The 72,089-nt window shown below is 41.2% G+C and overlaps 1 protein-coding gene across 6 annotated transcripts; it reads right to left on the bottom strand.

Annotated features, from left to right (window-relative positions):
• Positions 1–11,566: 11,566 nt before the first annotated feature.
• Positions 11,567–61,234, bottom strand: PDGFRA (platelet derived growth factor receptor alpha). 6 transcript variants are annotated; one of them, XM_025172524.2, is made up of 23 exons: positions 60,816–61,234; positions 45,709–45,769; positions 44,279–44,593; positions 38,622–38,888; positions 36,674–36,804; positions 35,911–36,082; positions 35,640–35,829; positions 34,924–35,039; positions 31,913–32,036; positions 30,363–30,556; positions 28,501–28,595; positions 28,274–28,406; positions 25,246–25,350; positions 23,849–23,959; positions 22,867–23,020; positions 21,940–22,106; positions 19,370–19,479; positions 16,673–16,795; positions 16,346–16,457; positions 14,785–14,884; positions 14,228–14,333; positions 13,309–13,544; positions 11,567–12,702 (listed from the first exon to the last, which is right to left on the bottom strand). In XM_025172524.2, exons 2-23 carry the CDS (start codon positions 45,755–45,757, stop codon positions 12,555–12,557), a joined length of 3,258 nt encoding a protein of 1,085 aa, XP_025028292.1. In that variant the 5' UTR covers positions 45,758–45,769; positions 60,816–61,234; the 3' UTR covers positions 11,567–12,554. The 6 variants fall into 6 exon arrangements, with proteins under 6 accessions (XP_025028292.1, XP_007437249.1, XP_087986966.1 ...); XM_007437187.4 differs by lacking the exon at positions 60,816–61,234 and adding an exon at positions 58,720–58,962; XM_088130840.1 differs by lacking the exon at positions 60,816–61,234 and adding an exon at positions 58,189–58,683.
• Positions 61,235–72,089: the final 10,855 nt, after the last annotated feature.

Genomic DNA, 72,089 nt, shown 5'->3' with positions numbered 1-72,089 from the left:
CTCTGTGATAGGTCCAAAGTCACCCAGCTGGCTTTCATGTCTAGGGGAGGACTAGAGCTCACAGACTCCTGCTTAATGTTTATAAATCACCTGGTTTTATCAGTCTGGGGAAACTCAGTGAATACAGACAATAAGGAATCCAGTGAAGCCTCTAAGGAAAAAAAGCAGGGGAGGGCCATATCGGTACGGTCAGAAGAACTCCAATATTTGCAAGTGTGCATGCATGGATGTGTAAACACACATGCTTGTGCATGCATACAAAAGGAAGTGGCCTCTCCCCAAAATGGATCTGCTCAGTAAGGGTGGAGCATTTTCATTAGTCACAGAACATTGAATAAACTGGAAAAAGAAAACAGACAACTGGGAATGGAGTCTGCTGTAGGTGGGCATAGCTAGCAGGCAGGACTTTGAATAATACTGTACAAAGCTTTCCTTTTCGGAGTGAAGATATTTTTCAGCTGGGGTGTGTGTTTTGTTTTTGTTTTTACAGAATCCAATGGTTAATATCATATTTCCTCTGAGTCTGGTGGAAATTTCCCAAAGATCATAACTGATGACAGAGTGGAGCCTTTTTTAAAATTTTATTTGTCTTCACAACAATCTGGTGAGAGAGATGTATTGTTTCATTTTCAAAAAAACAAAAAAAAATTAGAAAGCTGTCTTTAAGTGCTTTTTGAAGAATAGATGGGGCCAATTTATGGATTTGGCATACAAGCGCAGAAATTGTTTTGCAGATCTCTGGAGCCCTCACCACCACCCACCCAGCACGTGCTTGTGTGTTTCTGCTGATTATTTACTGAGGTCCCTTCTGAAAATCCTTCCTCTCTGCTGGCTTGATCCAGAGCCAATCCGAATGCCACGTTGAAGCAGTTGAGCCCAAGGAAAACAAACAAGACATGTTGTTGAAACCCTGTTGTCTTCTCTAAGCCAAGGGATTTCTGAAGCCTTCGCCCCGGGCTTTAACGGGGAGCGAGGTGGCGTGGAGGAGACAGTGGCTTTAGTACAGCTTCAAGACACTGGCAGCATGTTTCCCAAACATCAGATAGCTGAGAAGGCACATATTTTGTCTAAATGGATATTCATAGCACACTTCATTCTGATAGCTGGGGGAAAAAAACCTTTAGATTTAGCAAGTCTGGAGTTAGAAAATGGGCCAGGCATACAGTAGCTTGGTCAGGGCACCGAGTCCTTTTTGCCTTTGCAAGAGAAAATTCCTTTCTTTCTTTCCAGCAGAAGACTGATCTGCCCAGTGCCCACTGGTTGCCTCGGGTACCCATTTCTCTGGCTCCGGGGGCAAGGCCCTGCATGCTGCTAATTGATTGGGCCTTATGTCAGTCATATTCTCAACTTTCTTCCCTTGGAGCATTTTTAAGTCTTTCATAGGACTGTGCAAATGCTTACAGCAATAAAATTACAAGCTGAACAAACATTTGATCAGTTAACCACAGCAGGCAATACAAAATAAATAAAATAAAATAAACAAACATGCACACAAGCACACAGCTTACCCAAAGCATGGCTGAGCACCATGCTTCCTGGTCCTTTCCCAGAGAACAGAAGGAGAGAATGCCAGGTTTATGTCTGTGTGTTTCCAAGACCAAAAGTGAGGTAGTTGTGAAGAGCTCATTCCACAGCCCAAAAACCACACATCCCATTCCCGTACATAGTCTTCCTAGGTACACCAGTCTTCCCCCTAAAGCAGGGTTCCTCAACCTTGGCAACTTTAAGACGGGTAGACTTCAACTCCCAGAATTCCCTTGCTGGCTGGGGAATTCTGGAAGTTGAAGTCCACCTATCTTAAAGTTGCCAAGTTTGAGGAACCCTGCCCTAAAGGATTAACCATCTCCAGTGGGTAACGTTGCATGTTTCCTGATTGGAAGGACAGCTTCCCATTGTGTATAGATGCAATGGGACACCTCAGCCAGGAGCAATTGTGCAGTGTCTTTACTGTAATTTTAGGCACTGGATTTTACCCTCTTTCAGGGTTAGTATTTTTGACATGGGGTAAGCAAACCAGGTTGTGCTTGAAATTGTGTTGCCCATTCTTCTGAGTAGAGCTCAGGAAAGCAGCCATCGCTTTCACATTCATTTCTTGAACAAGTATTCTCGTGCAACTGTTCTTGTTGTTTGCTACATCAAAAGAAAATCCTTTGGAGTATAGAGAAGGCTCTTAGCTATCCTAATAGCTCTTCCCCACCCCACCCCTAGAGAAAAGCTCAGATCCTTGGAAATATAAGCAGCCTCCAAATCCAACTGATCTCAGCTATTTTGCAGAAAGAGGAAAATTCCTATTTAAGTTTCTAGACCACTCAAATCTGAAGGCTTTCAAGCAGATATCCTCAATTTCTTCTATTACAGTCATTTTATGCAAAGCTAAATAATAAAAAGGTATCCTGTTTTTTGCTTCTTTTTTCCTTGTGTTTCTTTGTTATTTTTTATTTAATTTTAATTTTAGGTTGGGATAGAGTTAAAAAGATCATGGATAGATTGCAATGTTTTACAAATGTATTTTGGAATAACCACCATTTTATTTAGAGGTTCTTTCCTCCAATAAGCATATGTGATATCTGGATTATTTAACTCCCTCTTTTAGATTCTCAAACACTGGTAAATATTGTTGAATAGAGGATGCAAATTCTCTAAAAAGAACTGATTATGGATTTACTGAAAGCCTCAGTTGGCAAACTACTTACAGAATTTTTAATTTTTTTTTCCTTATAGCTGATTGTAACTAGGAAGTTAACCAAAAGTAAACTGGCTTTAGCTATAAACTTTCAGACAAGGTTTTTATGAGTTATGGGACAACTCATGGATACCTAGTGGTATGGTGGGAAAGAGTGAGGTCGGGTCCGAGCGAGACAGGACACCATCTATCAAGAGATAAAAGAATTCTCAGAAGGAGACTTCTGAATGCTAGCAGCAGCCATGGTGGTGGTGACTCTAAAAATATCTGAAATAGACAATGACTCATTCTCCATATGCTGAACAGCTGACAGATGGTTGAATGTCCATTTCATTACTGTTATTTGTGTTGGCAAACTGGTTTGGTTCTGCGCAGCTGATATGCCATCTAGTCTCTTATTATGGCTCTGTCTCCTCTACCACATTTAAATAAAATTATCCCTTTTTTCAGTTTAGAGATGTGAGGGTACAAGACCCACTGGATAAATCTGACATGCACTGGCTGAGGAAGGATGGCTGGTTCCTAGAACCTTGTGAGGATCATGGGGAAATTAGGAAGAACAAAGGACAATGCAAGGCCTTGTAGAAGTGATAGAGGGATTTTTCATCATCCTTTATGGTAGAGAGATACTCTCTCTTTGCTGTCTGTCTCTCAAGAATAATTCATATCCTGTCAGGCCCTCCCATCAACTCCAGCTATTAGTGATGCTGCCTGAAGATCTTGGGTGGTAGAAACTAGAGGTGCACAATTTCTTTGAGCTTCAGGACTATAACAGGCTTTGCATAGTCCATTGAAGGCTACACTACAAAAGTGGGTGGGCCCAGGGATTTTTTCCCCCTTGGGTTTTTTAAGAGCCACAGGGGGTCCCAAGCATTTTTAAGGTATAAGGCAGTGTTTCTCAACCTTGGCAACTTTACGATGTGTGGACTTCAGCTCCCAGAATTCGCCAGCCAGCATGTTGGCTGGGGAATTCTGGGAGTTGTAGTCCACACATCGTAAAGTTGCCAAGGTTGAGAAACACTGGTATAAGGCATCAGTAAGGCTCCTTAGTTACTACCAAACAGAAAAAGGGGACAATTCTGGACTTTTTTCATCTTTAGAAAGCACCACATGGAGAAAACTAGTGAAGTCCTACAGGCATTTGGTTGGAGGTCTTTTTCAACCTTACCGAGAGAATAAATAATGGAACTTTCTCTCTGTAGGGTACATATTTAGTCTCTGAGCTATAGATCTCCCCTTGAACATACAGTATACACTATGGCAATTAAAACAGAAATTAAATTGGAAGAGCATTCCCATCCCTACCTGTTGGCAGGAATGGCTTAATGTCTCTTGTTGTTGATATGGCTTTCAAAAGTATAGGATCTTTATGACCCCAGAAAAGATGTTAGAGTTAGGTATAGAAGTCAGTCTTAAGAGCAGAGCTTGAAACTTCATTCTGACATTGCCACGGTACAGTGATTCAATGGGGGGAGTAATTAGTATACACATTACTATTCTTTGGGGAGGATGGCAATGACCTACTCTTCTCTGAATGAGAAGCTGCCTTCTTGAACAGGCCATTTTTAAGTAGAATACATTAAAAACCTTGTGCCTCACCTCCACTTAGCAGCCCTTAGAACACCATCTAAATGTTACAACAAACCCTTGATGAATTTGCTCAAGGGTCGTGGTTTCAGAACTGGAGGCTGTAGCTGTTACCTAGATTTGATCTTCAGCAATTTTATTTAGAGTCAATGAACTACCCATGCGTTTGATTAACTTGTTTGGATTTGGGGTAAAATGAATACATAATGGAAAGGAAAACTGTTCTGCTTAGATGCATGTCCTAAGATTGCTGGCTTAGCTTCAGTTTCTACAGCATGTCAAGCTAGATTCATCCAGAGTATTTTCTAGTTCAACTGGAAAGGAAGTCAAAGATGTTGATTACTGTAAACAAGGCTTAAAGAAATGGTCACCAGGAATAGTTGGATACCAAAAGACAATCACAATGCAAGAACTGGCCAGTGACCACACAGATACTTTGTCCCAATCTGATAAATCTAAACACTATGTTTAGATTTATCAGATTGGGACAAAGTATCTGTGTGGTCACTGGCCAGTTCTTGCATTGTGATTGTCTTTTGCTACCTGAAACAGAGGGGGGGGAAAAGCATCAACTTCTGAGAAGTGACGAAGAGCAGATCAGTTTAATTCCAAAGAAGCATGTACAGGATAAGGCTTTAAAACAGAATGTTCTACATCTCAGGCATTGTCATACCAGAAAATAGGATTTACTTCAACATGTTTATTTGACCAAATATTTAGGAAACAATCTGCATGTAGTAAAATGCCTGTTTTGGCAAGCTCTCTGTGACTTTAAGGGCTTGTGGCCTCTAATTATTAATTTTCTTTCGGATTGAAAATAGGAGTCACTACTTTGCTTTCTGTCAAGGGATAACTGATTTATATTTGGCCCATTAATTATTGGCAATTGTTTCAGATTACCGATAAGTAGATTTACAATGCCCATCACACTGTTTCCAGTAAAGGTACATATGAATGAATGAATGCTATATGAGATTAGTCGGTGGATTTTTTTTTCTTTCTTAAAGGGGGAAGATGAAGATATTAAGATAGAGACATTCCAGCCTTTAAAGTTCTGCAGTAGAATAATCCTCCTTAATATAAATCTTCACTTATTTTGGGAAAGTGAGCTGGGGATCATAGCCGTGATCAGGCCAGTGTGCATTTCAGAATTACAAAAAACTGACATTAGTTGTCACTAGGTATTGTTACTGTTATTTCTACTTTGCCCTTCTCCATAAATCATGGAGCCGCAGACATCATATACATTCATTTAATGTATTAATTTGTAGAAGAAGAAAATACCAGCATTGGGATGGCATTACCAGAGCTATTGCTTCTTCATCATCTTTGGTGGAAACTATAGGTATCCCTGAAGATAACCCAGTTTGACTAAGTTCAATGGTGTGCTTCTTCTGGTCTAGTCTACCCTATCCAGATCAAAGGGTTTTGTGAAGAAGATTTATTTGGAGGTTTCTCTGATCATGTGATGGTTGCTTATGCAAGCTCATGTCTTAACCAAGATATTGGTCATGCCATCATAAGACTCTGCTTCTATTATAAGGAAAGAATTTGGGGGACATTTCTATAATGCAGATGTATGTCAGTTCATACCATGTCTACTGCTTTGGTTTCTCTTTCTGAATCTTAGTAGTTCTAGTAGACTAAGAGTCCTGTGAATCTCAGTGGTTACAGTGGAGCAGGACATGGGATCGTACAGCAGATTTGTAATTAATCATAGCAACAAATGGCCGCAGGAAAATAGGAGTCATCATTTCTGAAGGAGAGTCATGCTTGTCTATCTGTGTGGAGACTGCATGTCCATTGTTGGAGGTGTCTAAGTTAGAAGGCTGATGAGATAACAGAGGAAAATGGCAAAGGGAAAAAGAACTGTTGAGTTAGTTGCAAGAGTTGAATGTCCGGTCCTCTGAAGAAAAACAATGATAATGACAAGTGCAAAGATCAAACTTGATTCTTGATGACTTCACATCCACATCCACATGGTTTTATCAGCAACAATATGGCTTGCTGTTGCATTCGTCCAGGATTTGTTTTAACTTCCTAATCTAGCCCTGGGATTTCTTGATAGCCTTCCATCTAAGCACTAACCAGGTTGGACTCTGCTTCTTTGAGATCAATGAGGTAGAACCATCACTCTATGGAAAATACATGTTCAGGCTTTGCAATGGTAAGATCCACATGAGTTCATTAGTAGGTACAGCTAAAGCAGAAGACAGAAAAAATGTGGGCAGGGAGACAAGAAAAAAGATTATTCTGTGATTTGCTTCAAAGCATGGAATCAAAGCCTTTACATTTCTGCACAGAGTAGTCTTAAGGTTTCTCTATGTTGTCTGAATTAACTTTCAATCTATTGGTCTTTTCAACTCTTGTTTCAGAAACTCATGTTTCCATTTGAAAATGGGAAACTAAAATGGGTTCATGTTGGAATAAATCATTTTTCCCATGACTTTGTGGGTATCTTGAATTCTTGAACTATTATCTACAAGTCTGGGAAAAAGAAATTTCAGAAGACTAAGCAAACCAGGATATAATTTCTTGGTTGTAAACTTGTTATTTTCTATTTCTATTTCTATTTCTAGAGAATTACCTGGAATTGGGGGGAGAGAAACGGGGGAAAAGTGCTTCAAGATTAATTAATTCCTGTACAATAGCTCCACCATGTGGTTGATGAAAAAAGCAACTTATTGTTGCAGATGTTTTAAAGGTTGATTAGAACACAACAGGGGAAGGGTAAAAAAAATAGCTCATAATCAACAATTTTCCCCAAAAGAAGAAAAAGCACCTCATTTATTTATTTCTACATATGCATCCAAAATAAAATAAAAACACCTTTCTTTCTTGTAATCCCATGTATTGGGAAGATATTTTTCTATTAATGTAGAAAAATGTACATCCTGCTTCTCTATTTTTCTCCAAACAGCTCTATAAGGTCAGTTACACTGGGGGAAAAAAAATTCAATCCTTAGCACTGGGATGCAGAAAATAAAATGGGTACTTTGAAGTCTGGTTATGTGTCTGAGGTCTGTCATCCATTCTAACCCAAAGCCTGGGGAACAGCCTTGTTTTAAGGGCTTGTTTGAGGAGTCCTTGAGGTTGCTGAGGTTGAGAAACAGTGAAATAAGGTCCAAGTATAGGCCACATAAATCTCAGGGGGAATGTTCTACCAGAGGGCAGGCACCATGATAGAGAAGGCCTGCTTCCTGACTCTGTTTAACCAGTGGGACCTGGTGCACACCAGTTCTGTCAGATCATATAGCCCAGGCAGAGATAGCCAGTGCCTCAGATAGTCAGGCTGTATCCCATGAAGGGCTCTACAGGTGATAACCAGCATTTTGAATTGTACCTGGAAGCCTACAAGTAACCAGTGCAGCTCACAAAGCAGAGGTGTTATATGACCACACCTCAAATGCCATGCTGCCACATTTTGAACCAAGAAGCTTCTGAGTGATCCTCACGGGCAGCCCCATGTACAGCACATTGCAATAGCTCAAACATGAGGTGATCAAAGCATGACTATCTGTCTTAAGGGTCTCCCGGCCAGGATTAGGTGCAATTGGCGCACTAGATTAATCTTCCCTGCTCACAGCTGCCAAGCAGGAACCATATGCCTAAGAAAACCCCCAAGTTGTGCACCAGTCCTGTAGAAGGAAGTACAACCCCATTCAGGACTAAAGATGGAACAACTCCAGACCTGGCTGGTCCAGACACCCACGGCTACTTGGTCTTGTCAGGGCTGAGCCTTAAGGCTGCTCCTCCCCATCCAGACATGAAACAAGACCTCAACTGCATCACTTGGTGGCCTGGGTATCATCAGCATCCTGATGATAATGGGTTCTAAACTGATGGATGAACTTCCCCAGCAGCCTCATGTAGGTAATAAACAGGAGAGGGGAGATCTTTGTATTTTACCAGATATTTTAAAACCCTGTCTGGACTACAATGAAGCTCATACTGTTTTTATGCTCCAGGAGTAATCATACCGAAGGCTGAAATATGAATGTTCAAGATATATAAATAGTAAAGGGACAATCTTATATGCTCTTGGGGAATGCTGCATCAGTCCCAAGATTTACCTCTGAGTTAACATGCACAGGAAATCAGGGATCATGTTGTTCAGACTGGGGCAATTTGATCTATTGGCGATTACTGCTATTTTAGAGCAAATAAAGTGAAGCAAATCATGTCTAGCACCAAAATGGTAGATTGCTTTGAGTAAGAGTAAAAACGTCTTAAGTATCTTTAAATTATATATCATTTATTGAAATATAAAGATCTTAATTTACATGTTTTTAAAGACAAAAATAAGAAAAGGGGCATTTGTATTACATTTTGTACCTTTAGTCATTCTTCCAGCTTCTTCTTCCCAAACATTTCCCAATACTATCATCCTGAACACTCTTATGCGCTTTTCTTTATCATTCTAAAATATAAATTTTGGACATTTAAAAGTGCAACAGTTAGCGTGCCTGTGGAGTATATCACAGTAAAAAAATATTAACAAAGGCAGTGATACAGCTTGTCATAAATGTTTTGGCAGTACTCCTCAAAATTGATATAAAAATACATATATACATATTGATGTATAACATCACCTTATCTTATGTCCTTCATTATATCATAGGACTGTTTTGTATAATTGCAGACAACATTTTAAGGAATAGGTCAGCCATTCAAACGGAGAAAGTTGTGTTTCACAGGCAGATTTGATTGTCATATAAATATGAAACAGATAGAAACTGGGCATTTTTTTTCTAAAAGCTTCTTGAGCCATAATGTAGAAAATAGTAGCTATGATGTTCATCAGTCACTACAGTACTAAAATCCAATGCAATCCTAAACACATCTACTAAAAAAAAATAATAACTCCATTTAATTCCGTGGAGCCTGTTCTCACATAGAAGGGCATAGGATTGCAATCTAATTGCAAAAAGTAGCTCTTGGATTAAGATTGACTTAAACTTTTTTGAATGTGCAGTCCATTGCAGTATCTGGAGCTATAATTTTCAGAAGATTATAAAGATAAGAAAGATTTTGGTCCATATCTAGATCTTGGTCCCATAACAAGAATTGCCAAAAGGTGTTAAGCATGGCCACCATGAGAAAGCAGACAACAGTATACATTCCCATTTGCACTGTAATGCAAAAAGGAATCAATGTGAACACGGACACATCCGTGTAGCCTTCTGGCAACAGCACAGAACTAGTTCACCAGGTTTCTTCCAGGTATTTAGTTTTTGTTTTGACTTCCCAATCTATCCTACAACCCTAGTATTTTATGGTAGTCTCCCATCCACATATTAACCAGGTCTGACCCTGTGCAGCTTCTGAGCCAGTGTAGGCCAGATGCTACCTCATAGGATGTGAGGGCAATGTGATCTGTCCCCAAAATAGCGAACTATGTGCCTTTTGGATTAAGGCAAGTTTTGTGAGATACAAAAGAAAGGCAAGGCTATGACCATTAACAAGGCAAGAATATTGTAGCCTGTTTAATGCTCAGTGAAACATGAAGGTCTGTGGAACATAAAAAGACCCAAGCCATATTTGTATTATTTATAAAATTTCTATCCCCCTTTTCTGCCCAGTGGGGTGTAACTATGTGCAGTAATGCATGAGGAATCACTTGGTGAATGCACATGCTAATAAGATATTTGGGCTCTCCCTCTTGTCTTGGCCCACTTGTAATTAATCAGACTGGTCAAGAGACAAGATGCCAGTGCTAGATCGCTAGAAAGTCTGGGTTTACTTATTTGGTGCAGCAATATTGGGCATATCCAGAGCAATACACAATGAAATATTTATCATTACATCAGCCATAGAAATGCACGTTGACATCTCTTTGATTTCCGTGGGAAACCCTCAAGCATGCATGCAACTATCACCTATTGAAATCAACATCTTTCAAGAACTTAACATTGGCTGAATCATGCTTTATGTTTGGAGAGACCATGTACCCCACTGAAGCATCACTTGGCATTTCATGTAATATTCAGCATCAAGTGAATTAGGCATGATGCTGAATTATCATGGGGCCAGCTCAAAACACTGATTTACATTGTAGATTAATCCAAATGGGTGTTTCTCAGCCACTGGGATCAAATACTGCACCAACACAATACTGCCTCTAAGACAGCCTCTGTCAACCCAGTGCTTTCTTTATATGCTGGTCTTCATAAATTTCATAAATTCTAGTCAGAGAAGCTATTGACATATTGCTCCAAGTGATTATCTCTCTGGGGCCTTTGCAATATCTTTAAAGGTACTGAGGGAACACAGATTTCACAGGAGATCCATCAGGCCTTCACATTGGCACAGATGCAAGATTTTCTTAATGCCAAGCCTCTGTTCCAACTACTGGTTTGGAGCCTGGCAATGAGTGTAATTATATGCCAAATGCCTCTTAAAACATGCCAAGTTTCTTTGCTTTCACTGTTGAGCAACTTCAGCAAGTTGCGCGTATAGATATGTGCGCAACTTGGCTTTTAGAACCAAGAGCAGATTTTTTAAAAATTAGCTCGCCTTCTTATATTTCTCTTTATAGAAATCAAGACTGGATTTTTGATAATTAAAATTATGGAATTCCTTCTTGTGCACCATATGCTCCCAGTCTTTATTTGTATAGACTGATTCCAGTTTATGATTTCCACAGACTCTGTGATAAAATCACAGCTAAAAGCTACAATCCTATATGCACTGGTCTGGAAGTAAGCCACAAAACTGATTGGGGCTTACTTTTAAGTAGACATGAATAGGATTCCACTATAAATCATAAAATAATTTGATACTCTATCACACATATTAAAATGCAGATTAAGAAAGGAATAATATTAAACTTATTTCAGAATATATAAAAGAAGAATTAATGCTACCTGATTGACATTTTACAATTGCAATGACATACTTTTCCCACTAAATGTACAGGAATTAGGCAGACCTGTGTTTCAAAGTGTAATGTATGGAAAGGCTTTACTCTTGATTCAATGCCCATTGGAGTAATTGCAAGGAAAAGAAAAAGAACCTTACTAATTTTTGTAGGAAAATTTCTTTAGAACAAAAAAAATTTGACATTTTTGCACAAAGTAGCTACATGCTTAATTGGAAATTTCAGGCTCAGAAAGAAGCTTTTTCAGAAAGAGCAACTGGTGTATCCAACCTTACTAGTCACGTGTACACCAAAAAAAAAAAAAAAAACAACCCCAAAACCCCTTTCAAATGTGCACCATAATTCTTCAATGCTCCAAGCAGCCTTATTGATTGATCGCCTATATCTATTGTATAATCATTTGAGAAGCTTGGTTGTAAATTTATTAAAAACACATTTCAGATTTCTATATTCTGCAGAATCAATTCTGCTAGTGAAGATTCACTAGCATATTAACCCACTGTATTAAGAAAGCTCTTCTGCTAAGAATGGAAAATTATATCTGGACTCCTTAGAAAACATTTGCTATTCCTACTTCCTAAACTAGGTTTAATTTACCAAAACAGTCAAATAGAAGAGCTTTTTGTGTAAATATTTAAACCCTAAAATGATTTAGTTTGTTAGTAATGACTTAAGTACTGTGTTTTAACAAAGGACAAGAAGTAGTTATAAACTATACTTAGTAATACTGAGAACAGTAGATAAAGAACTATTCCTCTATGGTTATGAAAAATCTCATTTGATTTAATAAGCTATTGAATACGTTTTGGAAATACCTATCATTCCCTTTTGTTTGCATTAGCTGTAAAAATAAAACATTACTTAGTGTTAATCCATTTCATGCTTTTCAAAAGTGGTTTCTTTTTGATATGTAATTCATCTCAGGTGATAATCCACCAGCAGCTTATATAAACTTAAGGAAGTAAAGATGCCAAAGTCTTAAGTGGTCTTCTTTTTTAAAAAAACCCATAAAATATCCTGCTAGGAACAGGTATTTACACAATCACACTGACAATGATTCACCATAGTAGAAATTTTATCCATCTGAGTTATGAATGCCCTTGAAACACAAATTGAACTATTCATGGCCTTTTCCTTTATTCATCCGTCTACTGAAACGGTAAAAAATACTGAGATGCTACTGAAGTACTTCAAGGAATGATGCTTGAAAACTGGCTTCTCAAAGTCTTTCATTAACCAAGGGAGATTCTGAGGCCACTTGTTGAGACATGAGGCATTGGCAGGTCTTCATCATCTGTTTTGAAGTGGTTTTCCTTACAGAATTAAAAGTCCATGAGTTATATCTTGAGCTTCCCCTTTTTTTGTTTTACAAAGCTCAAAAGATGTCCACTCCATCTTCCAGAGTTACAGGAAGCTGTCCTCAACTAGTTCTGAGGAATCCATTCCAATATCATCAATAATGTCAATGTCGTCAATGGTTTCATCTTCTCGCTTCACAAACGTGGAACTGCTGGATCCGGTTTCAATGGCACTTTCCTCAGATGTCTGAGAACTGTGTAAGAACACAGAAGAAAAAAAGTTAGGAAGATAACAAAGCACTGCAAGGAACACACTATTCAGTTGTACATAGTGGCAGCAGAAGGACTATAATGTAATCTTAGAAACTAAACTTCCATATCTTTTAAGTTTGCAGATGTATTCACAGATTTCTGAGACTACTTCTTGCTAATCCAACAATGTATCAAATAGCTCCATTGTCAAAGGATGCTTTAATGCAGTGGATGTCAAGCTTCTAAATTCCAATAAAAATTTTCCACGTTGACTTCTCTTGAATGCCTCCCTATTCATTTGCTATAACTTGCCCTCTGTTGCAGAGGATTCTAAGATACTGGCAAAAGATTTGAGTAGCTTCTCTTAGATTGCACCTTCCAACATTTCCAGCATTTCTTGTATAGGAATAAGGGAATTCTAGCTCCATTCTGCATCTGATCAGGAATCTGGGCAAAATCATAATGTGTGATAACAGCAAACAGAAGCCATATTTAAAGACTGAAAACACCAATAAAAATGAGTTATTAACAGTAACTGCAGAGCTAAGCTGAATATACTACCTCACATGACCAAATTTACAACATGCTGAATTCCCTTCTGTGTTTACCTGTGCCTGTTCCTTTTCCCAAGTTCATCTTCTGATACAGGGTCAATATCAGGCAGTGGAATTATATAGCCACTGTCTGCGCTGAGTCTTTGTTCATCAAATCCACTCTCCCTGTCTTTCAGTTTGTCCTCATTCTTGTAAGTGACACCAATATATGCATTGTCACAGTCTACTCTCATGCGTGTGACAGCAGGATGGTCACTCTTTAAGAAGTCCAAATGAATTCTATCGTAACTCTGAAAAAAAATGTTTTGCAAAATTGGTTAGAACCCTATAAATATTCCTTCTTATCATCCTAGAGCTTTATCAGGCTTCCTTCTCTATAAAATCTAATACCGTGCTGCAGTAAGGTTTCCTTTTGCTATCCAAGGATCATGCTTCACATGTAGGATATTTTCAGAGAAAAAATAATTTCAGAAATGATCAATATTTTTAATGAGAACAGTGGCTCTATTAATTGAAGCCCTGCAGCACAAATGGCTGTGAAGTTATAGCAAAGCAGCAGCAACAACAGCAGCCTTTACTGATATTTTCAAGAATTTAATTAGGGATCAAGGATGACTCAACACATTTAATATTTCAGGAAATGTGAAGTATTAAAGCTAAAATTATAGTCCATAATGATAATAATAACCCAAACAACCTGTGAACTTCAACAGCATTTCCAAGACCTGCCATTTGATGGATCATTTCTGTCTTTTAGTAGACAGTCCTCTATGGAAAGGGGCTAAAAGGCATGTATGTTGTCCATCCTACTACATCATTTGTCAATTTTGTCCCAGGCATTACAACTTTTTATCCCCACACTGCCATCATTCTCTAGAACATAATTTTAAAACACATAATTCACCCCAGGGATCATAAACAAAACGTATTTTTAAAATACTAAAAGCAACACCCAATTTCTGAAAAGACTAACCTTCTTGTATTCACCAGGCAACAGATTCTCAACTATTTCACTCAAGTGGTAAAAAGAAGGTCTCTTTTCGGGTTCACTATTCCAGCACTTCACCATGATGTCATACCTGGGAATCATACAGGAGAAAATAGCTTCATTATCTGAGATTGGGAAATTTCATAAGTAAATTAATGACAAGATATAAGGTTGATGAAAAATGGGGGGAAAGCCACTCATGGTGTACCTCTCAGCTAATGACAAATATGCATCTCAGTAAAAGGAACATTGATTCACTATCAGTTTTCATGCTCCCACTAGGTTGTCTTCTCCTTAGAAGTATCCCAGGAAATTCATGATTGTCACCTAACAGCATCTTTTCTTAAAGAGCAATACTGTTTTTTGAGAGGAGTAATATTGCAGGGGGCAGGCCAATCCATAGCTAGGGCTCTACTGCAAATTTCAGACTTCAGCCTTGAAACATTTTGGACTGAATGCTGCAAGGACACCAGTTGAAGACATTCACTCATATTATCTGTAAGCAGAAATGTTGTGGAAAGAAGATACAAGACAATACATACACCTCAGAGGTAGCATGATCTGGTTTTGCCATCCGATAGCCACTTTTTATTTTATTATAGAAGGTAGAGTCAACCATCATGCCTGGGTATGGGGTGCCACCTGAAAGACAAGAGCAGAAAGTTGACATCACATTTTCTGGTTCAAGAAGCAACTACAAAAACTACAAAAAAAAACTTGGTACTTTTTTTAGTAAGTACCAAGCAGTATCCTACGAAGGACTATAAAATTTGACTAGTTCAACATATGTCAAAGATAAGAATGCAAGCATTTCCCCCCTCAAAAATTTTTAGAAAGCAGGTAAGTCAAAATAAAGTGAAGTTATGATCTAGTCACATCTTTCAACCATTCACATAACTTCAGCAGCTGCAAGACTTCTAAACAAGCTACATCTTCTTCATAAATATCTGCCTTCAGTGGCTGGGAGAATCAGTCTAAGCTGGAGATTCAGTAGGCTGTGGGTATCATCACTCTAAATATTTTGAAGTCTATAATAGTATACATAAATCACTGGCTAAGGAAGGACAACTGCAAAAAATGGAGGATTTTTTTACAGATATCAAAATATATAGGAAAATATATGATTTATTAATGGCTTGTAATTCAACAATAAATCCACTTAATTCTATGGCATAAAGTGAATTTGGGGTTATTGGTTTAGCATAATGTATGAATCCTATTTAAATTATGAGTGGACATTCTTTTCATGGCCAGGTCTGCACTCAACATGGGTGGGTGGCTGAGGAGAAACTGAGAACCATACAGAAGGTGGAGCCACAATCATGCAAGCAGGACTATGTTGGGGGTGAGGCTTTTTGAAAATGTATTGTTATGAATGAATTGTTTGAAAATAAAACAAAGAACAAAAGAAAACGATAGAAAAAGAAAAAAGAGCAAAAGAGCAATGTTCTACGTACAGGAGTTTTGTACTCTTGAGTATAAAATAAATCAAACTTTGATACCTTACATACTGGGTTAATATGTCATAATAAAGATCAGGATAACTGTTGGAGTTGCAAAAAAACTAAAGCAGAATTTCTTCATATTTTCTGATCTATAGCAAACCATTTACAAAAGATGGTCTACTGGTGACTGTCAAATCATAGAACTGTGTTTATGTATTATTTAAAAGAATATGTAGATGCACAATTTCTTTTAAGTAATAACAATTGAGTATTACACATTGCTAATAAGTATCAAAAACAGAATTATGGATTGGCTTAGAAAATATGGAAATGAATATTCTTTACAAAATTAACCTATGAAAATTCTAATTGCAAAAATTTACACAAAATTTGTTATAATTTGTGAAGTTTGGAAATGATAAATTACAGGATACAACCTTTTCAGCAGTGTAGCTGTCAGCAGTGTATACTTGCTGATATTACATTGTGGTTTTTATTGTTGTCCATTTGTACCATAAGTACATATCAAATAAAAATACTAATACTGCTACAATTTTAACATGCCTCTACACACAAGTTTCAACCATAATGTATTGTAGATGTCTACTCATTCATCAGGCTCAATACTTTCATACACCAAAACAATTAGTTTGCCTACCAAGAGAAAATATTTCCCACAACAGGATGCCATATGACCAGACATCGCTTAATGTGGTATACAGGTTGTCAAAAATGCTTTCAGGTGCCATCCATTTCACTGGAAGAAAGGTCTGAAAAAGGCAAAGAGTTTATTAGAAGATATGCAAGAGTTTTCATAAATGAAATCTTCACTACCAGTGGATCTTTAAAGTTGATTTGTAGCCACAAGAATTTGGCTAAAAACACTATAGATGACCACCCAAGGCCATTTTCTTAATACTGTGGATTGCTTCTCACCCACCCCATGCAACTCCTGTCCCCACTTATAAACAACAACAATACATACACTGCCTTTGGATACATAGTTTGAATCATGCATGATGTCCCTCGCTAGCCCAAAGTCACAGATCTTCACAATTTTCCCTTGAGCCAAGAGGACATTTCGTGCTGCCAGATCACGGTGCACACACTGTAAAAAGCAAACATTCTGTTAATAATGTTTAGAATAATACTATGCCTTCAGTATATACAGTACAGCACTTGGCTGGTGTTAGTAGGCAAAATTGCAATGAACCTTAAGCTAAGGGGTATACATTTGAAAAGTTAAAGGTGGAAAAGACTTCTAAGAGAATAGAGGGAAGGGAACAGGAAGGATGAGTGCAGATACACCAAATCTAGAGGACTGAGCAAACTAGGCTGGCTTTGTTTCTGAGCCTGGCATGCAGTTTTGGCACTGCCACTCTCTTGACCACATGAAAATTTGAAGCTGCCTAAATCCTAACATAGACACTGGTATTTATACTACACTGGTTTGTAATGGCAAGCAAATCTATGGATATTTCACTGGCAGGGTTCAATTCCTACCCCCCTCCCACCCCATACACACAGGATGACCACTGTGAAGAGTGTCCTTCTTGGTAGTACAGTAATTGGAAGCTGGTTGGCTGTTGAATATGGAGGAGGTCCCTCTCCCATCCCCACCCTTAAAACAGCTCAACAGACTGATTAAAAGTTGTGGAAATTGGGGTTTGTAGCTAGTTTTTGTGAGTGGGGAACCAAATGCTTTCTTCTCATCTCCCCCCACAGTAATATTCATTTTTCAGAAAATGTTACGTAAATGCACAAATACACTGTTTTTGGAAAACCTGGAATCTACATAATAACATGTGTGCAATCTATCAGTGTGAATCGTGTTTCTTCTGCCTGGATCTCCCCCTTATACAGGTAGTCTTTGCTTAATGACTGTTTGTTTAGTGACCATTCAAAGTTATGATGGTGCTAAAAAGCTACTTATGAAAAGTCCTCGCACTTACGACTATCACAGTGCCCCCACCATCACATGATCATGATCTGGGCACTCAGCAACCAGCTTGCACTTATGATGGTTGCACTGTCCCAGGGTCACATGATCACCATTTGCAACCTTCCCAACCAGCTTCCAGCAAGCAAAATCAGTGGGGAACCATATGATTCACGTAATGACCACATGATTCACTTAACAACATGGTGATTCGCTTAATGACCACTGCAAAAATGTCATAAAATTGGGTGTGATCACATGATGTTTCACTTAACAATCACCCTGCATAACAACAAAATTTCCAGCCCCTATTGGGGTCATTAAGCGAGGACTACCTGTAAAGGTTTTCTGAGGACATATATGGAATCATGCATTTTCATTACCTTTGTGCACTGCTATATTATATCAAATTAGTTAACAATTTGTGGCTTCTGAATCAAGACTGAATCATAATTCAGTAGGAAAAAGAAATCTGTATTGTATTGCTTTTGTGACTGTGTCAGAAAAAAAGCTGAAAACTTGTATTACAGCTACCTACTGAGTTGGCAAGTGTGAAAAGGTCTCAGAAAATAAATGCCTTTTGTCAAGTTCTGACTATATTGATTTTCTCCATGCTCCATTTAAAAACACTTCCAGGATCTTTCTCACTGCTGCTCTCACTCTCCCACTTCTCTCTCCTAACACTGGAAATCCTATTGATCGTAGCAGGTAAGCGTGGAGGATGAGCAAGGGAAGGAGATACAGCAGCCACAAGCTTGGCACAAGAACCTAACTAAAGTCTTAATAAATCAGAACGAAAATTATTTAATGTTACAGCCTACCTAAAATGGCCAAGTACATACAATAGCACTTTTCCCCACCCCACACAAAAACACATGCATAATGTAATTCTGCAGCAGCAGTGAGAAAACCCGTTATCTAGCCTGTTGTTTTTCAACCTCAGCAACTCTAAGACCTGTGGACTTCAACCCCCAGCATGCTGGCTGGGGAATTCTGGGAGCTGAAATCCACATGTCTTAAAGCTGCTGAGGTTGACAAACACTGATCTAGTCAACTCAATCTGATTTGTGCAAGTAGTTATTAATTTTTTTTCCAGCTCTTCCTGGTTTTCTTCTTCCATCAGGCTAGATCCTGCTGCTGACTCTGTGCGCCCTAATGCTCGAAGCATCCCTAAAGCTGTGCCTCCTGTTATTGTAGGAGGATGACACTTTCATTACGGGAAGCTAGTCTACTGGCAGCGTGGAATAACAGTGCTTTTATTAGGCAGCAAAAGAGTTTTCAGTCCTCTTATAACAAAGTGTAGGGCAAGAGTGGAGAGAGAAGAAACTGTAGCCAGTCTTCTGTGTTCCTTGGTGGTGGAAATTGAGAGAGCAGGAGCCCGGTGGCTAATTATTGTTGGAAGTGGTCATTGCCTAATTTAGATAACACCCCTGTTGCTAATCTTGCTAGGGAATGACATTAGTGTAATTTTTGTTTTCTAGAATTTAATAGGAAACTTTAGAACTAAATATGTTATACTGGATTTATGAGAGAATTGGCTGTTTGTGTTTATGCTTTTAGTGTGATTGCCCTGGACTGGCAACTGTGTGGAAAACGCCAGCTGTCTCAAATTATTCACACAGTACAAATAATCCATTTTCTCATGCATGTTCTGTTGATCGTTCCTTCTGTAAGACATCTTTGCAAAGCCTCAGAGATAAACATTGTTTAAAATGAAGCCACCCTTCATGCCTTTCCACTCACATTTTTTGAAGCCAGGAACTCCATTCCCCGTGCCACCTGGTATGTGAAGCTCAGCAGATCCAACAAACTGAGGCCTTCTGAATTATCATCAGAAAGGAGGTTCTTAACATCTAGTTTCATTGAGAGGAGGAAAAATGAAAAGAAAGTTCTTCTGTTAAAATGTAACACTGGAGGAACAAATCCACCTATCTCTTTCAGTTTGGCATCATAGTGAGAGGCCTTTGAACAGGTTGTATCTTTCTGAGACATGAAGGGGGCAGTATCTTCAGCAGCATTTCCCTGCATAAAATTCTTATTTCAAACTTCCTTAGATGCAATGTTTTTCTACCCAGCTGCTATTGTTGTTTCCCTTTACCAAAGCCAATGATCTTTCCTCTGTCATTCCATGACATTAAGTTGATAGCTATACCTCCAAAACATTTCTGCAAAACAAACTACTCATGCATTTGCATCCATCAATAATAGACAAGAGTATTTTTTTAAAAAAAATCCAAATACTAAATATAGTTTTATTTTTCCTTTAATTATAGACATTTTTCCATGAAATTGCAGGATTAAAGAAGCACCACCTACACATTATAGGGCTCGTTGTTACTTTATTCCAGTGTGGTTTAAATCCAAAGCCATCATTTAGAAATGGCATGGAATCATCCACTTGTTTTCTACTTATATCCATTTTTGTCCTGTTTAGCTTTGCTAGGCTGACTTGTGCTCTTTAGTAATTGGGGCTACCCAAGACTGTCAAAGGATCAATGATTCTGCAGCATGGGTCTTATTATGCTCTGAAAAATGACAGCAGCAGCAGGCCTAAAATATAATTATTTGGTTACTCGTTGACCCAGTAAAGCTATAGTGGACAAGCCTGTGACAACAGAGCTGGGTCTGGAAGAGAATCAGGTTCAGGCACTAAGAATCAGGAGACAGCAAATCTTTTCTATAAGCCATGGATAAGATCTCTCTGTAATAGGACAGGAAAAGGGATGAGTTGGCCATAAGGCCCTTCACTAACCATCAATTTGGTATTCTACAAATCACTTCTGTTTAAAGCCGGTTAACTTCTAGGAATGAATCCTAATCTAAGAAAAGGCCAAATAAGTGGCTCAAAATCCAGCTAAACACAAAAAGAAAGCCAAACCATTTGTGCTACCTAAGATCCTGGCTCTCATTAAGCCTAAGAAACACCACTGATCAATTATGTGGATGGAGGTAAATGTTGGCATGATAATGTGCTGTGCAGAAGAGGATAAAGAAAAGATAGAAAATCTTTCATTCCAGAGGTCATCCTGAATACCTGCCTCATTTTGGATTGTAAATAGTAACTGATGCTTTCTCTGCAAACTTAGATAATTAGCTGAATTATAAGAACAATATCATTGTTGTTTGCAGAAAGAAGGGCTCCACTGTATTTTTGCCTTCACTGTACCCTGAAGTAGAAAATGTTACATCTAATATGACTGCTTTTTGTAGCATTCTTCAAGACTCAGTATTTGGGAATCTTATTAACAAGCCACTATTTGGATAGAACATTCGAATTGCTTTAATGCTGCATTTTCAATTCTTCCTAACCCTGGAGTGTTCACTGAAATTGAACCTAAATTATTACTAAACAGTGCACAAAATATCTACTAGTGGGCACACTTGTCTGAAATGTGTATACTATTTGGATTTCTCATTATACAAAAATGTTCTTTTAAGTAAAGACTTCCTTGAATTGACCTTTATTATGGGTGACTATATGGATGCGTCCATGTAGTTTTTCTGGCAGCAGTATGGAAAGTAATTTACCACTGCCTTCTTCCATGATGTCTTTTTGACTTCCAGTGTAGCCTATACTCTGGGATTTCCAATGGACTCCCATCCAAGTACTAACCAGATCCAGCCCTGCTTAGTTTTGGGGACTCACTTTAAGTTACCTAGATGCTATCATCCGCTGTGACGCAGCTGGTTTTACAGAATGAAATACCTTTTGTTCTTGGTCAAACAGTTATGATTCAGGCTATAATCAAGGATTATAATCTTTGTATATCTTTGTAATCTTTCAGAAATTGTTTCTATGACCTCTAAAACCAAGCTGAAATACTTCCATTTTTTAGAAAAAGTAAATGCCCAAATGGGCATAAGACCTGACCCTTAGTTACCCTTCTGCACATACAGATAACTTAACACAGAAAGAATAGACCATTGCAATTAAGCCTGAAAGACAAAAAAACCCAAGGGCAATTACTTCTGCCATGAACTTGAGCATAAAAGAACTAAATGGTGTAGAAGTTAGGGACAATGCAGAACCAAATCTCCCATGGTACAGTCAAAATCATAAAAGCTATGGAACAGAGAGATGAAATGACCAGAGCCATGGCACAAAACCTTTGATTTTTTTCTCCTGCAAGATTATCAGCAACTTCAGATTATTTTGGTCAGAAAAACAGTGCAGGAAGAAAACTTAACCCATTCCTTTAAGTGAAGCATTTCAGCTTGGAAAAAGTCATTGGAAAATCTAGTCTGATCCTTTGCAGAATAAAATTACTTAGCTATATATTCTAAGACTGATACACACATACAAATGGACTTACCCAACACAGATTTTTTCTTATATGAAGCAGGGCGATCATACAAAGATCTTTGGATGTCAGAGTATTTCGACCTGTCTTTTCTTTCTAACATGGGCACATACTGAGTTGTCTCTGCTTGTTTCATGTCCATATATTCACCATTATTTTCAAAGGACAGGATGACATAGCTGGAATTAAAAGCCCAATGGCAATGTAAAGAAATTAGTGCACAAATTGGGATTTGCAACACTTACTTAACATAGTGATCTCTTGTCTGTTGAGTATAGAGCAAAAGATGGACATTACAATAAAGTCTGGGCAATCTGTGGACCATTCCCAAAATTACTCTTCAGTGATTTTCTCATTCACTGATACTTTAAAATCATAAATCTACCCTGTACTACTTCATCCCATTAGAAACTTTTTTTCCTTATGCTTATGAAAAAGACACCATGGCAAATTATCTATAAAGTTTCCATAATATTATTATGTCTTAAAAAAGAGTTTTAGCAACATACAATACAGTAGTAAGCATGGCTTGGGTAACAATATATAAATCTTCCATCCAAGTGAAGCTATGGAGCTCACCATAAAAAGTTCCTGTTAGAGCATAAATAGTGGCCTCAAACTGACTTTGGGAAAATGAGGGTGAGGGGGTAACAGTGCTGCTAGAAATCCCTTGAGAATTAGAACGCCATTCCTATGGCATTCATATTTGCCGTTTTTGCAACTAATTCTAGATGTAAAAAACTGAATTAAATACTGTACAGCTTTATCTCATTAATACATTAAGTATTTCCAGTTTGACCTGGGCGTATAAAGGAGGGTCCATGTTGAACCATTTGGAAGGATGGACCTTGCTAAGCTCTATGTTAGTTTCCTCAGCCCCATATCTCAGTATCATTAGATTAACACTGTCCCTTTGATTACTTTATAGCCAAAGCCTACCTTCTAGTGCTTTCATCTGCAGAGTTCATACCAAAGATGTCCAGGTCCTTCTTGGCCTTTTCAGGATGTCGGCTCAGAAAGTTATCCCTATTTTTATGCAGGTAGTTCACCAAGTCCCCATAAAAGCAGTATTCCGTTATGATGTATATTGGACCTAATGACAATGGGAGGAAAAAAGCAAAACAATACTTAATGCCAGCTAATCTAATTAGTTTCCATGTCTACGTAAACAATACTTAGGCATGGAAACTAATTAGAGACCACTGTCCCAATGATAGCAATTGTATCCCAATAATAATGCTGCTTTCTCAGTACACAAACCCAAGAAGTATGAAGAAATTCTTTGAATTCATCTCCCATCTTTGTCAGCTAAAGCAAACCGCTGAGAGTCCTAGGTGCCCTCCTGGAAATAAGATCTGCCTTTTAAGACATACTCAGAGGTCATCAGAGACTTTTCTACATTGAATCCTACACATAAATGCCATGTCCTTAAAGGTTGTCAGAAAGGCTTTGAAACCTGAATGTCAAGAACTGCGAATGAAAATGTGCCAGGTTCATAACAACCCTTCTGTACTCAGAAGTCCCTCTTGGCTTCTCTCTGTGGCTAAAGAGGCTGTGTTTGGTCTGGCAGGTCTTAAATTATACAATCCTGATAATACAGATTTGACAATAATTACAGAATAATTATGATGTAATGCTACCTCCTGAACTTGGTGCCTTCCAGATGTGTTTACCATGCTGGCTGGTAATTCTTGGAGTTGTAATCTGAGCAGATCTGGAGTTGTAGCACCAACACATCTGAAAAGCATCATGCTGGGAAGGCTTGTATAATGAATCTACAAGTGATCTTGTAGAATGGCCACCGTTTGATCTGTTAAATTACAGCCTAGCCTTCTAATGCTACCTCAGTGGGAGCAATCAGGCCAGTTTACCCATTTCTTTTTTTCAGCAGCTGAGAAAGGAGACTGCTAGACAAATTTACCTGATTTTGTGCAAGCTCCTAAGAGGTTGACAATGTTCAAGTGGGGACCAAGATGAGTCATTATCTTTAATTCAGACATGAGAGCCTGCTTTTCACTGGATCTTGCAGTTGCTGGTGAAAAAATACATTACATGGAGAATTAGAATGTGTTTTTCTAGAAATACTCACAGTATTGAAAAGAACTAAGCCATCATGGGCACTATGGTACTTCCTTGTGACAGGAGTCTTTGTGGGGGAAAAAAACTTTTCAAAAGAAGATCTGCTAGGGAAAGAAAACTCTTTTCATTTTATTCACTGATTTCTTAACTAGGACGCACACCTTGTTTAACAAATAAAGCAACTGTCTCTTTGTATAGTGGGCATTTGTTTGAATTCTTCCCAATTTAGACTGCTTTCTGAATCAGACCGTGGGTAGTTCAAAATTATTATTTTGCACCATTTTGGGATCAGATCCAGAATGGATTGATCTTACGATCTCATTTCTTTGGAGGAAATGCGTTAATTTGCTGTAAACCTCAACAAAATCAGTATTTTTCTTTGAATTGCTGCAATTCAGTGGATTTTGTGGGTGGTCTGTTTCCCACTAGCAGGAATGTTCAAGCCAGCCATTACTCCCCACCATTCCACATGTCCAGCATCCTGTTCTTAACTTGTTTAGAAAATATCTCTCCCCTCTTGATAATCCAGCTAACATACTACCATGTTCCACTTTCTGTGAAAAGCACCCAGTTGCAAATTGCCAAATTTTATCATTTTGTTTTCCCAATTCACAGGGGCTTTTAACTGCAACAGAGGAATGGTGGCATAGCAACCATTTCGGTGATTTCTTGCAAATCACCAAACAAATGCACATAAATATATAAACTAGAAAGCATGGAGAAAGGCACAAACAAACTGTTTTATTTTCTTCTCTTGGAGTGGCAAAGTATTTTTCTCTGTATTTTGAGATGGTCAGCACTGAAGGTGATCCATGGGTCAGACTGAAACTGCTTTGGGAGGGAGCAGTTTTAAACATTCTGCTGGTATGCAAGTGTTGTGTGTTAATATTCACTGCTCATGCTTTATTTATTCACACAGTGTTAATAAATTATAGTTTGAAACTTCCTGAGTACTATCTAGTTTAGCTTAATGATCACCAAACCTGATGGCAAAATATTGCAATTATATAATTACAGTTTTTCTCAATTCTGCTATTATCAGACTCAGGCTGTTAAATTATAAACTTGTAACTTTACTCAACACTTTTTTTTAAAAAAAAAAGAAGTACCTAGTCACATTAAACATTAATTTTATAGGCAATATACTAAGCTAATTAATTTTTTTCAAGCTCACATGCTAATGGTATGACATTAAAGACAATGATGCAGTACATTAGTTGTAAATTGAAAAATGCTTACGTTTCAACATTTTCACAGCTACTTTCATCACTGGTTGTGACCGACTCAATCCATACGCAGTTCCTTCAACTACTTTCCCAAAAGCTCCAGAACCAAGGATTCGGCCTGTGGAAAAGAGAATACAGGTACTGAGAATTAACCTACACCTTAACTCATCGTCTGTGGAAATCTTTATGTAACTCCACTGAAATGCATTTCAGAGTGATCTTAGTAAGCTGACTGGATCATCTAATTGAAATATAATTTTGCTTTGCTCAATGTAATCTATTTCCTCTAGTGAAGTAAATAGGAAATCAGGACTAGAAAAATAGCAACATGAATATAAATCCTAATAAGGACTTTTGGGGGTGGGGGAGTGCCTTCGAGTCAGTCTTGACTCCTGGCGACTGCCTGGACAAGTCCCTGCAGTTTTCTTGGCAAGATTTCAGAACTGGTTTGCCATTGCCTCCTCCTTCCTAGGGCTGAGAGTGACTGGCCCAAGGTCACCCAGCTGGCTTTGTGCCTAAGGTGGGATTAGGACTCACAGTCTCCTGGTTTCTAGCCTGGTGCCTTAACCACACCACCACACTGGATTGATAGGGACTATACAAAGATAATGAAACAGCACGTTAAGATGCCAGTTCAAATAGCCACTAAACATCCTTCCAGAAGATGCCAGTTACTATGCTTCTATATTTGATTTCTCTGTGTTTCAGCAAAGTTTTCATTAGTTTTATATTTATACAGCCAGATCAGGTCGTGAAAATTAAACAACTCTACAGTATTCATCCACCACTATACCAGTCTCACTGTACAATGTATGTTTACAAAGTTCAAGAACTGAGTGGCCATTCAGAAAACAATACAACCTTAGAAATTTTTCTGCAGATTCTGAATTGTTCTCAAAAGCTTGGATTAATATTTATCCCATTAAAGTATCTGATCAGCTCTAATGGGATCTTTAGTACCTGTGAACCTGAGAAAAGCTTGGCCTAATTTTTCTCTATTAAAGTATTTAATTGGCTTTAATGGAAGCACAGTTAGGTCCATTATCAAAAATCCCACAAGGAAATTTTCTATAGGTCTTTGGCAAATAAAACTTTGATCTGGCTTCTTGATATAGAACCAGGATGAAGAAAGCCTATGCTCTGAAGCTCTTTGTGACTTAAGATCTGTGGACCACATGGCAGGATGCAGCTCCTTTAAAGCTTTGTTGGAGTGGCTTGATTTAGTCATCATCCAGTGCCCATATCACTCAGTGTCATGATTATGTGTATTCATCATGAAAAAACATCCTATTCTGCATACATACTTCTGATAAATATGTGCAGAGAAGGCTGAGTGAACTTCCTGAGAATCAAGGATTTATCACTAAATTGTCTATTTCACCTTTCTCATGTCCTTTCGGGGGGGGTGTATGTATTTGTATGTGTGTACACACACACACACACACACACACACACCAGGTATTTGCAGATTAAATGTCTGGAATAAGATTAGGGTTTTACATCTTGTTTCTGCAAGCTATAGCCAATCTATATGAGAGGAAAGCACTTTGCGTATTATCAGATACAGCCCTCTCTTATTAATCTAAATCCACCAAGGCTGTCCCTAAACATTGAAACAGGATTCAATGCTGAGCTCTGCAAAACAGTTTCCATAACTTTTTCATTCTTTCTGAAAATACGTGAAAGGAAATAAACAAGCCGATCATTATCTAGCAGCTGCCTCTCTCCAGCCTGGACAGTTGGGACTACTGCGTAATCAGTTCTAAGCAAAGCAGATGTTGAAACAGGTTAATGCATTGAAACAAATTGATTCATTTCAGCTTGGATCATATGAATCCAACTGAATAGCAGATCTATAATTAAAACTCTTTTACATTAGCCCATAAATAGTAGCAATATCATTCACCTTGACTGAAAACTAGGTATCCTTCTGTTTTTATATGATTGATGGGGCATTTTCCCACTGTACTGAAGATAGCTAAAGGAGTTCAATTTACATGGAAAGCCTTTGGTTCTCTGATTTCTTTCTTCTCTTATGTTGTCAGAAAGAACTCTTGAAGGTGAAAGCCAGCTGGGGATATGATGTGGAAAGCAGTAATATACACATTGATCATCTGTCTGATAATATCTATCTATCTATCTATCTATCTATCTATCTATCTATCTATCTATCCATCCATCCATCCATCCATCCATCCATCCATCCATCCATCCATATATGGCTTTATATACAATGAGATCTGCAATGACTGTTGCAATGTACAGTTCTTTAGTTCTAGGTTCATCCGGCCTTATCTTTTTCCAGGACACTCTATTCCATTCAGTTGGCCATCACTCTGTAACAGTGAAGTTTGTTCATTCTTCAATAAGCCATCTGGGGTTGTTTCTCCTTTTTAGAGTTTTTCTAAAAGATTTGGGGTGAGTACTTCTGTAAACCTTCTGATAAAATCTACTGATATCTCCCTTCTTGAGCAGTGGGACCCCTGCTTTTATTATACAAGGATTCAAACTCAGAGAATATGTCCCTATCCAAATACTAGACAGGATGCCCGTCTACCTACAGTCTGAAGTGATAAAGTGGAGAATTTTACCACCTCATAATATTACTTCATTTTGTGTAAAGTAAGCATGAGAATAGGTTGGTAGAAAGATGTCCTGATCAAGCAGAAGAGCCCAAGTTCTGTTTTTTCATCATATCACTATCAACAATAGGACATTTGATTAGTTCCTGGCCAGGGAATAGACACAGCATGAGCTGCTCCAGTGTTACTGGGATTTCTCATGAAGTCTCATAAAAGAAGAAAAAAATTATCTTCTATTTCACCATCATAAGAACCATCATCCAAGAACTGTGAGGCTGTAGCAGTCACACCTGTAGCATCTGGAGCTGTTTAGGATGAAGGAATTGTTGCTAAGAGGAGCAAGACCTTTCCTGGTACATAATTAATTAATGGTAATAACAATTCTGAGGTTCCCTATGAAAATATTGAGACTCTTTTATTGGCAGCAGCCACAACCACAAGCCATTTTGTGATCCTTACCTAACACTAATCCATCTCTAGGGAATTCCCATCTTGAGTCATAGGGTAGTTGCATAGGATCCACATAGATGTATTCGTGGCCATCAGGACTAATGGACTCAATGACTCGCCATCTGATCTCATATCTGGGTTTCTGTGTGGTAGAAGACATGGAAGACAATGCATCAGCTTCATCCCAACTAAGTAATCATGTGGAATTTGATTTAGAGAAATGGATTTCTCATTACCTGTTTCCATATGATTACCAAGACAATCAGCGCAATGATTACAATCACAAGCAGTACTAGGACAGCAGCAGCCACAGTTAGTTCCGATCTTAATGCTGTAAGGAGAAGCACATAGGATTCTTTCATTTCTTTTTTTTTTAAGCAAAATATTTTTTCATTATGATTTCCTATGTGGATATCATTGGTACTAACACAGGAGCAAGGCAACCATGGTGAAATTAACCTGCAAAAACTCATGTAATCATCTATAATATGCACTGCACGTGGAAAAAAACAAAACAAAATCCGATCATTCCAGATTAAGCCATTAAAAAAATTCACTATATGGTTCACTTCCCATCTGTTTCTATCCTCTGTCATCCTTGTTAAAAACAACAACAGTGGAAATGTGTGGGGACAATGTAGATGAAGTAAAAGAGAAGTAAAAGAGAAGACAAACCATCTTTTGTTTAAGAGGGTTATAATTGTTACTGTTCCTTTCACAGATTCATTGCAAATTAAGAAGACTGTCTTATCTAAACATGCTTAGTTTATTATGTTGTAAATGCTAGCCTTGGTCTATATATGTTTTTATTTCCAGTGTGTATTTATTTTCAGTTATATGTGCTACATCAAATAGATCTTTTCTAGTTTTAATGATATCTTCTTAAAAAATCTGAAGTTGTTTTGTTTTTGGGTTGAGGAAGTACTTTAATCTTTTGTTCTTGAATATTCTCATTAAGTTCAGTTGGACTTATTCCCAAGGAAGTGTACAGAATATGGTAATCTTTGCCCCATTGATTCTGATGGAAAAATTAAACATGAACTTGTTTACTCAGAAATAAATCCAAGTGTGTTCAACAGGTCTTCCTTATACACAGTTACCTCACAGTAAATACCATGAACTTAGTAAGGTCTGCTACTTCTGGGGTAGAATTCTCTTTCATCATCCTTTTTATTACGGCCAAAAAGATTTAAAAGAGAATTCCATTCCAGAAGTAATACTTGATTTTAGCTGAATTATTAAGTGCTTAATTTTAGTAATTATTGAGTACTTAAGTAATAATGACTTAATTTTAGCTGAATTTAATTCTCATTTTTAATCTGTGTGCATCCATCTCTTAACTATGTTGATGTTCTCCTCTGTTTGAGATTAAAGTCTCATATCAATATTTTTTCTATTTTTCTAAAAAAAAATCTGAGGTTCAGCTAAACTTAGACACTTCATTACCAGCTAAAATTGTGGTGTGTGTGTGTGTGTGTTTTGAGCAAATACAGTTTAGCCCCACTTGGGAAATGAAGAAAATTATTGAGATATTTTTATGACCTACAAGAATTTGTTTGTGGAAGATATTTTTCTACTTTTCTAACAAAAAGTGTTCAAAGCACCAAATAAGCATTAATGAAGACAAGATTAAAAGAGAACTGTAGACATTTAGAAAGCCAATTAAAAGATAAACATTATCAGTCAACTAAATCAGCTTGGCAAAGGTAATGGGAAAGAGACAGATTTTTCCCTTATGCCATAACTCTGCAAAAGTTATCATATGGAAATTAGCCCACAGTATAGGAGTTGTCCCTCAAAAAGCGCATACCTGTGCAGATATCAGACTGGCTCCAAATGAGTAATATTGCAATATTTAGAATACTTATAAAAACTTCAGTTACTTCCCCTTGTACAAAATATTATATGGCACTGCTTTCTTTGTGATATGTTCTAAATCTTCTAAATATATAATAGAGGCATCATGCATCATTACACCTCACACACTGACTTTGAATAGTAAGTTGTTATTATCTTAATATATTTGATTGGGTGTCTGTAATAGGTGAAGGTAATGCAAGCTGAACTAATGAAATAAAATCAAACAAAGTTAACTTACTGGGAGCCACAAGCTTTAGTTCCCTTGTAACAGTACGAAGGTCATTCTTTGCCATACATCGAACAGCCATTATTTCTTCCACCTTTTGAAAAGTCACCTGGCTGGCTACCATGTTCCTCTCATCAAGATGAGTCTCCACCGTAATGTCAGAGATATTGTTGGTCAGGAGAGTCCATGAGGTATCATTGTTGCATCTAGAAAGAAGAAGCTTTTTGATTAATCATGCCAAAGAATCTTGTTTTACCGAGAACAATTTAGTGAACAAATACCTTTGTGGGCATCAAGACACATTGCCCAAGCAGTATCAAAATTCTCCTTGAACATTAGCCTCCTATTTGTATTACAAACAGCACTTCAGGTGCATTAATAATGGTACCAAGTACATGGACAAATCTCAGTTTTTATCCTTTATTCCAAAATATTTGTTTGATAGAGTTATAGCCTGCTTTTCACACAAAAACTCAAGGTCTTCTCCCATTTTCTCACAATAACAACTTTGTGAGGTAGATTGGGCTGAAAGAGATGAAGTTTCTCTAGCAGAATGTGGACGAGAACCTGGGTCTTCGTGATGCCAGTTTAACACTTTTTTTTATACCACACTGGCTCTCAAAAAAGTATTATTCTTGCCTTGGTCCCAGATGTTTTCAAATTAGGAAAATTTGGCTTAGAAAATGTTGTTAGATACATTTTATAAGGTCAACTTATTAGCAATAATTAAATTTGAGTTTTAAATTATATATAACTACAACATACAATGGGTTCCCAGCTTCTTTCCGGAAGAAAATAACAGCTTTACAGAAGGTACTGTGTAAGAGAGAATGGTTAACCATTCCTGTTGGTCCATCTCTGATTAAGAAATCTCATGGCTTGGGTTGTTTAAAGATATATTATATGCATTCACACATTTAACAATACACTGACTAAATCTAAGAGCCAGTGTTAAAAATTCAAGAGGTATTTTAATCAACAAAATCATATTCCCACTCCCAAATCTGAAATCTTTACACCAGTGGTCTCAAACCTATTTTCAAATGATTTCAACTCCCACAACTCTTTACCTACATTCCATTCTAACTGCCCAATACCGTTTTGTATTATTATTAGTTTTGCAAAATGAAAAAACCCTAAAACTAAAGTAATAATATAATAATACAACACTGAAAAGAAGGGTAAACTAAAAGCAAAATATAAAACATTAATTAAATCTAATTAATGATAATAAAAATAATAATGAAATAATATGTGAGAATAGAATACATATATGAAGAAATATATATTTCTCTAGAGAAGAAATGCAAACAATTTAAACATCCATATTCAATAGTCTATCCAGATTGCCTTTTATCCAGGTAAGGATAATCTTTTAAGAACTACATTGTTAATATAGCTAATAAATTATGACCAATTTTGGAGTTATGGAAGCTGAAATCCAATACATCTGGAGGGGCACGCAGTTGACAAACATACATATTATGAAAAGTACATAGCAAGCATATTATTATGCCATCCAGCTAAAGCCATTCAAAGGCAGCCAAAATCAAAGGCCTTACTTTTTAATGTCCTTGCAAACCAGCCATTCCACATCGGGGAGGGGTGTCCCTTCTGCCACACATTTTACTGTCTGCCCAGCAGAGCCATGGTGATTATCTACCAGGTCTCGAATTAAAGCTGGAACTGGAAAGGGATAAATTGGGAAGAGCATATAAGAGGTCTGTGTGCTGGAGGTGGTTTCTTCAGAGCCAGACTATTTTTGAATTCACATCTGCCTGGGAGACACTGTTGTTCCTTGAGGAAATCCAGCTTCAGAAATTGAGGTGTTTTTTGCTTGTTTTTCCTGAGACAGGATAGTCTCCTGCATTATATGAATTATCTATGCCTATTTACCTGAAATAAATTTCTCTTAACTCAATGAGATGAACTTTAACTAAACATCCATTAAGATTAGACTGTAAGCTGCAATACTGTGAACACTTATCTTAACAAAGCATTCCTTATCTCAGAGCTTAGGCTGCCAACAGTCATTATTACTTGATAAATCATCTGTCAATTAAATTATTTAAATCATTTGACAGACGGTATTACCAAAACTTCAGTATAAGTGTCTTTAGTGGAGAAAGGTTTTTTTAGTCCAAAAAAGAATTTCATTCTCTATCACAGTAGTATACCACAATAAAAATATCTTCTTATTTGCTAATTGAAGCTTGCAGCACTACTTTGAATATTATCTAAATTGGGAGTAAGTCCCATTGAACTCAGTACAACTTACTTTTTAGTAAAGGTTCACCTAGATTTACCCAGTTACTAGCTACAGTAGTCCAACCAGTATGAATAGCCAATGACCCTCTGATAAAAGTTACCAAATTTCTACACCAGTCAGTTTGTCAATCAGTTTATTTAACTAGGGACATTCTGATTTTAATTAAAGCACTGTATATTATTATAGTAGACCCTGTGATAAAAAGCACACACTCGTCTCCATGTCAAAGAGAAGAAGACCTCTCCTAAAACAGCCTTTACCATCTGCAGTTATTACTGAAATTGTATTAAAACATTTATAATCTATGACCCAATTAATTGAATCCATTTTTAAGGATACAAATAAATAAAATGTAAGTATCTGATAGCATTGATGGAAACCAGATCTGTATGAACTCTTTCCAAATTTCTTCCTTAAAAACTCACTAAACAATGGTCATCAGGATAGGTTCTCCACTAAATGCTTATTTTGTTCTGTGATTCCTTATCCCTTTAATGTACCCCTTCCTCCCTCCAAATTAAACCCATATGGATGGGACCACTTCTGCCTTTCAGCCAAGTGCAACAGATGTTTAAGCATGTCGGCTGAAATAATCCCCAGACGATCATCCACTGATAGGAGCAAGCAAGCAAGATTTTCCTACATAATTTGTCATATACCTGACTGAATTTCAGAAGTATTATTTATACCAATGCTATAACTTGAGAGAATGTAAATGTTGAATATATTAATGACTAGCAAAGTTGAGTTGTAAAAGTGAGAATGTAGATGTAGGCAAGGTTATTTATACCAAGGCCCTACAGTATGGCTGAAACCATGCGGTTCTAGGTATCTTAAGGTTGGCTTTCACATATGGAATGAGGTAGTAAAAATATTCCTGGGCTACATCATTTAAGATTACTGGCAGAAATGGAATCATATGGCTGAATGTTCCCCATCAGTAGCCCCATGTAAAGAAAAATCTTCATTACAAAGAAAACTAGATCTCACCAAGACAGGTTCTAGCTTAGCTTTCCCCTTGACTTGTTTCCTGTGTGCAGGAATTGTGTTTGCCGTGGGGCTGTGTTCATGTACGTAGTTGTATCCGCAGAACGGTATGCTGTAGTCACCATTATTGTTTAGTCCACTCTGTAAATCAGAAGTGCACATTCCGCCGCCTACAGACTGCAAATGGCACTCCAGGTGCCCCCAAAGATTTTGCTAATGAAATTTAGCAGATACAAATGGTGAACATGTCCAGTACAGCTCTCTTCTTCCAAAAACCTTTGTGCTCTCATCTGATTCTTGCTCTGACCCGACCCTATTCAACTCTTCCTTGCTAGCAAGATAGTTTGTAGTGGAGGGTATAAACTTCCTGTTTTCTTGTTCAATGTCTTTGCAAGATGCTCTGCCTGCAATGACCATGTCATATCTCCTCTTCGTCCCTGAGATCTCCTTGCTTATTGTCAGTGAAGTTTGCACTGATGAGAAACAAACACCTCTCATTTTAACTTTTACGTTATTACCTCATTAATTTCAATCATCTACTTTATCCCACGTTCTTCCTTGTCAATGTTATAGTCAACAAGGAAAAGGAAGATGGAAGATAGTTCCTCCTCCAGACAAATTTCTTCTGGATAAGTGAGTACTAGAGTGTCCTTCAGTGCAGAGAATGGCACTTAGTGATTAGAATTCAGTTAGCCAAACATCCTCAAATGCAGGTAATATTTTCTGCTTCCATGCAGAATGTGATGGAACAGTAAGTGAACACTGATTTATTGTGTGAGGGGGTAAGTGATAAGTCAATGAAATATAGTAATTAACTTATCTCATGCCACATGATCTGAATGGGGGGACTCAGTTGAAGTTATTATTGCTGGAATGGTGTATAGTCAATCTATTTCACTCATGAATTGATTTTACAGCAGCCATTTGATGGGAGGAAAGGCAAACTATTTTGCATTACTATTTTTTTCTTAATATGCCCAGTACATCTGCACACATCTATTTTTTCTTTGCTGACCTACTTACTTCAATGTGCTACTAAAAAAACTTGGTAAATAGAAAGTGAGACTTAAATTCCTCCTCAGATATGTTGCACATATCAGGGGTTTCCCTCATTTTATCATCACAAGAACTTTGTGAGATGTGTTACCACTGGCCCTCATAGCTGATCCGGAATTTGAATCCAAGTCTTTATAAGTAGGGCATTCTAAACTGTTCCTTGATATTATATTTACACATTGGACTTGATGTGTTATATTTACACCTGTGATTTCCATGTGATGTATTGTAATATTGGCTTGTCCCATTTTACAAGTTTACCTTGTATGAGCAGAGAGAAAGTATATCTTTGAATTTCATCTTCATTCTGTGCTACAAGTGTATAATATCCACTGTCTTCTTCCTTGGCACGAATTAATTTTAATATACTCTGATATCTGTGAAGAATAGTAAAAAAACTATAAAACTATAAAAAGCAGATATATTACGCAGAAAGATAAACATGCACGTGTGCAGTTATGAATTTGTATGAGATTTAGAACTCATTTAATTACTGTTACAGTGAAAGATGTAACAGAAGGGGAAGAAAACAGGGAGGGCAGGAATAGAGGGTCCAGATTATAGACACATTGCAAGTATAGAGCCAATATTTTCAATTGATTTGGAAATGAAAAGAGTTAACATTTTAGGAAGGAAAACATAAGAAGCTGGGTGTTTTTTATGGAGTGTCTACATGACACTGACTGATAAAGAAATAAGGAATAAACCAGAATCATGCTGTGTTCTATTCAACCAGTACTTCATCTTTGTTGAATGATATGTAAGGCATGATAGAATGATAAGGACAGTTTTTAAAAACTGGTCAAAAATAGAGTGGAGCGTATAGACTGAGAAAACTAGAGAGAGTTTTTAAAGAGGTGCGTCATGGAATGGAAATTATTCAGTGGGGAGAATAAACAATTTCTGAGGAGAAACCTTAGTTCACAAATGGAGAATTCAAAAGTGAAGAAACCCATCAATACTATGACAGACTTTACCTTGTTTCTTGGATTTGCTTGGAACTGGTAACAATCTCTGTGAGATTCTCCATCAGAGTGACATTGTCCTTCAGCCAAAACAATTTTGGCTCTGGGTATGCATAGACATAAATAACAAAGTTTTTAACTTCATGTAGGTTGACAGCTTCTGTGGGCTTGAAATGGGGTTCCAAATGAATGAACCCTTTATCTGTAGGAAGACAATGGTTCCATGAGTACCTCTGTTGCCATTCTCATGGGCAATAGTGTGAAAAAGAGAAACAAACTCTACCATGAACATAGATGACTATTCTTTCAGTTTTCTTAAAATCTTTGGTCACATGTCGAACAGCACATTCATAATCTCCACTGTCCTTTACTGATGCATCTGGAATGGTTAAATTATAAATCAGCTTCTGGGCTGGAACCTTGATGTCTTCAAGGGTGATTATTCCTTTATTCTTCTGCATTTGGGAGAGAGGGAGTGGAATGGGTAGCCAGGAGAGAAATCTTTTTAAAATATCTACAGAAAATATTATGATTTCTTGTCAATCTCCGTGTACACAAGGATTTTCAGAGGAAGTCCTATTCTGGATTCCATATATATCAAAGGTGTTTAATTATGCAGACTGGGGACTATTAAGTCCAAACCTTCTGTGGGAGACCAGGTTACAAAAGGCTGCTTTCGATTATGACTTGAAGACATTTGTAAATAATCATATTCTTTCATCAACACAAGTGTAACATGTGAGCAACTATACAAAAACCATTTTTGTTGTATTATATTTTCCAGGTTTGCGGAAGTGTTATTACTCTATAACTGTAGTCCCACTTCCTGTCAAACTCATATGTTACTCATCTCCCCATAACATCTTGCAAAGCTCTGCATGCTTGCTAACCATTAAGTCTTGACTGTTGACCAAGCAAATGCAATTAACAATTGGCCTTTCTTCCAAATGTCTTTATCCCATCATTTTCTTTTAAAAAATAAGGAATTAAAGCCCCACCCACTGTATTCTCCAATCACTTAGTCAACAACAAAAAGGGATATTTACCACTTTCCCTGGATAATTCCACTCCAAGTTCACCACTTCATTATCCAAGACCACACAAGTAACAATAATGGTTTCTCCTGTTTTATACACAGTCTTGAGGGATTCAATTTCAACATGAAGGTATGATGGAGCTGGAAGAAGATTAAACATCTTTAGGAAATAATATGCATAAAACATAGGTTCTTTTGAATACTTTATTTCTCTCTGTATTTTAAGGAGAACATCAACACTAAAGAAGTGTGGGAAGATATTTATCAAACTAAACCATATTATTTTCAAAAACTGTCATTCACATGGGTGACTCAAGACCTTTTGCTTCTTGAGTTAAAAGAAAAGATAATCTTCTGCATCCTATTCTACATATAAAGCACAATTAAACTTATATTTGAATCTTAATAATGTTGAACAGTGTCCTTTTCTACTTTCAAAAGTAGAAATCTAGTTGCAGATGTAGAATAGGACACACTGTTGCCTCAATTATTCTCCTCGCAGCACCAGCTGCCTGAAATGTCCTCCTCAATCTGACCTACACTAGGGAATACACAGTCTTTTCCAGATGAAATTCCCTAAGAAGCCTGTTGCAAATTGCATACAGAACAGGCAGAGGGGGAATGTCCTTTGTCAAAGAGGGAGTGGTTAACATAAACTAAATGTACCCATAAATTGTTCTCTTAACACAGTCAGATTTGTTAAAGACTTGCTGTTGAACAACAAACTCAGTGTACTGTAGTTAATATTAACCTTGAGTGTGGGGTTTGGCATGAAATGTGAATTAGGTTTCTTCGATGAGTTTATAGGTCAGTGTATTGTACAAACATAGAAAATAGATTAATTCAGTAACCAGGTTCAGTGGGTTGTGTGAATACAACCACACTGTCATACACAGTCATACAGTGGGGAAAGAAGATAGCCTTTCTTACTGTTTTTGATGGCTTTTGTTGTTATTATGATTTATCTGGCAAGATTGCTGTTGAGATTCTTGTACATCACCCAGAGTCATGAAACTGGGGCTAAATAACAATTACGTTAGTAAGTGATAAATAAAACTGTCCTTGTCCTTCTAATCTTAAAATCTATTGATTCCCCCTCTCCAAAAATGTTCAAAATAGATTGTTTACTCAATCTAGCCTGAAACTGTTAAATTCTCCAATAAAACATAATTTTCATTTGTACAAGCTATCTGAATGATCACTGAATTCTAACTGTACCAACTATAACATCTAGTGATGAATGTTTTTCAGGCACATTCAGAAATTAGGAAAAATGGAAACTGGAGATTAGGAAGAAAGGGAAGGATCTGCACCTGCAGTGAGAATGGAAAGCAATGGGGAGGAAAACACACACATACACACAGGCATGAAAGAAGGTTAGGAAATTCTGGAGGCCACACCCAAGGTTTTAGGAAGGGCTGTTGTGGTTTGTGGGTCTCTGGTAGTCCTAATCACACAGCCAATCCTACCATTAGACCAGAGGCGAACTATTTATGCCTCACAGACCACTTGACAGAGGACTTCTTTCTTGTTGGCCTTCAATTGGTAGACAGGACTGGAACCAACTAGACAAGTTCAAAGAATTTCAAAACTTCTGATAAGTACCTTTTATTGAAGTAAAATTAGAAATCAATAACTAAAGAATTCCAATGACTGCAGTATTTCAAGTGCAAGGCCTTTCTATAAAATAAATATTCAAACTTTTCTGCACCTTTCTCTTGCTTGCCCTATGTAACAGGCTGCTCAGCCTCCCTTTTGCACAGGAGGTCCAATTTCCATCTGTCTTTTTTTGGGGGGGGATATAACAGTTGTTTTCCTCTGACCGTGTGAGAATTAACTCTCACATTTAACGATGACCACATCTTTAACTAGAAGCAATTAGACCCTTTCACAGAGCATCTTAGGAGTCTCAGGCTTGTTATTTATCTATTTCAGTTAAAAAGGACATAGAGATGTACCTTTGTAAACATAGATGAAAAATTCACCAGACTCAAATTCTACTGCTTTGACCGTTGTCTTGCATATATAGGACCCTGAAGAGAAGTTTCCAATGAAGCCCAGCCTGTTGTCATAAGAGGCATATGGGACTCTTCCTTCACTGTTCATCAGAGTGACTTGAGCTTTAGGATCAGTCGTGCGACATGGGATAATTGAAGAATTGTCTTCCTCAGTGACAACAATGAACAAATCTTCCGGGGAGGTTGGAACAAAGGGAACAGCTGGATCTGTTGAGAATGAGATACTCTGATGCATCAGTAGGGTTAGAGGAATAAATAATTATAGTAATAGATTCAATCTCAAGCCTGCATCCCATGTGTCTAAATATGGGTTATTCCATTTGATTCTTCTCTTACCCAGTCGAGCTCATGCTGCCCTAAACAAACTAATGTGACAACACTTCTGTAGCAGCATCTCCTATTTTTGCAAGGTCTTTGAAACAAAGCCAGGGGAGCGTAGGTGTCACTGCCAGATTAATCTATTCAAGGCCAAGAAGGACCTTGCTCTACGTGACTTGCCATGTAGATCCAGGGCTGTTGCAAGAGGCAAAGTAGCAAACAGCATTCTTTCCACAATCCCATCAAATTAAGGTGGGTATTACTGAAAGGTAGCCAAGTTATTTTAACACTGCAGGAAGAAACTTCAAAGATAGTTTCCTTGCTCTTTCCTTAGAAAGTAAAAATACTAAATTAGTAAATGAAACACTGGTGATTTGGTCCACTTTCATGTTACCCAAAATCTTCTGCTCAAGGTTCTATATTAGGTCTTGAGTGGAGGAGCAGCAGCTTTCCTGGGAAAGAGAGAGGTCCAAGAGAGAGATGCTCAGCAATTCCATATACTGGGCTAGGCTTGCCTGGTTGGGGCTGTTTATAAACATAAACATCTGCTTGGGGCTGTTTATAAACATAACATAGATAACATACATCATTTTAGCACAGCAGGCCTCAATATATTTGAAAATAGGTGAGCTTCACTGAGCACAGTGGGACTGAATTGCGAGGATACTGATGCACAAAAACATCTTGTCAAATGGTAGGCATCTCTGCTGGCTAAACTGTTCACTTATATTATGGGGCCTTATCCAGAGGGCTAGAGGTAGGGCACTGAACCTATCTCAAAAAGAGAGAGAGAGAGGGAGGGAGGGAGGGAAGGAAGGAGAGAGAGAGAGAGAGAGATGCATATAAAATGCAATAACCAGGTTTGGAAGGCACCATTGGGGAAAGTACAATAGATCAAGTCATGATAAAGTTGTGTATAAACCTAAGATTAAAAATTATATCTGATGAGACACATTCCTGTGCAAAGTTGAATTTCTGCTTTAATAAAGATTACATTTCTTTCTTATCTATAATATTTTCTGTCACTTAGTGAATCTGGCTAACATGGTATATATATCATACAAAAGCACTTTTTAAACTCCACTAATAGCTCCCATAAATTGCTAACTCTTGATCTGTGAGGTATACAGGTAGTCCTTGCTTAACAACCACAATGGGGACCAGAAAATTCATCATTAAGCAGGGCAGTTGTTAAGTGAGGCATCACATGACTGTACTCGATTTTACAACATTTTTGTGGTGGTCTTTAAGCGAATCACCACAGTCGTTAAGTGAATCACAGGGTTAAGTGAACCATGTGGTCATTAAATGAATCACATGGTTCCTCATTGATTTCGCTTGCTGGAAGCCGGCTGGGAAGGTTGCAAAGGGTGATCATGTGATCCCAGGACACTGCAACCATCATAAGTGCTAGCTGGTTGCCAAGCACCTGGATTGCGATCATGTGACCACAGGGTCACTGTGACGGTTGTGAGGACTGGTCATAAGTAGTTTTCAGCACCATCGTAACTTTGAATGGTCGCTAGACGAATGGTTGTTAAGCGAGGACCACCTGTACATTATTCTGTTCCTGCAGATGGGAGTCTTCTAAAAAATATATAGTTGCTCTCCATTGGACTATAGAAGAATACCCCATCTGGACTCAATTTCTGGATTGTGGCTCCCTTACAGTAGAATCCAGAAGTTGTAGCATTTTAAAAAGAAAAGATGTGAGCAACTGGACAAGGCAGGTGGAAAGGATGAAAAAAATCTAACTTCAGCAATTGCTGATATTTTGAATTCAAGGTTTCAGAAATCATATGGAAGTTTATTTTACATTTCCAAAGGAGCACTGAAAATGCTATAAAATTCAAATTCCCGCATAAATCTAATCCTGAAAAATATCAGCTTTCTCCTGTTTTTCCTCTAAGGACAATTGTCTAGCCTCATTGGCAAAAATGGTTGCAAAATATATGCTTAAACACATATTATTGTTTGCATAAATATATACTTTTTTGCTAGTTATCAACCTTGGGAGCAAGCAGATAGTTCAACTCCAAGGTCCTCCTAGTCAGTGCAGCTTGGTACCAAATGCAGATCACCAGCATCCTTTTTATGGTCTCAGAACAAGGGGGACCAAAAATTGGCCCCCTTTTTCTTTTCTTTCTTTCTTATTCATACACTGCTTCAGTTTGGATGAACTCTAGGCAATTTATAGATACTAATAACATCAACAACAATAAAGCAACATTCCAGTAATTGATTAAAACTAATATAAAATGAATATACTGTAGGTACTAATGACTCCACAAACTTTTGGAACAGCTTACTTTTTACCAGCTTCCATAAGGCCATGAGAATCGGGACCATCCTCAGCTTGGTGAGCAAGCTGTTCCACTGAAGGAGAGCCCACATAGAGTACGCCCAGTGATGGGTCCCTCCTGCCACAATTGGAAGGTGGGGACCCTTAATAGACACATGGCTCATACAGGCAAAATCTACCTGGGAGAAGCACTCTCTTAGATATCCAGGTCCTGAGCCATGCTGAATTTAAAATATAGTGTCCAGGACCTTGAATTGTACTCAGAAACACAATGGTAACCAAAGCAGCTCTCATAATAGCAGTGTAATGTGACAGTACTGTGACTGGTCAGTTGAGCATACCGGCCATTGCATTCTGACCATCTGAAGTTTCTGGGTGATCTTCAACAGTAGCCCCATGTGGAATGAATTGTAGTAATCTAACCAAGAGATGACAAAGGCATGATTCTGTCCTTAGCACATTCTGTTCCAAGGTAAGGCTCAACTGCACACCAGCTAAAGCTTCTTTCTGCTCTTCAGCCTACTCCTTTAGTAGAAGATGGGTATCCTGGAAGACCCCAGATTGTGAGCTTGCTCCCTCTAAGACAGCAAAACCCAATTGATAAAAAAAGTTGGGTTTTTTGGAACCTGGAACAGTCATGGTATCTGAATTAACAGCAATTCTGTCTTGCTTGGGTTGAGTATGAACCTGTTTTTCCCCCATTCAGACCTTGACAACCTCCAGGACTTCTACTACATCTCTCATTGGGCCTGGGATGAAGATATACAGCTGGATATCATCAGTATATTGATGATACCTTATCCTAAACTGACAGATAATTTCTCTCAGTGTGTCCATGTAGAAATTAAACAGGACAAACCTTGCAAATGCTTAAAGCTCCTATTTCACCCTTTAAATCTTGTGAACCTCTGTTTAAACATCTATATGAAGCCATTGGAGAAGGTCATCCGTCAGCATGGGGTGCAGTATCATCAGTATACTGATCATACTCAGTTGTATATATCTGCCCCAGGCTGACCAAGTGATACTGTTGAGGTTCTGTTGTAGTGTCTGGAGGCTGTGGGGGTCAGGATAGGGAAGAACAGCATTCAACTCAACTCCAGCAAGACCACGTGGCTGTGGATTTGGGACCCTCCTAATTCTGAGACTGGAGATTTTCCATCTTTGGCTCAGGTGGGGGCACTCCTGCACTCAGAGACAGAGCACAGTTTGGGGGTTATCCTGGATTACAAGGTTTTATTTTTGATGCTCCATGCAAGCAAAAGTTGAACTCTGAAGAAGCAGAATAGAGTATTGACACTTTTGAAATTTGGTGTTGGAAAAAACTCCTGAGAATACCATGGAAAGCCAAGAAAACAAACAAATAGATCATCAAACTAATCAACTCAGAGCTCTTACTCAACACACATGACCAGGCTCAAATTATCCTACTTCAGACATATTATGCAAAAACCAAGCTCTCTGGAGAAGGCTCTAATGCTAGGAAGGGTAGAAGGAAAGAGAAGAAGAGAAAAACCAGCAGCAAGGTAGATGGACTTAATTAGAGCAATGATGGGTGCACCAATGGAAGACTTGAAGGATCAGGGTGGGAACATAATCTATGTGGTCACTAACAGCAGACATCAATTTGGTGGCACTTATTTAATCAATCCTCAATATCCTATCCAATGTCTGCTGCCATTCTCAAGTCAGCAAAAGGAATACATGCCCACCTCCTATTTCCTAAAGTAACCAAACAAGAGCTTTGTAACATTTCTTCCCTTGTGAGGCATAACTGAATGTTTGAAAGATGGGTCCCAAAGGCCAATGGATATATTGTATGGATTTCCAGGAATCAGAAAGAACAGTTTTTGCACTAGAGTTAAGAGCAAACACTTGCTCTTCAAATGTATTGGAATATGAGGGCTAAGTTCTTGAGGGGGAGAAGTTGCAGAGTGATTTCTGAGAATGTTCCTGGCACTATTTTCTTCCCCAAGAACCCCCAGATATTCATTAGAAAGAGGACAAAATTAATGAATGTTGTGCAGCTGCAGCATTTAAAAAAGTGAGATCTTAATTAAATTTTGCTCAACTGCATTTCTACTTGGGTCAGAATCAATCACAGTCTCTTTTTCCCATTTGTGCATCTATGTAAAGATTGATGCAGGGAAGAAATAGCATTCTAGCTTTAAAATCAAAGACAAATTTTAAAATCTACTTTTGATAATGTTACTACTGTATAATACCTTCTTGTAAAAGTATATCTGCTGCAAAATTGGGATGTGTGATAGGGGAAAAAAAGAGCCAGAACCCAGCCAACAAAAGAGTATGTAATGCATACTGGGAGACCCTGTAACTATCACACACATATAGTAGCATATAAAGTTGCATTCTATAAATGAATACATTTGGTTTCCTCCCAAAGAGATTTTGATAGCTACTCTTTCTCCCATTCTCCAACATTTTGCTTTGGAACTGATTTAGTACATGAACTTTAAAAGCTTTCTGCTTTCAGTAAAGAAAATGGCTTCCACCTGTGCTTTCAAAATTCTTCGAGAAAATGAAACCTTCCTATAGAGATAGATAGTTTATAATGGGAAAAAAACAACAACAACCCAAACCTACATTTTCATTGGAATAGTAAAGAATGAAATAATTTAAAGCTTGCATGCCTGCTAACTAGTTCTATAATCCGCTGAGAAGTTTCAAACAAGGGATCACTTATGCCTGGGGTCAAATAGAACTGACGAAGTTCAATTATTTCATTAAGCCATGTTATGAAAGCAGTATGGGTTTTAGATGGGTGCCCTGCAGTTAAAAGGACCAAGCCTTAGATATTTAGTTGGTTCTGTCAATCAGTAATGATTGATGCTGATTATGTATTCAATTGCTCTAAGTCGCAGGCATCCAGTAGAAGCTGCAAAGACACCACGCTTGTCTCTCTAACCCAAAGCCGCCTCGGTGACTTGCCAGAGATAGGATGAACTCATCAACTCACCTGGCACATAGATGTAGATCTCCTTCCCCTCCACCTCCCCATCTTCCTCCTGAGAATGATTATAATAACAAATGTATAATCCAGTGAGAGAAGCTGAAGCATTTGCCACTTCAAGGATGGTCACAAAAAGACCACTGTTGTTCTCTTCATTTCTGATGATTATAGACTGGTTGCCTTCTGGGACTGGATGTTGCCAGCTCACTTCACTGTCTCCAGAACATTTCAGAGTGAAGGGGGCATTCAGCTGCACAACCATTTCCTCTTCATTTGGAAGAATCATGGGAAGCAAAGGCTGGCAAGAGATTATGCATGACCCTATGAAAATAAACCATGATGTGTTACTAGGAAGAACATGCTTAATTTCAACTTCTCGAGGAAGTGATGATCAGCTCCTTTGGACCATTTCAATTACTACCTCTCTGAAAGAAATCAACAGGAACCTTACCAGCAAGAAAGAGCAAGAAAGTTAAATATCATTCCAAGATAAAGGTTTCTGGAATCTGTTTAAGTTAGAGCAAGTTTTCAACATTTGCTTGCTGCAATTAGAAGTAGTTCTGAAGCATTCACCAACAACACAATAAATACATTTCCCTGGGAGCACTTTATACATTTTGCAAAGCTTGACTTTTCTATCCATTTAAATGTTTTTATTATATTTTTCCTAGTAATTTTTGTATAAGTCAAGCCCAGGGTAGTGAATGATAATTATTTGTTTCAATAAACAAAAAGTAAGAAGAGGAGTTTTGAATTTTTGTGTTATTTTGCACAATGTCTATCTTCCTGTGCTGCAAGTTTCAAACTGGATCTGGCAGTAGCATATTTCTCATATTCAAGAGAGGATCCTCCCCAGAACCCAAAGAACCTACTGTGTACTGTCTACAAGTTGAGAGGCTGCCAAAGAAATCAATACATATTTTACCCCAGGCCAAACTTAGCTATTAACTTCACCTTTCTCTAAAGTTTCTGGTGGAGCTTTTCCAGCTCTGGCCAGGAAAATGTATGAAATTCAGATCTTGTTGTCTTTGAGTCTGAGCATGACATACTTAACATTCTTGAAGATTTGCACCCATGATCTCCCTTCTGGGAAGAGAAATAATAGATGCATCATGAGAGGAATCAAAGCAGCTTTTTTCATGTGATGTCAGTAGATAAATACATTTCTGATGCTGTTTCTGTGATCAGAATCACTGTACAAGAATGAGAGTAAAATGACTTGAATGTTTGCTCAAGCAACAGACTAGAATACTGGAATGTGGGACAGCTCTCACAATTCCCCGCTGACTGGAGGTGCTGGCAACTGAGATCTAAAATATCTGGAGAAAACATCAGGCTGCCTACTCCAGGCTTAAGTGGGGTAGCATATAACCAAAGAGACTTTCCTGACAAATGCTAAACTTGGCAAAAAATCTTCAACTGAAGATAAATCTTACCTGCAAGAAGGTAGCCCAAGATCAAGAATTCTTTTTGGGAAGGACCCATAGTAAAGGTCAACTGAAAACAGAACATAAAATAAAGAAAATAATGATTATATAGAAAGCACATATGATACATCTGCAATACATGCTGAAAATATGTATTGATGATCTTTATTCTCTGCTGCCAAAATGACAAATAACCGTGTATACCTTCAACTCTGGCCTGTTCATCTTTATATTCAGATCTATAGTATGTATCCTGAGAGCCAGTTTGGTGTAGTGGTTAAGGCCGCAGAGCCAGCTGGGTGACCTTGGGCCAGTCATTCTCTCTCAGCCCTAGGAAGGAGGCAGTGGCAAATCACTTCCGAAATCTTGCCAAGAAAACTGCAGGGACTTGTCCAGGGAGTCTCCTGGAGTCAAGACTGACTTGGAGGTGCACACACACATGATATGTATCCCAGGTATTATGTTGGCAGGAGGAATCCGTGTTTCAGAATACCACATAAACTTATCATACATAAAATGATTACTACTGCAAATGCTCTTAAAGATGTAGAAAACAACCCTCTGCATACTGAATCAGATAACAAGTTTCTGCTGAGGATACTATGACCATTAATTCAGCATCATCAATAATACGATGCAAACATCTTATAAATTCCAAAAATCAGTGTTTGAATCAAAATCTTAAGGGAAGAGAGGTTGTATGCAGCTCTAGAAGTCATCAGTAGCAAAAAAATAAAAAGGAGGATTCTGAGATCTTGATTAGCCTGTCTCAAAATCAACACCATTTGGTGATACTCTTCTCCAGATGTCTTTTGTTAGTAATGAAAACCTTAACCTCAAGATACAGGAATTTCTTGTAAAAATAGATAAAATAAATACCACCCATGCTTTGACCTAGCTTAGTTCAGTGGTGAAAATCTAGGGTGAAACAATCTTCAGTGCTCACAAGAAGTAACATTTGTAAACCTCTGCACACAAAACTGAGACTAATCTCAAGCAAGAAGACAAATGGCATGCAGAATTTAAAAGCTGGCAGAAAACAAACATCCACATTTGATACCTTCCACAATCAGCATCACTGAGAAGGCTAAAGTCTACATGCTTCAAATCTTAAGATTCTACTACAACAACAATTAAGCATTTAGTTTGTTCAAAACTCTTCACATACATAGTTATATTTTTAATTTCACTGGGATAGCAACTGGTAAGGTAAAAATTAAACCTAAACACTGTAGCCCTGCCAGGTATTTATTGGTTTGCTTTTAACTGACATGGTTTCTTTCAAAGGCTTGTCAGTTGCTCTAATTTGACTCTGAGAGGTTCATTTAACACTCTCTCATGCATTAATTGCATCAACAGATTTAAAACTCTGCCACTTTTTTATCTATTAAAAGAAGCCACTCAATCAGCTTTCAGATAAAATATTCTCCATCTGAATTTCAGATGTGTAATTTCTGTTCAAAATATACATTTTGGTAGGTCCCATTAAAAAAAGAAAAAAAAGCCTTAACTTTTAACTCTGCACTTTGCCAGACAAGAACTGCATACACAAAATATGAACTGGTACAGAAATTTGCACGGGAGACATAAATCCTGGAATTAATGTCTCTTCCACATCAGAAATGATACTTAGGTTGGTCTATGCATCACAATAGTTTCTTGCAAATGCATATGCTCTGCCACGCAGACTTCCCCAGGCAGGTGCCCTGCAGTTTGGGGCTGGCTTGAAATGTTGAGAGTTGCGCTACACCCCAGAAACCCATCAGGTAGAGAAAGGCTGATGTTGCAGACTGGTCATCTTGTAGCAGCGTATTTACAGGCTGGGAATGAAGTCACAGGTCAGCCTTTACAAATGGGGTGGGGGGGTGGCAGCATGTTGGCAGGACATGGTTGCAGGGTGTGGCCAAAAAAGTGAAGATGGCAGCCACAACGGTGTGGTGGAAGCACTGCCCTCCCCACTCCTGATGGCAAAAAGATCCCACTTAATATGCCCACATTCTCAAATGCAGTCAAGGCATTCTTAGACCCCAGTTAATGACACTCTGCTGAATCACAATTCCTGAGGACCTCAGCAGTCAACCAAGGTAACGGATGGCTTAGAAGCACAGCTGCAAGAAGTTAAGGAACATGGCCTTTCAACTGAAAAGTCAGTACACCTCTCCTTGTAACTAAGTCCCAATGAAAAGATGCATTGCTTTAATGCCACAGGTATCCATGCAAACATTCCTTTGCCTTGTATAAGCTAGGAATGCTACAGCCAGCATGGCAGTCAAAAGTGAGTCTTAGGGCCCACTGAAGCTTATTTCTTAGTATAGGAATGGACAGAACATCTTTTAGATCTCTGCGTGTTTTGCAACAGACCATCATTCTTTTCTGACTTCTACTTGTTTAAGGATAACAGCAAACCAAGACCTATTCTACCCCTCTGATGCCCATTGAATTATATTGAGGAAATGGAAATAGTCTGCAATAACTGAGTGTCCATTTTTTTGTGGACTTGTGGCCCAAGTCCTCAGTATGCAGCTAGCAGATACCAATGTGATCAGCAACCCTTGGCAACCTTCCATGCTCCATGGCTATCTAGTTTATTACTTTATATAATGTTTTAATGCTAGCTTACAGAACACAGCCTCGAGCTCACCCATTGATCTCTCTCTGGGATTCCCCCTTGGTAGATAAAAATAGTGGGTACGCAGGTGTGTTTGCAGAATGTGGTGGAAAAAGTGAAGATGGCAGCCACAGCAGTGCGATGGAAGCACTGCCTGTTTTTTACGTGCAACACAGTGTAGAAAACATCCTAGGGAAGCTAAAGGGGGTAACAGGGAGCATTTTCTACAAAATATGTGGCTTCACAATTTTTAAATTGCACCACACTATGGTTGGTTCTTAAGTACACTTTATTTATTAGTCAGTCGACTGTATCAAAGCATAGGCATCAGCCAGAGTAAGATGCAATAAATGGAATAAAGTGAGGTACAGTAAAATAAGATAAAATGACCACAGTAAGATAAAATAGACTGCAGAGATATATAATAAAATAAATATTAAATCTGAAAACAGTATGTGTTTAGGTGAATTCACCACCTTTGCATGCAACCCCAATGTGTTCTATAAAACATGTTCTCTGTTGGACAGCCCTGACTATAAATTTGACCGTTCTGGTGGCTACATATTTGTTTGTGCCTTGAAGGAAATAAGATGATCTTTTGTTAGAGTCCCAATATATGATTCTGTCAAGTAGTGTCTGCAAGTACTGAGCCCTTACTGAGACACACAGCTATGGTTGGTGAATCTTTAGCTGCTAGGAAAAACCATGAGATTTTGCAATTTCGAAGATTCTTTTGTCTAGTCTTGGGAAATACATTTAGGATCCATTGCCATTCTACTTTTTACAGTATCATATACAAAGGAAATTTTGCATGCTCCAAGTATGTGTCTATAGAACTACTGCCCATGTTTTCATATAGATGCCCACCAAACCTGTTTGTTCACTCGTATTTTAAAGGGCTGGAAATCCTGGCATTTTTAATCTTGAGAGCCCCAGACTGAGACATCTGCGCTAAAGTACTCACTGTTACCATCTTTGGGAAACAAGTTTTAGCTGAAGCAGCAGCAAGGACAGACCATAATATGTGGGCCACACTGTCTTGTGAAGTTAAAAGCAGAGCAATCTGGAGTCTTAAACTGGTCTACAGCAGGACCAGAAGGAGTGATTTACTGACTTGTGGACTGGCAGGATTTCAATTGGGCTGGCTTTTTCTAAGTGGGGAATGAATCACTACCTCCATTCTACCACCGGGCCTGACAAATGATTAGCAAACAGGCACCAGTGCAGCAACTTCAGAAACTCAGCAGATGCCATTCTTGCAGAAACAAGTCATTTGCCTTGGTTTTTCAATTAGCAATAATAGCCATGTGTTTACGTAAGTGCCTCCCACTGATAACAGGCTCTTAGACATCAAAGCCACCTTCCCTTCCAGCCTCCTTCTTCACCCCTTTACTCCCCCCACCCGTTTTTTATCACAGTTCTATCCTGTATTTTTTCTAGATAAAGAATCCTCAGTCCATATGTCTTTCAAGAATTCCCGTACTCATCTTTGATTTGTTGACCTCAAATGTTTCTAGCTGCTGCTGCCCTCTGTAATCGCAGGCTAGACTTCATGTTTTCTTAACAGGAAGAATTCAGTGAAACTTACGCAAGTCAGTGCCTCAAGAATCCCAAAGTCATCTTTAAAAAGGGCAGATGAAAAGAAGCAGAGGTTGGATGAAAGTGGGAAAGCAGGTTGGATAATTAAAAAGGAAGAGACGGTCCTGTGTTCTATGATAGAAAGTAAGTAGGAATAAAGTGTTTATAGCAGTGTTTCTCAACCTTGGCAACTTTAAGATGTGTGGACTTCAACTCCCAGAATTCCCCAGCCAGCAAGGCTGGGGAATTCTGGGAGTTGAAGTCCACACATCTTTAAAGTTGCCAAGGTTGAGAAACACTGGTTTATAGCATACCCTCTATTTCTGATCTTCGGTCTATCAGTACAATAGTACTCATAGTAACATCATGGTGCTATGAACTTGCAAGGGTAATTCATCAATAGGTTGGCAATTTATACACATTTACGAAAGAGAAAAAAGTAGGACAAGAGTAAACTGGAGCAAAGGGGGACTTTAACTGGTGAAATCTTGAGCAGCCCAGATTGCAACATTCTGTGCTTGATCCCATTTGTTTAAAATGCATCTATATTTGGAATCCCTATTCGGATCCCACATTTGCGGGGAAAGGCGATGAGCAGATTTCCACAAAGAAGTAAGTTTATGATACAGTAGAGAGATTGGCATTTTACTTTAGGGAGAGGGGAAGTTACTAGGATGGAATAAGAGCTTTCAAACAGTGGTTTTTTTAAGTGTCCGGTTGTGTTCATTGGGATTTACTTTGTTTTGTTCCTCTTTTGCATTTTAATTTTACATCAAACAGCTTAGGGCAGTATTTCTCAACCTTGGCAACTTTAAGATGTGTGGACTTCAACTCCCAGAATTCCCCAGCCAGTGTGCAGGCTGGGGAATTCTGGGAGTTGAAGTCCACACATCTTAAAGTTGCCAAGGTTGAGGAACACTGGCTTAGGGTAACTGAGATCATTTAGTCCTCATCTAATTAATGGATGTATTTGTCCTTCTCATATTCATGGTACTGTAAATAGCAAAAACAGTTAGATAAATCCTAATCAATGTTTTTTCTTCTTCAAACCATTCTATTACATATAAATTGTATTTCTTATTAGTTCCATTCATTATGGGTTGTCCAGGAAGCATAGAGTTGATCTGCCATCTACTAAGTCTTGTTAAAGAAGAATAAAATTGGGTAGTGGGGCAACAGTATCTTAACAGTAACATTAAAAAAAAAAAATAACTCCACAGTGACCACTGTGTAATTTCTTAGAAGAGAAGCCATATTTTCTCTAACGTATTTAACTCACGCACTTACATTCACAGAGAAATACTTATTCACAAGTGAACGGCTGCCATTATCCACAAGTGCATCGGATTGCTCCCGAGGCAACCTTTCTTGAAGGGAAGCCCCATCAAACTCAATGGGACTTTCTCCTAAGCTGAACACAGAATTGAGCACCCAAAAGTATCAATGGTTGTTTTCTCTCAGGAGGATTATAAGAACCTAATTATAATAATTATAATAATTATAATCCTCTCAGGAGGATTATAAGAACCTAATCTCTTTAACCCATGATTCAATTCTATTTGCTGTCTTCTAATAGCAACATGATCAAGGTGATGGATCGTTAGTCAGAAAAAATAACTTGGGAAATGAGGAGAAAGAACAGAATAAAGTTGAAGATGATGGGTGGGTACAAAAAAGTGCAAGGGAAAATAAACTATATTTTTCCTTCCCAACTACATTACCCTTCTATCCATCCTCTAGAATTTCATTGAGAAGATCCCTTGTTATACATAGCTTTCCCATCCCCCAGTTTGATGTGCATGCACTTGTTCCAACAGATGGCAGTGTTGAACCATACAAACGCAGGCAGTTACTAACTGAAAGTTTTGTCTAGAAGCAGCGCTTCTCAACCTCAGCAACTTTAAGACGTGTCGACTTCAACTCGCAGAATTCTGGGAGTATGCTAGAAAACTGCAATTTTAAAATGGAAATCATGTTTCTATCAATCCTGTAGCCCTAGAACAACCCTAATATAATTAGAATTTAAGAGGAAACCTTTTTCATTTTCAGTTGTGTAACAACAAGATTCTCCACCATTTGTAGGGACTGAAATGCTTCCTATAGTTCATAACATGTTAATAAACTAATCCTCCCAGGGGAAAAAAAGTTTTAGGGAAGCCTAGTGAAAAAGAAAAGAGCATCAAAGAAAGCTGTGTGCTTTGCAAGTTTAGTTCAGCCATATGGACTGCAAGGCCCTTGCAGATTTCAGTGCCACGGACTCTTTTCCTTTACAAAGTTCCACCCAAAAACAACAACACCCAGGGAGGATTTGCAGTTTAGTTTTGGAAGAACCTGCAGCTTGCAGTTGCTTTCCTGGAGAGAGATGCAAACATACAATACTTGCCTTGCTAGAAGCATTTTAAATAGGAATGACTCAAGGGTGTAAAAACCCAAAGTGAGCTACAGAATAAAATACACCATATAAGTTTAAGACTTAGTTTTTTTCTTGAGTTAGTGGACAGCACTTGTCTTCTTTAATCTGCCACCCCTGCAGTATTTCACTGGCTGGGGGCTATGCTTCCCTGCTACCCACTTCCTTCGATGCCCCTTTGCAAGGAACACTTGGGTGCAGATCTGTGTAAGTGCACAAGCTGATTGCCAGAGCAAATTAATGCAGTTTGGAGTTACACATCAGCTTCAAGCTTTCCACCTGAAGTTGAATTGCATGGAGCATAGGTGTGATGTGCAGCATTGAAACTTCCTAAGGGAAGAATAGATCTCTTATGTACAGAATTGCTGTCCTGCTTTTTAAATCATCTTTGAACGTGGAAGCCTCTAGCCAGCCTTGGCGGACTTTGAAAAAACTAAGCAGAATAAACTCTTGTAATACTTGGATTAGAGACCGCAGGAAATCCCAGTTCTGTAAACTAGATGGGATTTTTTTTTTTTTACATCCTTGTCTAGCCTTTAAAGACTTTAAAAGAAACACAGGGACTTTGGCGGGGGGGGGGGGGGGGAGAATTGCTCTATTGCTCTATCTATATCTGGAATATAATTTGGTATCTGAGACGATTAGATGGATAGAGTTCATTCAAGGCAGCAAAACTAATTCATTGAAGTATGATCAATGGCAAGAGTTATTGCACTGTTACAGGTTTCCCCCACATTCCTAATTAGTGAGTTACTGATTTTGATGTCCTCAAAACAACAGAGAGAGAAAAAGACATTGAAGAAGGAAGCAATGAGAAGAAAGTGGGTAGGAGGGATCCTCTTCAATGAAAATGTTGTCCTTGGGCCTCTCACATATAACATCAGCTAGCTTTGACTAGTGTTACCATCTCTGGCCCGCAGAAATACAGGCAACTACTAGGTGGCAGCAAGGAAATGGGGGAGAAATTAATTATTTGCTGCTGTTTATGATCATCTGGACCTTTGCAGCTCAGATATAGCTAGCTATACTGAGTTTGCAGGCTGATACCCGAACCTCTTTGACATAATGCAAAAGTATCCATTCAAAAGGCTATTGGCCATTAGTAAACTCCAGGGCTTCAATTCACTAATGCCAGGGGAACCAGAATTTCAAGTCAATTAAGTAGCGGTGAAACAGAAATGGAGCTATTTAACCAAACCATCACAATGTTTTCGTTAGAGCATACATCCCCCAATGAAGATAGCCCTTCCTAGCCAGGTGCTGTGCCAGAGATCATCCAGAGGTGCTGCACCACTTTAGGAAAAGGGACATTAGGCTGTATCACAGAGGAACAAAGAGAGTGAGTTCCAGCAGGCCAGAAATTCCACTGGAATTGACAGTTTAGGCAAGCAGAACATTACTGTTGTAGGAGCCCCACAGTAAGGCAAAAATATTCCAGAATCAATAGCCAGTTTGGCCTGAAGGAAACCATTTTCATTCAGCCCCACACACTGCATAGTCAAAGTGAGAGTAGAAGCAGAATTTGTGTGAAGGTGTGCATGGCCACACAATGGGTACATTTTTCTTTTATTTCATAGCATATTAAACTTCATTTCCTTCCTTGTTGCCGTCTTCTGGTTAATGGCCGTTTTGTGGCTGGTCAAGATCACCACTGCCGTCATTCTTAAATAAGCAAGCCCCATGGCAGCCATTTTGTGACAGCACCCCTGACATGCTCTCCAAATTCCAAATATTCTCATGGTCCTATAAAGAGCATGCTTACTCTGAATTAGGGAATCAACTAGAATTTAGCAAAAGTTCAGAGACTGCAAAATGCCACAGTACTCCAAATACTTAAGTATTTACAGAAAAGGCTCCCCAATCTGGACTACAAAAATCCAGAGAACCACACGATGGCAGCAAAGAGATGCAGAAAACTTGTTAATTGCTATCAAGTGGGTGACTATCATTTTGCAGCCTAGAGCTGCTAACCCTAAATCTATGATCCACCATACAAATGAATGATTCACTTAGTACAGGGCACTGTTTTCAAACTTGGCAACTTTAAGATGTATGGACTTCAACTCCCAGAATCCCCCAGCCAGCATGCTGGCTGGGGAATTCTGGGAGTTGAAGTCCATACATCTTAAAGTTGCTAAGTTTGAAAAACACTGGTGTAGGGTATGCTTCTACTCAGAGTTCCCTGATGTGTGCAGCGTTTAAACGATAGGTTCACTAAGGCAGCAGTTCTCAAACTGTGGTCTGGGGACCTCTGGGGGTCCCCAAGACCCTTTCAAGGGGTCCACGAAGTCAAATACATATTTCAATATTTTTCACTGTTACTTTCTAATACAGTAAATATCGATAGATATAACCCCCATAAACCAAAGCTTTTGGGGGTCCCCGCCCATTTTTAAGAACGTAAAGGGGTCCTGAGACCAAAGTGTTTGAGGACCACTTCGCTAACGAAACCTCCAGCCATGATTCCCTTCGACTGTCAGGCTCCATGGACCTGTTATTCGTAACACCCGTCGCTTGGGGGCAGCAGAGGACCGCAAAGGCGAAAGGCTGACCTGACCCAGCGGTTCTAATTTACAAGTCTCTGGCAAGATCCAGATCATCCGCCCCGCCACATCACACAACCATCTCAGCAGACCTCAAGGAATCTAGGTTCCTTCATGGCCCTCGCCCTGCCTTTCTGGCCACTCGGCTATCCTACCAAGGTCTTACAAACGGGTGATCCCCAGTCCCTCCTCCGCCCCAGTTGCGGCTCATTTTCCTTGAAATCTTTGCCGCGGAACCTCCCGGGTCTTTGCTGGCCCGTGCAGGCGTTTACGCCGCGCTCTTCCGCCTTGGAGAGGCTTGGGAGGGGAGAAAATTCCCGCAGCGTCAACATGTTTTATTTGAGGAAGAATATGATGAGGGTGCCAAGCTAACCACAAGCGGTCGTCTCTGCCAGCCCCGTCTCTGAGCAGCGATTTAAATGCCGCTATTTTCCATCTCTCTGGGAATCGCCAAGATCCTGCGTCTGGGTAAGCAAAGCAAAGCAAAGGTGGAGTTTTCTGCCTCGTCCACTCTGAGCCCAACACAAGCGGGGGTTTCCACGACGCACGTTTCTCTTGCACCTCCGTCCGAAACGATCAGAAGAGTCCAACTCTGTGTTTGGCAAGATCCGTACGGAGTATTATTGCTCCCAACTGATGAATCATTTCCAAATTCCGTCTCTCCCCACCAGCTTGTACTGCGCTTTGCTCCGGTTTCAGGATCAGAGCTCGAGGATTATCCCTTGGGAGAGTTGGCTTCCCCTCTTTCAAATATTTGGAGAAGGCAAACTGGCACACGGACTGAGTCTATGTAGGCCACACCTCACGGGCATGACTTTCCTGCCTCGTCCCCAGCATAATCCCAAACGGGACTCAGCTCTGTTTGGGTTCACACACTGCTTTGAAACATAATTTCCTTCAGCTGTAGTTTGTTGCTCATACTCTGGGCTAAACTACAGTTGGATTCACACCACATCATAGCTTCAGAAGATTCTGAACCCATCTTATCCCAAAGCCCAGGCATTTCCCAGGCCCTTCAGCTCCCAGGTTGTTTGCAAAAGGACTGAGAAACGGCTCCAAAGTAAATGTCACTGCCAGTTAGTCCTTCCCCTCCCCCCCCTTCCTTTAACTAATACTCCGTGGCAGGAAAGTACCTTTGAGAAAGCTGGCAAGGATTGCAAATCGAAACATCTGGAACATTCCCTCCCTCCCTCACACACACACACATCTACTGCTGGCACCTCAGCTTTGGCTTTGCCTGAGTGCAAACTAGACACGTCGCGCTAAGATATAAAGCCTGCCTTCATATAGCGCCACAACGGCGCGTAGATAACGCTATAGATCGTGCTCACACGTGCCTCCCAAACTCACCCAGGCGCAGGCGCTCCTGGCTCTTGCTGGAAGAGCTCCAAGCCTCCAGACCCCGGCGTTGCAGCTCACCTTTCTGGAAGGAGACCAAGGGCCCGCTCAAGGCCTTTGCCCCAACAGAAGCTCCAGAGAAAGGCAACGAAGGGCGGAGGCGAAGATCCCGCACCGCTGGTAGCCCTTTTCGGGGATGGGGCTCTTTTCGATTCCAAAAAACGGCTCTGCGGGGGGGGGGGTTCCCCCAGGGGAGGGGCGCTTAAGACTCCTGGCTATCCAATCACCGAATCAAACACTCTGAGATCCAGGGGAGCGAAGAGATCCCTCCAGGACGCTTGCTCTAAGAGTGGATTAGATCCCAGGGATCTGTAAGGTTCCCTCCGCTGTGGGGTCCAGACGCTAACGGGCGTCGTCTGTCGGGGTCAGCACCATCTGTTGCGGGGGCAGAAGTCCAGAGAGGAAATTTGGGCAAGGTCGCCCAGCCTCGAGGATCCAAAGAAGACGCGCGTCCCCCCAACGTTGCAGCTTTTTCAAAGTCGGGTCTGGGGCGGCCCCATTCCAAGATTAGGAGAAAAAAAATGAATCCATCCGGAGAAGTGGACGTCTCTGCCTGCAAGCGGGCCCTGAAGGGGAGGCTGGTGCCGAGCCTAGACTGACGACGAGGGCAGCAATCTCAGTCCGGGGCTGCATCCTGCCGCGCTGCCCGGCTCCCTGCTCTCCTCTCCGCCCCACCTTCTGCCCTCCGGATATCACAAGCACTGGTCGTTCGGCGCTTTGGAATGGGGCAGCCGGTCCACTCCCGGAGCGTCGGCTCGGTGGAGACCCGGTCTTGACTCCACTGGAAGCCCTGCTAACAAGCCCCGGAGGCGGTGCTCCGGTCACTGCTCGCCGCCCCGCCCTCGCTGGACTGCGTGGGGGGGGGGGGGAGCCCGCGGGAGAGTCCGGGAGGCAGCCTTCGGCCCTCTTCCGACCCCGCTAAGCCGACCCAGAGCCCAGCTGCGCCCCGCCGCTTTTGCCGCCAGAGCAGGCAGCCGGCGGGGGACCCGCTGCGCTCGGTGGGCAGCTCTGCTCCCGCCTCCCTCGCTCTCCCGCCTCCCAGCTGGGGTTCTTTGGATTTGGATAATCCCGCTCCAAAGCAAACGGCGGGCCCCCAGGTAGAGCCGTCCAAGACTTTCCCAAGGCAGCCCACCCCGCCAGACGGCGTTGGCAAGGAGGCTGCACCCCAAGAGGCGGCCCTCTGCTCTTCCAGAAGCAGCCACGTCCAATCTCCCATCCCTGCGCCCCGCCAGCTTCCCTGGTCCCCCGACGGCAGCTCCAGCTCTGGGCTCGAGGCCGGGCTGGGGAGACAGGCTGGGGGTGGGGAATGAGACTGTCTTGGTTATCCCCCAGCAGGTGGGTCTCCCCATCTCCGGGATAGGTCGGGTTCCTCTGAGAGCGGGCAGAGGCGGAATCTGAAGGGATGGAGTTGGGAATGGGAGGGAACGAAGGCGAAGGGAGCAAAGATCGAAATGGGGATGAGGAGAAATCGAGGAGAAGCAAGAATATTGGAGTTAAGGGGGGGGGAGCGAAAGGAAGGGCAGACTCGGCTCTGAGAAAAGTCCCCTCTTTCTTTCTTACCTTTCTCAAGAAGCTCCGAGATGGTTCCCGAATCCCGACCTCCCAGCCCGACGCCCCCTGGATGCCGGCAAGCCCGGGCCGGTCAACCAGCTCCCCCGCGACCCCTTTCCCGTGCCGCGATTCATCTGCCGCCGTTTGCCCCCTCGCAAGAGAGACGCTCCGAGGGGCTTCCCTCTAGTTTGGGGCAGGCGCGCAAGCCCTCCTCCACGCACCCCGGCCCGCCCGCCCGCCGTCCCCTCCTCCCAGCCCAGCTGCTGGAATGCCGTGCTGCGGCCCCTCCGCCAAATCTGGATGTCATTAGCGCAGCCCGAGCAGGCAACGGCTTTCCGCCAGCGCCTCAGCCTCCTTTCAGACCCGAGCGCGCTAACGGTATCCCGGGGAGCAACCCTCACTTGCGAGCCGGGCTCCTCTCGCCCCGCTGGACTGCCAGGCGGCGGGATGGGCACAGACGGGCACTATCCTTTGCTCCACGGGCAAGAGAAGCGCGCCCGGCGCGGATCCGCGGTTCTCTCCGGTAGCACCGCTCAATCGCCCCGACCCACAGACTTCCCGATCCGCGAGCGTGGAGGGCAATGCCAGACCCGACTCCCCTCTAGCAGGAACAAGGCTCCCGATTTCAGCCTCTCTTGATGGTGACTGCGGGGCAAACTCCAGGCTTCCCCGTGTCCTGGGCTGGAAAGCCGATTCTCTTGGGAGTAAGCCCTCTAGATCGGAGGAGTGGGCTTACTTCGGATTAAACAAAAGGAAGACCGGATTGTCAAAATTCGGAGGGGGGGGGAGCCTCCAAACCCTCCTGCCTGGATCCCGGATGCTCGTTTTTCTTATCTCTTCCAAAGACTCCAGCTGGACTCCAACTTCGAAAAATTCCCGATGGACAGAGAAAGAGAAGCAAAACAGATACATAAATAGCTCCCCTCCTTTACCTTCCTGAGTCTTGGTTAATAATCCGTAACCGCCAAAATAAATGAAATTTTAAAAATCCAACAAGGGAACCCAGGTCTCTTCTTCGCTTTTTCTCTCTGCGACGGCCTCAGAAAGCGACTCCCGTAACTGATTCAATTCTAGGGTCCATCCTGACCCAACGAATCATTGGTTTCAAGTAAATAGTTGTCAGGAAATGGTCCCCCCACCCACCCCCAGCTCTAGCTCTTCCATAATAAAAGCCTCTCTCGCTGATTTGACGGCTGGGGCTCTCGTGCCAGCCTCTTAAACTGGCGGGGGGTGGTCAGACAAACCTTCCAAACTTCATCTGGAACGGGGGCGGGGAAGTGTGCTTGTGCGCGTGTGTTGGTGTTGGTGCTGGGAAGAGCTTGACCATATGGCATGGACTGGGAATGGGAGGGGTCTCTTACACTGAAGGGGTGAACTGATTCCTACCCCCCTCCCCTATTTCCAATTGATCCCAATCTCAGCAATGTCCCTCAGAGAGGGACACTGTCTACCGCACAGACTTGAGCCCGTTCTGGGACCTGGCTAGAGGGATGTGTGTGATTAATATTGTCATTGGTTCACTGGCGGCTGGCCCGGGGGACCTCGGCGTAGAAAGAGGAACTGCCTATCCAACCCCTCTTGGGAGAACTGGGGACTCCGAAAGAGTAGCCTTCCCCCAAGTTGGAGCCCCCTCGGCATTGTTGCATTACAACTGCCAGCCCCCCAGGTCGTGCTGATCAGGGCATCATGGGAGTTGCAATCCACACCTCTGGGAGGCACCGCTTGCTCTAGGTACGGCAGGAAAAAGGAGAAGGCGTTGTGCTCCGTTGTTTTGCAAAGAAGAACGGCGCGTTGTTTTCGGCTTTGCAAACAGTACCAGCACGGCAAACGTTTTCACCGGAAAGAAAGGCGTTGAGGATTGACCCCGTATAAAGCCTTTCCAGGGTCCAAAGCAGAAGTGGCCGGGAAGGCAAGCGCCGCCAGGGGCTCTGCTTTAGCCCCTTGTCCTGGCGGAAAGCAAACGTGGAAGTTGCCCCACAGAGGCAAGCTAGGAGCTCTCGGTCGCTGCCGCGCAGAAGAGAAGAGGAAGGGACGGGGTTCGGGGGGTGGGGGAGGGTCAAGGCGATTTAGGTGGGATCCCGGGAGTCAAGAGGGGCTGCTGTTGATTTTCTGTCTAGTTTGTAGGAAATGAGGCATGGAGCGCGCGCAGCTTCTTGGACCTCAGAGCTGTTCAGCTTTGGGGGCCAAGGGGGCACTCGAGCTCCAGGAAAGGAAACAGCTCTACTCCGAGGCGCAGCTGAAACTTCAAGAAGGGCAGGAGAAGAAACGAAAGAGCAGAACCCGGGTCCAAGCGGAGATGCGCCCAGCTCTCTCTTCCACCGCCTCTCACTCTTCCGTCCACTTCTTCCCCGTCTATAAGTGAAGGAGCGGGATGCTCAGGATCCTTCACCCGGCGGGGTTCCGTTTCTCCCCTGTCGGCCTCTTTCGCAGATCCGTCTGCATACAGCGCCGGGCATCCTTAGCACAAGCCCGCGAGGCACCTGGAAGCTTTCCGAAGGCGGCGGTGGCGGCTTTTCCTTCGCGCTCCAGGCACGTTGGGAGACGCCTTCTCTCACCACAAGTCTTTCAGAGTAGCCCGCCTGCTGGGAACGGAGCAAAATGGGGGGAGTTCTCCCCCCCCCGCCCAGCTCTTGCACCCGCCACGCGGCCCCCCTAGTGTGCGCCTAGGCGCTGAACCAAGCCCCCCGAAGGCGGGGATGAATCAGGGCACCGCGCGCGCGGTTGGTGGCGCTGCTGCCGCTGGCCAACAGCCCGTTCGAGCGCCGCGGGGATCTCGCCTCCCCCCCCCCCCCCGCCGGCCTTCTTTCTGGGCTCCCACTGCCCGCAGCCCTTCGCGCGCTCTTTCCCCTCCCGCAGCTGCAGCTCGGCCGAGCGCGCAACCCTCGCTATTGCTTCCATCTGTTTCTGCGGGAGGCCGCGCTCAGGAACAGCAGCCCCTTGTTCGACCGGCGGACAGGATACCGTAGGGCTTGGACGCGAGGCGCAGTCTGCAAGGCGGCGCCGCAGAAAAAGGGCCCCGTGCGCTTACCTTGAGGAGGTTGCTTGGGCTGAAGGAAGGAAGGAAAGAGGCTCTCTTGCAGCCCCTCGCTCGACCCGCCTGCTCTGGCTTGCGAATGGCGGCCCGAAAGGAAAAACGTGGGTGGCCAAACGCAAGGACTGGATTGACGGCCAGAAAGCGTCGCAGGCATTAAGTCTGCACTCCTCCTTCGGCTTCCTTGCGAGTAAGCCTCGAGGCTGCTTACTTCTGGGGAGGCCCAGGGCGGATTGGCTTTCAAGGGCTGCGGGAAAAGCCGGAGTCCCCCCGGAGTCTCTCCTGCGGGTTCCCCGACCGCCCAGCGCGCGGGCTCCTCTTGGCCCCGCTCGGGATCAGTGGCATTCGACCTGCCCCATCCCGGGGGCTACGCTTGGGGGCCAGGGTGACAACCGCCCCCCCCCCGCGCCTATGGGGAAGGGGAGAGAAAGCGGGGGCGGAGGTTGCTCTTGCCGATAAAGCCTGGAAGCTGATAAAGGGGAGTTTTGTTCCCGGACCGATTGTCAGAGCCAGATGGAAATTAACTCCTGCTTTGGAAAACAGAGCGAGGAAGATAAGCAGGAAAGGGGAAGAAAGGAAGACGGGACGGGAGGCAGGAGAATTAGAAAGAAAAGCATCTTCTGGTTGTAATTAGACCTCGGGTTTGAATAACGCCTTTGTGACGACCCAGCAAGGCAAGCCTGAACCGAGAGAGCGCCGCGCGGATACAGAAGAGTGCAAGGGGTGCAGAAGAGTGCAAACTGAATACAGAAAAGCGTGCAAGCTTCCTGATTCCCCTAAATCTAAATCAAGCAGGAACAGGGAGGGGAATTGGAAAATTGGCAACTGTTTGATGTCCCCTTGGTTCGCCCCTAATTAGGAGCCGAAGTATTGGGAAACATGTTAGGGACCCTGAGGAGCCACAGAGCTGAATATCCCCCAGTGGAATTGGGACAGAAGGTGTCGGCCATCCCTTCGGACGCCCCTTTACTGCGGCTGTTGGGGTCGAGGATAAATCGGGGGAGATGGTGGTGTGGGATCTACCTCCCCCCTGCTCTTGAGAGGAAGCCTGCCTGCCCTCTCTGCTTTTTTCTTCTGGGGAAGGGCAAGAAATGGCCTGGGACCAACTTCTGTTTGGACGATTCGACAAGAAAGTGCTGCAGCGAGATGAGCGGGGGCGGGGGGGGGGGGGGAGACACCCCTCTGTGGACCTCAGGAACGGGACGAGAATGTCCTTTTCTCCCCTTTCCCCTCGCCAGCCTGGCTGTTTGTTTTTTTCCTTATCTGGGGAGCTGGAAGTTGATGGAAAGCAGGGAATATTCACACCAGATGTGCCTGGGGCGGGAGAGTCCTGCCCGCCCTCTTCCCAGCATACAGCCGTCGCCTGGCCATTTGCTGGGAGGGGCGCCCCACTGGGTGGAAATTAACCACCCTCCCCGCCCTTCCTCCTCCCCGCATGCCGCGAAGGAAAGCCGCTAGGTGCTCTTTTCATCGGCGCTGGGAGACGCGAGGCAAGGGACCCCGGAGAAGGGCAACCGGGCCCCCGGTGGCTGGCGAAGAGGAGGGAGGGCAAGTTTTTCGAAGACCTCACCTCCCTTTCCTCTGCCCTTTCCCTTTCTCTCTCTCTTCTTTCTCCGAAGGAGCTTGAAGGGCGCTTGATGTCCCCTGAATGACTCCCTTGAAGTTCCATCTGACTTGCAGCTTCAAGAGCTGTTTCAAACGTCACCGTTTTTTTAGCCCAGCCATCCCGAATAAATTGCGAGCTGCCTAGGGTGAAGAAAACGTGCGTGTTGGGTAGGCAGTCGCCTAAAAAAGTACCCAAGGGCCAGCTCAGCCCCAATTCCGGGGTGTGGGGAGACCGTCGGAGCTTAAAGTAGGTCAAGATTCTTAGAACAAGTCCTGTTAGTGTAAAAATGCACGTGAATCCGTAGCGTCAGGCTTGATGACCCTCTCAGCTGAAGAGCCATATACAGCTCCCCAGAATTATTCAAGAGTAGAGCTGATCTTTTATCCATTCGTAGATTTTCTGATAAATTACAGTTCAGCGATTCAGTTAGAAACCATGATGTTGAGGCTGATATGCGCCTATTCTTTGAGGACTCATTCACACGTGCACATTTTGATACACCCAGACCTTGAACTGCTGCAGCAGTCTATGCAGGTGCTTCTTACAGTTTTAGATACTGGTGATTGTCTTGATATTTTTTTTCCTGCCATACTTGAAGCTATTATTTTTTCATAAAACATGGATCAATTCCTCAAAATTCATGCCTCTAATTTGGAGTAGATATTAGTCTGAACTGCTGTAGAAGAGTGTGTATGGATACAGTACTGACATTCTTCAAAGTAGCTGTTTACTTCCTGATTTATAAGGCAAACAGAGATGTTCCCTCTTACTACATCTCTGCAAAATGTATTTTTCATGGAAAAATGATAAACGGATTTTTTTCTATGAAGTGACTTCAGTTATTTCGGTTAATTACTGTATAAAGCTACATTCCTATAAAACGCTACTGTGGAGTAAGAACCAGGAAAGCCAGACCTTATTTGCAATTATTAGGATTATGATGTTATATTACAATCCTCTCCATGCCCCTCAGAAATCAGTCCCAATGAGACAGATCTATTCTTCCTTAGTCCTAGAATGAGGAACTTGCTTGGAATTTTGCAATGGAAACGACTTGATACGTGCTGCCAAATACATGCGATGCTCTTGGGATCACAGCTAACACTCCTTTAACAGCCAGGTCTAATTCCTATTCTTCCCCTGAACAGAAGTGTTTTCTGTCTAACAAGATTCGTTGTCCTTACAGACTTTTTTACAAACTTGGCTACCAAACGGTATGAGTGAGGTCTAAGACTTTAGACAGATTTCAACACATTAAACTGGATCCATTCATTTGTAGGACGAAGGCTGGCTTTAAACCTGAACTTTCAGGCTGTTTACGGGCTACCTTCATTTTCAGAAGAGCTGCATCCGATCAAACGTCAATCTGATCCAACAATTTCAGTCCTACAATAAACAACCAGGGGCCATGCCAGGTACAGTTCCCAAAGATGCAGCTCCTAACATCTGGAGAGCACCAGGTTGGGGAAGACAGCTGTATACCACACAGCATTCCTCTTGGAGTTGGGATGGTGGGGTAGCCGTTAATGTTTCAAAATCTGGAAGATGGGAATTAATCCTTTCCAGACACCCTTGTAATGTCTTCCTCTGCCCTGCCATTCATTTACCACACGCTCCATTTTGGCTCAGCCAGTTGCCTTGCCGTGGACTTACAGCAACGCCAAGCATCACCCGACCATCTCTGTGGCGAGATAAAGCTTGTCTCCATTACCATTACATCGGAACAGCAGTCCTTGGATGGTGCAAGAAAACGCTATAAACTTAGTGGCCCATGGCATTCAATGGGTGTGCATTTTTGGGGCGGAGTGGGTGGAGTGGATGCCCCCCTTTGCAACTTTGTTTGAGGGGTCCAGAAGGACTCCTCCGTGCCCAGCCACCCAGGCGGGAATAAGAGGGAGAGGGGAAGTGGACCAAGCGGGGCGTGGCCTTGCCCAAAGGCCAAACAGCATCTAGTCCCACCCTGTCCTTAACTTTATTTCCCGCTCACTCTCAATCGCCTTAACCAGCTTCGTGCATCTATCTCAGTTCCTTTAATCTTAAGACGGAACAGGGAGGCAGCGAAGGGGAAAGGCGCTTCTGAAAAAGCGGGTGAGAGGCTGCAGGCAGCGAGTCCAGCCTCTTGACTTTCCACCTTCATGGGGCAAGCAGGCAGGGAGGCCAAAAGAAGCATCTCGCCCGCAATCTGAGCCATTACCACTTCCCGCCTTTTTTGCCTGCCATGACGGCAGTGCAAAGAGACTAAAGTTCTCGCTCGCGCTGTTCGGAGCATCTCGGGGAACTGGGCTGGGCCCTCTTTTCCTCACAGACCCTTCGAGTCACAGGTTGACGATTGGCCTCCCAAACGCTGGCCTGGATCGGTAGCTCCCCGGAGAGGCAGGTTCGGCTTTTGCTGGAGTGGCAGATGGGTTGGCTTTACCTAATCCCCAAGGCACATGGGCAAAACCCAGCAATGTGTCTAGAGCAGGGCTTCTCAACCTCGGCAACTTTAAGATGTGTGGACTTCAACTCCCAGAATTCCCCAGCCAGCTCTAGAGGTTGTAGAAGGCTGGAGTAGTCAAACCTATGTCAGGTAAAGGGGACATCCCCAGATGGTACTTCCTCATTCATGATTTCCAGCGTCACCTAATATCCCTTTGCTCATATGTTGGCAATGAAGACAGGGTTGGGTGTCATTCAAAAATGGGCAGAGCTTCGCTTGCAGCATTGTGGCTGCCCTCTTGACTTTTGACTGCACCTTGTTGACACCCTGCTTTAGGTTCATCTTCAGGTCCCTCCAGCCCAGCTAAGTCACCCTCAGCCTGCAGCTGAAGGAGTTTAAAACCCTCTTTAACTGTTCCATTTTTAAGAGGTGTTGTTCATCTTTTGTGGCGGGGGGGGGGGGCTGGGACACCTTTCATTGATCGTGCAGTTGGTGATGCACTTCGGCATTGGGATCTGCCTGGCTCCGATTGGCCACTTTAAGGGTTAGGGCTAGGATTAGGGTTCTCGAAGCACTGCTGTGGGGCAGAAGGTTGATCACACTCAGAAAGAGGCTTCCACTAGAGAAAGTGGAATTTCTCTAATAGTAGAGAAAGAATCTTGCCACCTTTTTGCAGTGGGTGGGGGGAAGCACCCTCTGAAGCCGCCATGAAAAGCAAGCAACATCTCCTTCCTGGCCAGCCATTGTTTTAGCAGTCAGTGGCCTCTATTTAGACCAGTGTTTCCCAACCTTGGCAACTTTAAAATGTGTGGACTTCAACTCCCAGGATTCCCCAGCCAGCATGGCTGGCTGGGGAATCCTGGGAGTTGAAGTCCACACATTTTAAAGTTGCCAAGGTTGGGAAACACTGATTTAAACAATGTCTCGGGGCATAAAGACATAGATTTCCCCAAACAGCATCTTCCAGCCTTATTGGAACACAACTCCCAGTGGGGAGCGATGAGAGTTGTAGGGTGTCAGCACAGGGGACTTTGCCTAGAGGAAGGGGTGGAAGTGTGAGGAGCCCACTCTAAATGGAGGGAGAAGAGGCTGACAGCCAGCAGCAGTTTCTTTTCTGTGGCTCCTCATTACAGCTTCTGCTGTTTATTGGGTTGGGGGTCTTCAACCAGCCCACTCCTGAAGCAGGTTTTGTTCTCTGACGTTGAAATATGCTCCCCTCCCGCCCGCCCGCCCGCCTCAGTAAGCGAAACTAGCACATCCAAGAGGCTGCCTCTAAGCGGTTTGTTAATTTAGGGCTCTTTTGTTTTGACTGAGTCTGCAGCAAGGCGGGCGTTGCTTCGTTTACTTGGAGGGGCTGGCCTTGAGTTCAGAGCCCTTGCCCTCCCCTCCGCCTTGCTCTCACCTTCCTGACATCATTGATTAATTCTTATTAACTTGCTTGATTTGCAAAGGGGGGAGGGAGGGGAGGGTGTGGGAGATAGAAGTGAAGGGAGGCAGTTGGGATGGGGGGAGGACCTGCTCCGCAGACAAGTCCCTAAGGCAAGCTGGAGTCTTTTGTCTTGCTGCGTGGAAGGTCTGGCATCAATTATGGTGGGCCCTGTTTATGCATTTTTTGCAGCAAATAGATTTGCACACTCTGGTTTCTCTGAAAATCTTGCTCCAAGTTCCTCCTCTATGTTCTGGAGAGTCTCCTTCCAAACGGGCTTGCTCTTTCAAGGGTAACCTAACAACCTTTCGGATCTTGTCCCCTCCCCCCAGGTCAATTAGGACAAACCATGAGGAACCTCTTCATGTAATTTGCCTCCCCTTTTGCAACACTCTCCTGTAACTGGTGTGATTGGGGCTGGGGGCAGGGGAGCAAAGAGGGAGGGAAATACACATCTTGGAAACCGAAAGGGTGTGTAGTATTTTCCCCTCCAATTTACAAGAGGCACTATTCTTTTCCTGAGGTCTAGTGGTCTTTCAGAAAGGTGTGAAAGTTTTCCCAACTCCCTGCAAACATCAAAGAGAAAAAGAGGAAGCCTTTCCTAACTGATTCCTTGTAATCAGCGTGAACCTACCTAGCAGCACGTTCTCCAGGAATTAGCTAAAACACAGTTTGCAGTTCTTTTCTTTGATCTAGGGCAGTGTTTCTCAACCTTAGCAACTTTAAGATGAGCTAATTTTAAGATGAGCATGGCTGGCTGGGGAATTCTGGGAGCTGAAGTCCACTCATCTTAAAGTTGCCAAGGTTGAAAAAAACTGATCTAGAGGCAAAAGATGGCTCTAATGGATAGGGGATGGGTAGTACGACACGGGCCACTAATCTGCACATTCTGCCTCCTGCCTCTCCCCAACTAGCAGCTGAAGAGCAGTCCATAATATCATTTAGAGTCACCCTGATCTTTGCCTGAAGTCATAATATATATCCCATGTGGGAAATGTAAATAGATAACAGAGCCCTGATTTGTTGCCCTTGATATAGAAATGTTGCAGCTTTCCAACTATGTATGTATGTATGTATGTATGAATGTACATACATACGTACGTACGTACTGTGGGATTGAGCCCACCAATAACAAAAATGCAACAGATTCTGTCTTCTTTCTTTTCCTCCATCTGTGGTGTACCAATAAAGACACTTTTCTCTCTTTCTCTTACATATACAACTAGTTAGTGGCAACAGCCAGACTGGTTGCAAATGCCTTCCACACAATGTTAGCAAGTCAGCAGTGGGCATAGAAGGGTAGAATAATATTGTGCCATAGTGTTCCTAGTTTTTTATTTATTTATTTATTTATTTTCAAATTTGTATGCCGTTAAGCAGATAAAAATCTATTATGTAGCCCATCTGCTTTTGCGGGCCCTCCAAGATAAGATGTTTTGTGAGGGCTCTGTGTTTGCATGCACTTTCAATAATGTCACTTGATTTAAAGAAAAATAATATCCAATCTCATTTTATTTATCAGCTGTCAGTTCTCATCAGAACTCTTATCAGTTCTCCTATTACTAATGAGGTATAATAGTGTCTCTTTTCTTAAGGTGAATTACCATCCCTCTCCCCCAAAAAGCTTCCTTCATTTTAACCCTCAAAATTATTTTGGAAGTTGACATTCATTCGCGATCTTCTTGATGAAGTCTAGAATGGCATCCCATTTTAAACTGAGCTGACTGAAAAGGCTTACGTTTTAGTTTAACAAGTTAAATAAATAAAAAGTACAGTAAAGGTGGCTCCCAAAGACCTCATGGAGATATCCATGTATTTTTACTGAAAACAATATGGAAATGGTTTTCCACTGTCTTCTTCTGGGATGTTACATGACTTCCCAGTCTAATTTCCAGCCCTGAGATTTCCTGGTGTTTCACATCCAAATATTAACCAAATCCTATCCTTCTTACTTCTGAGACATCAACCAAGTTCAGTTTCTTGCTAGCCTAGAAAGTTAAATAGGAGAGCTATGGAAATCAACCATTATTTCTCTTTTGCCAACTGTAGGCCTACCATACAGATAGTCCTCAGTTTAAGAATGAGTTCCATTCCTAAGATCTGTCCTTAAGTCGAATTTGTATGTAAGCCAGAACAGTATTATTGTATAATACTGTATAAGTAGTATTGTGTAATGAACTCAAACCATTGTGTATTTAATTCTAGTTTTGGTACAATAGGCTCCATTCTTAACTATGGATTGTCTGTAACCCAGGTGTTCTTAACCCAGGGACTACCTGTACTTGGATTGCAAAAATTCAGATGGCCACTAGAGAGGAGCAAAGAGATAGAGTTTCTGGAACATTGTGCTGCCATCTAGGGATTATTTGAATCTTTGCAGCCTGGAACTTTCCTTGCTGAAATATCTGCTATGCATCCATGTCCAAAAGACATCAGAAGGACCCCAACATAGTTTCCACAAGGGGCTGTAGCTGCTTTGAGCCTTTGATGAATGGATCCAAATTGTGTCTCATTGAATTGTGTCTCATTTGCAAAGGCACAGTAAATATTACCATAAATTGACATGCTTATTCTTTTTAATTCCATCTTTGAAAAGGCATATATCTTTTGCTCAACAGACAACCAATTAGTTGAGGAAAACAATCTTTTGTTGGTTTGGTGAAGTTTTGAGTGGCATTTCAAAAGTTATTAGAGTTTATTTATTTATTTATTCATTTCATTTCATTTCATTTCATTTCATTTCATTTCATTTCATTTGTGCTATCCATGCCAAACTGGATCTGAGTGATGTATAAGCAAAAACAAAACAAAACCCTCCATTAAAACCAAAATAGAAACAAGCCAAAACAACTGCATCCTACAATAAATGGTTCCAGTTACCAGGGGAAGGCCCTAGCTAACATCCCCCCCACCCAAAGCTTTATCGAGTAGCCATGTTTTTATCACCCTGCCCCTAATGAGGAAGTCGTTTGGATGTGCAGGGCAAGCAGTCCCACCACAGGGGGGCCACCAGTGAGAAGGCCAGATTATGAGGTCCCTCAGGTGAAATTTCCTTGGTGATGGAAGTGGCCTCATCTCCCTGATCTCAGATTCATTTGGAATAGGTGGTATTGAAGATATCCAGGCTCTGAGCCATGCAGATAACCAGCACCTTGAATTGTGTCTGGAAGCTGACTGCTAGCCAATGAACTCCCAAAGTAGAGGTGTTCTATGGTTGAATTTAGATGTGCCCATAACTACTCAGGTTGCCCCAGTTTTACCTTCTGGTTGGTTTTCAAAAGCAGCCCCACGCAGGGTGAATTGCAGCTGCTCAACCATGGAGTGACAAGGGCATGAGTGACTGTGCAATGCATCACGCATTTTCCTGACTCATCACAACTACTAACAGCAACTGCTGCATATTTTCTGCATGCTTGGTTTCATCCTGAAGCTAGAATGCTGCCAGTAACTCAGGATTTGGAGAAAGACACTGGGCTGCCTAGAAGATACAATAGATTCTCTGTGTGTCTATTTCATTCCTGACAGAATGTAACTCTGTAGGTTCAAGCTATTCTTTATTATGTGCATTGGGACAGCTTTGGTTTCCTACAGATGCTTTGAAGTAAAGATGATTCTGGGAAGGCGTAGAAATGGGAGAAGTGACAGTGAGAGGGAACAGCATGCCAGCTTGGGGGCAGAATGGTGTTGCCATGTACTGTAGCCTCTTATAGCATTCCTGCAACAAGACTTCTACGGCCAGAGAAAGACAGGCTGTGTCTGTAGGCTGGTCTATAGCACTTGCCATGCTGAGACTTCTGGGGGCTGCAGCCCCACCACCTCTGGAAGTTGCACTCTAAATCTCACTAATACTGGATAATGTCAGTTGTATTTTATTTAATGGTACTTAGTGCCTAGGACAGTGTTTCTCAACCTTGGGAACTTTAAGATGAGTGGACTTCAACTCCCAGAACTCCCAGAACAGAGCAAAGCTGGCTGGGGAGTTCTGTGAGTTGAAGTCCACACAAAGTTGTCAACATTGAGAAATACTGCTCTAGGAAGACAGAATAGAATTACAGGCTCCCTTTGTTTTCTGTGCCATTCGTTATAAACCACAGGAGAGAGTTCCAGTAAAGAGCCCTACTGTATATTCTCTTTTCCTAAAAAGAGAATTTTCCTATTTTTGCTTAGATAGCAAAGGGACTAAAAAGAGAACTTTGCTATCTTTGCCTAGATAATAAAAAACCTAAAGAAGCTTCTTTGCTATCTGAGAAGTGGTTTAGATTATGATTTTGGTTGTTAATACTGTTGTACCATGAGTGTATCTACATTGTCCTTTCTGCTTCCAATGGGGTTTTATGTTCTATGGGTCAGAGTTTACTATGGACTTTTTAATAGTGGTTGTACTATACTCCTGGTAAACTGTCATTTGATTGAAGCAGGGTTCAGTAAATAATTAAACAAATAACAAAAGTAATATCTGTTATTCTAATTTGTTCTAATTAGCAAAAATGATTGTTTGTATTTGTTTGAGGCTTATCTCTTTTTTTAAAAAATGTGTTTCTTTAAATTAAACAATCGTTGTAATTACTTAATCCCATCTGTGGTACACTGTGAGAGAATGGATTTGCAGAACATTATCTTTGTTCAATATCAGAGCTAAGGCTCTGTGACAGAAAGCCAGCGTTGCAAGCAGAGGCTAATCCCTGAACAGGCACGTACCATGATGTGTAGTATGAAGCAAATTTGCAATTTGTGCTTCGTCTCTTTTGTACATCTACAATTCTGGGGGGAGGGGGGTGTTTCAGGTCCAGATTCAGACAGGGAGTACTGTAGTCTTGTGCCTTGAACAGTTTTTTTGTACAGTTGCATTCATAAGAAAAAATGATCAAATATTTTTGTGAATCTGGCATAGATCTTGGGCAAGTGACCAATCAGAGCCTTGCCGTATAACAGTGTGAAGCAGTTTGTTTCAGACAGCAGCGGGGAAAGGAAATAAGACTGGGTATTCCCAGTAAGGTGCTCAGTGGCACGAATATGCCCATAAATGCTTCCCACAATATCTGCTACAGCCCTGGCCCAGCTGATGTTCCTTTTTTTTATAGCAGCTCTTTTAAAAAAATAAAATGGGATGTGTGTGTGTGTGATATGCAACCCACAAAGCAAAGTGCCAGTCTCCAGTGTGATATTTACTTACAAGACTGCTTGGAGCCAGACATACTGTACCGTAGATGTTCTTAAAAAATCAAACTGGCAGAAGGCTGTAGCTTAGTGGTTTACTAGAAAGTATTTCCACCGGCTTAGGCCCTGGTTCAGATGCCTTGGTTTAGCACGTTGTAACCTTGCTAGATAAAAGACTTTAGGAACATCCTTACTCGGGGGATATGTTATTTGCTACACTGTCAATCATAAAAAAAAAAAAAAAAGGATGGGGGTACCAGACCACCTTACCTGAGAAATCTGTATGCGGGCCAAGAAGCAACAGTTAGAACTGGTCACGGAACAACCGATTGGTTCAAAATAGGGAAAGGAGTACAACAAGGCTGTATACTGTCACCCTGCTTATTTAACCTATATGCAGAGTACATCATAAGAAATGCCAGGCTGGAAGAATCACAAGCCGGAATTAAGGTTGCAGGAAGAAACATCAACAACCTCAGATATGCAGACGATACCACCCTAATGGCAGAAAGTGAAGAAGAACTAAAGAGCCTCTTGATGAGGGTGAAAGAGGAGAGTGCAAAAGCTGGCTTGAAACTCAACATTAAAAAAACTAAGATCATGGCATCTGGACCCATCAATTCCTGGCAAATAGAAGGGGTAGAAATGGAAGCAGTAACAGAT

This window comes from Python bivittatus, unplaced genomic scaffold, assembly GCF_059951505.1.
Source record: "Python bivittatus isolate LINGU-HERP-01145 unplaced genomic scaffold, Pbiv_v1 ctg000070_np1212, whole genome shotgun sequence".
Taxonomy (NCBI): domain Eukaryota; kingdom Metazoa; phylum Chordata; class Lepidosauria; order Squamata; family Pythonidae; genus Python; species Python bivittatus.
Note: the sequence above shows the minus strand (reverse complement) of the source record. Positions and strands in the feature narration are given on the sequence as shown.

Coding starts and splice junctions, on each gene's coding strand:
- PDGFRA (XM_025172524.2), bottom strand. CDS start 45,757: ATGGGTCCTTCCCAAAAAGAATTCTTGATCTTGGGCTACCTTCTTGCA. Junction 30,557..31,912: donor GTTTGCAAGGACATTAAAAA/GTAAGGCCTTTG, acceptor TCTTCTTTCTAG/ATGCAACAATGATACCTCAT. Junction 28,407..28,500: donor TGGTAATCATATGGAAACAG/GTAATGAGAAAT, acceptor TCTACCACACAG/AAACCCAGATATGAGATCAG.